Here is a 72,089-nt window from a genome sequence, read left to right as displayed (position 1 = left end):
AATTAAAGTTAGTCATTTGTTATTCGAAGAAAATGGAAAATCAAAAAAGATTTCTTCTTTATATTGTTCTGTTTTTGCTGTATAAAAATCCGCAATCACATACAGCTAGAGTGACGTAACTTATGAACTCTCAGTCGTAGCTGACATATTTTAATCTCTATCTCTGATTGTAGAAACATATCTGCTGACCTAAAAGCGTTGATAATGAAAATATAAAGCCTCTTTTGAAAGAAAAATTAATAAACTGCTTCAAAAGACACGCCTGACCTAGAAAGAAAAACTCTCTGTCAAAAATTACTAGTTGGTGTGGCTTCGTCATCCAAATATCCTTTGAATTGTGTCAAGAGAAGTATGTTTCGAATATTTTTAGAATGGCTATAATTCAGAATATGAGAAAGAGAGTGAAAAGAGAAGGAGATATATGGCATTAATTATAATCATCAATTATTATTACTTCAGAGCGAGCATCAAATGAAATATGTATATTTATAATTACATGGTGAGCCTGGGCAGAGCAAAATAGATTAAACAGAGCACAAAATAAGTACTTCTATTAAGAAATGAATAATACAAATTACACAGAAATATTAAAATTATGCCGTTACAACTATGCAGCGTTGCACAGCATACGCAGTTAATTTATATTCCTAAGACACCGAGAGAAAAGTCCTGCGGCAGTAGTCATTCCAAGCAGAAGAACAGACGAGGAGGGAATTCAGAAAAGCCACATAATGTCTTCGCAGTAATATTCGACGCAGATAAATCAGCGCTTAAAAAAAAATAATAAAAATTTTGAAAAATTCACTTAACAACTTCGCCTGGAAGCGCCAGTGCCCACCTAACTCCAAACACCCTCAATAGAGAGCAACTTGCGGTTTGAACTTCTTTATGGCGCAAGAAAAATGTGTCACTGGAGGATTGCGGCGGAAATGCGATGCTGCCGCGGGTCGTTGTGGTACATTGACGCCTGTATTTTGTTGCGAAATTATGGAAATTTATTAATGCCATAAATTCCGAGTACGCAATGTGAGTTTGTGTGTATGTGTGTGTCTGGCGACCACAAGGTAATGGACCACAGGGTCTGGGGCTATAAATGTCAACAAAAAATCTAAATACCACAATATTCACTTCTTCCTTCCTTCCTTCTGGCACAAGCAGATTCCTTCAGTGACTTCACTGCTATCTTCTAAGTGCGTCTGTGTATGTTGGTTGTTGTTTTCAGTTACTGACTGTCATTACCTGCATTGCTATTTGACATTATCATCGCCGAGTGTTTCTAACTTATTATTGTCTTCATTGTTGTTGTTGTTATTCTTGTCTACGCCGTTTTGTGGTCGCTGCTGCGTTAATGTGCCCGTTAATGTTTTGCAACAAAATGAATGGCGAAGGGGCGTTGTTGCGGTGTCAGTGTTTGTTGTATGGACACAGCAGTGATTGCTTGAATCTGTAAAATGTCAGCAACTAAAAGTTGCCTACTCTCCTTACTTTCGCTTCTTTGTTTTTCTTCTCAGCTCGCACTTGTCTACATTTACAGAACTTTACGCAGCGTGAGCAAATATTATTTAAAATACAAGCATTCTACGCAATTTGGTAGTGGTTTTGAATAATTTAGGTGTTCTTTAAGTTGTTGTAGTGAATTTAATTATGTGTGTTGCTGTGTATAACTTGACGGTGTTTGATTGTTTAATAGGGCGAGAATAAACGAACAAGTATAAGCGAACAATGGAAATTTTAATATTATGTTTGGGTTGTAAAATAGTTCCAGCGAGTTCTAAATGAATTACAGTGGAACTTCCATAACTCAAACTTCTGAAGTGGCAATTCTATTGCCAAATGGTCAAATTTCATACAAATTTCTTTCCATAAATCAAACTTTTCGTCCATGACAAGATACAATTTTTATAATTTTACTATCGAAGGCATGGGATACAGACGGCAAGTGCCAAATAATAGCAAATTGCAAAAAACAAAATTACAAAATAAACCTTTTAAAGTATGTTCATAAAGACAGCAGTTGGCATAGGCGCCGGGATAACGGGCCACGCCTCTTTGTCTTTATCCGTGGGTCAATTCCCCAGCATTTTCCAAGCTGAAGTCTATGCCATTTCCAAGTGTGCAGAGGTAATATTATACAGGGGCTACCATAATGAGCGCATAGCCATTATCAGCGATAGCCAAGCAGCTCACCAGGCAATATCATCCTTCGAAGTGGACTCGGGACTGGTCATGGACTGCATAGATATTTTGAATAGGATTTGCAACAACAACAGCATAACCCTGATTTGGGTTTCATGGCACAAAGGCATACAGGGAAATGAACTCGCGGACCAACTGGCAAGGAAGGCCGCGGATTCTGTGTTTCGGAGACGGAGACACCAGAGCACTTACTCCTTAACTGCCCGGCGATGGCGAAGGAAAGGGGCAGACAATTGGGGCTCTATATCCCCAAAGAGGAAGTATAGCATGCATCAGCCCTGCAACACTGTTAAGATTTCTTAACGTGACGGGGTTGAAGGGGGTGCTGTGATAACTGGAGAGGGCACAAAGAGCTTAGGTCGCGGTGCAATCTTCACTATATAATCTAATCTAAACTAATGTTCATAAAACTACATGTGAAGCAAATATATCAGCCTTTTAAAAAATAATGTTTTAATAAAAACTTCTCTAACTCGAAATTTTTTTGTGGATTATGGTGATTCGAGTTAGAGAAGTTCCACTGTACATCTGTATCATCGAATGTAATAAGATTGTGTACCAAAAAGTCGATTGTGGATTATAGTCCATTTTTAGAGATTTGAAATGGTTCCTAATAAATATACTAATAAGACTATATCTGATAGTACATGGGTGATCAAAAGGAAGGGCTCGCTATTATAATTATTTATTTTTTCTTCAATACTCACTCGTAAATAGTCCGACAGTTGTTGGGTCTTTGCTCTTTGGTTTTCAATTAATCCCTCAACAAAGTTATCTCTTTTGGCTGCTCAGAGAATTCTTATTGCTGAATAACAGGATGGTCCTTGTGTCGCCGAAACATAATTTTCATTTGTAAAACTTGATTTCATTACACTATACGGCAATATCGACTTTTTTAGAGTAGAATTTTTACTAACTATATCCTCTAACTATATATGCTTTTCAAGGCATAATGCTTGTTTTCGAACTTCGAGGGCAAATATTTCGATTTTGGGGGCTATCTTCAAAAATCGGAGAGTACATGTTTTTTACCTATGACTTAATCTTCCGGAAAAAATAAGTTGGCTCAAATACACAGCCGAGAGTTGTGAAGTGTTATTAAATTTGTATGCCATAAAAAGAAAAGATTTTAGTAATATTAGTAAATTGTTTCAAAATATACCTCAGTTTCGGCAACTGCTTTACAGCGACCATTGACTTGTGGTCTGATAAAACTCATTCCCATTGACCCCATAACTGTATACTATAAGTATATCACAAAGGCTTTAAGATAGCCTTGTTTTTTTTTTCAAAAATTGTTATTGAAAATAGAACAAAGTAAAGAACCAAAAAATACTAACCTAAGAAATACTACAAACAAAAAGTATGAAAGTATTTAAACTACTTTTTGATCGTAAACACAGAGTTGAAACGCGGCAAATAGAAAATTGATCTACTCAAATCTGCTAATAATAAATGTACTGAACTCCCTTAAATACTTGAAACACGTAAATATGTTTATTGAATACAACCATTTGTAAACACATTTAATTACTTACTTAACAGTCATGTGATTAACAGAAGATGTTAACAACTATCAATCAGCGAAGTAACAAATTTTTCAACGATTAGTGATGCTCAGCCAGCACCCTTTTACCAAGTACTCGTAGCACTCGAAGCACTGAATAACATTATTATTCATATGTCCCCTTCTACTGTGAGTGTTCCCCCTCACCTACATAACAACAACCATATGCTGATGTTCCCTTGAGGATTTATGGTAGACATGCGAGTTGCCAAATCCACTGACACTGATGGCTATTGGTTGATTGCTGCCAACCGATGACGAGCGCGACCGCAATAAATTGCGCACATCGGTAAAGCTATAAAACTCACACTCACATTTATGTATAACGGTTTTTTTTCCTACAAAATGTAAGTTTTATTACGAAGATAGTAGAGTACTCATAGCAGTTGCAAGGGGTTTGTGCCACACGCAGTTGAAGCCACACTTTTCTATTCTCGTGCAATTTTATGCTACACTGAGCAACAACAACTAAGCAACAAACAACAAATGAGTAATAATGACACTCAAATGTAATTGCATACAAATAAGCGCGTGTCGAAAGGACTCTATGCCGCTCTGTGGGTGTGTGTGCGTGTGACGCTGTGCCTGCATCGTGCAACGCGTGTGTGCCTCAATGCTTTTACTATTTATTGAAGAGTTTCTGTGTACTAACAGATAATTACAATTTTCCACGAATTGTACAACATACAAAACTGTTCAAAAATAATTTTTCAACAAATATATACAAATATATATGTTTGTATATATGTGTATTTGTGTGCTTGTATTAGTGTAATATAAATATAATAATAATTTTGATCCTCCGAAATATAATTTTACAAATGTAACTTTGAAATGAGGGTGCGCCACCCCAACACAACGAAAGTCAGCGATTGCTACAACAACAATAAGTTACTATTACAACAACAACAATTACTTTTACAATAACAATAGCAACTGCTCATGCGTGCCCTATAATGCCAATGTGCGCCAGCAATTGTTGCATTTTCAACATAATTAATTTCTCCACACTCAAGACAAAAGCACGAACCCTACACGAGGCAACGAACCAGCAAAAAAAAAAAAACAAAAAAATAGTGGAAATGAAAAATGTGTTGAAAATGCGGAAAAACAAATTGGACTGCACTCACACACATACACATACACTCATAGAGTGGCACATCCTTTCTAAGCGTTCATCGGCGCTTCACGCGTGAGTACTATCTACTCCCCTCTCTGTTTTTCCACTCTGCTCGCCACATTGAAGATTGAAGTTATTAATAAAATAAAATGAAAACGTCATGTTTTTGAATGAAATTTTTGAATTATGCTGTCGTTATGCCACAAGTCGGCACATGCAATCACACACTTAGTGTAACGGTACACACACACATACAAATTTACAGGCGAAGTGGCACGGTGAGCGCTTTCTGTGTCATTGTCATTAGCATAGCGTTAACCAAATATCCAAATAGAATTAATTCAAAACGTGGCTGCGGCACGCGCACCAACGTCCACGTCCGAAAACACCCAAGCCACACGTTTTGAGGATGGTACCTTAGCGGCTAAGTTACTACGGCATTGAGTTACAATAAAGGGTGTCTGGAGATGAGCTCATTATATTTGAAGTGCCGGGAGTAATATTTGAAATATCAAAATCAGCTAACGAAAGACCCAGAGAAGCCCCAAATGTTATAAGCTAGCCTCTCGTCAGTTTTTGTTGAAAGAAATCCATCTCTTTTGGAATTATATTCCGACTCTTGTGAAGCTTATACTAGATCTTCACCCTTGAAACAGTTTTCTGAAACAAGAAACTCACTGGAACTCCCACAGAAGAGAAAATATGAATATCTTCTGAATCAAAATTGACAGATTGGAAAAATGCTGACTTAATTATCAAATCCAATGTCCTCTTATTCCGAATATATTTACAATTTTATGAATCTTAAGATAACCACATTCCAAGGTTCAAACATCGTTACGGGGTTTCAACAGTTTATGAATCACTTCTTAAAATTAAGAAATTTTCAAAAGAATGTCTTTAGCAAATTCAAAGATCCCACCATTTCGACACACCCTTCATGAAAATTTGCAACAAAAAAACACCGTTGAACATTGCTGGTGCGTGTGGCGTGTTTGACATCAGTTGTTGTCTGTCGATGGCATGTTACCACTGTCGTATTGGGAATTGACAGCCGTTATGTGTAAATACTTTTCACACAGCGAACGACTTCTTTCCTTGACAGCTCGAGTATCTACTTGAGGCAAGCTCTTCAGTTAGCATAAATTTTTGCAATTTTCCTTGGCTCTTTACAGTTTTCTGCTCATTTTTGGAGGTTTCCCTATACAAGAACACAAAAGTCCGTAAGTAATGATGGGAAAGCTTTGTAGTAGGCGAGGGTGGTATGCTAAACTCTAAGAAAAAATATTTGGCCGCCAATAAATTGAATTTCTTTTTTCGGCATGAATTTTTGGAGTGAGCAGTCTTCAGTTGCTTAACACTTAACTTACGTAGGTTGGTCTGAGTTAAGCTCTTTTTGGTGTTTTTTTTTTTGTTTTGTTTTCAATTGAGATTATATGAAAGGAAGTCTTGGAAGAGTAAGATTAGAGTCGAAACATTTCAGCTGATTGAATTTAACAAGTTTCTCTGCAAGATAGCGACATTTTTTTGTGACTTTGACAGTTGCCACATTTCACTTAAAAAGTAGTGACCACATTATTTGTGATTTGAGGAGATTACATTACTTTCAGAACATGGTCGAGTATATTGGATATTTGGTAGAGTCATAAAAAGAGTTTGGTAGAGTCATAAGAACTTAAATAGTAACCCACGTAATACCTCCAAATATTTATTAGCCCATCGCATTAAAGCTTGCTTCATTATTTTTTGCTTCTTCACTCTATATTTCCGTTATACAATACCTGACAATTATTTACCCCGTGACTGTACACAAATTTTTGCAATTTTTACAAATCATACTTATCACCGAAGAGATCTACAACTCAAATACTGTCAAGAGTTCGTCGAGCTTGTCAAATACTACGTATATTATTTAATGATTATTGGTGTTGTTGTGCACCTTTTCCATGGCAATATAAGTCTATGAAGCATATTTGCGACGAGGCAAATAAGCTTTCATGCCACAATTCTTCGCTACCTTTTGATATTGAAATATCTGATGGAAATCTACTTTTGCTACAACAACAACGTAAGTACTTCAACAGTAGTTATTGTTGTTGCCAGCAGAAACTAATAATTTTACGTCGTCAAATGCGCGCTCTGCTATGATTTCCTATGCTCCCCTCTCCGCCCTTCGTTGCTTTAGTTACTTTTGTGTGGCATTCGCTTACGAAATTAAATGGGCAGCAACCGCCTTTCGTGCGCATAAATAATTCAACGACATACACTCACTCCTTATATTGCCCAGAACTACCCTCACTTTCAACGGCGGTCTTTGCTGTCTTCAGTTTCGCCCTTAATAGCAACCTTATTTTCTCGCTAAATAGCCGGCATAAGCACCTTAGCAGCAGGACATCGCTCCAAATCCTGTACGCCTCTCTTCCTGCCCATTCACCTTTGATGTTTGCTCATAAAGCGCCACTCTTTGCCGCCTTGTATCATATTTTATCAAAGTATGTTATTATTATGATTATGTATTGTAAGTATTTATTGATCATAGAAAGTGTAATTACTTTGTTGCATATTCCAATTTTGTGTCATAATTCAAATTCATTGTATATTATTTGCTTGCAACCTGTGTAATTAGCAGTAGTTATCTATCCCTAACTGTCAACAATAAATCTTTGGTGTATACAAGGTATCTATATATGTACATATAACTGGAGTGCTATGTATTACCCGAGGGAAATATATTTACAGTAGAAAATATATGTCTAGTTCTTTATCAGAAGGTAAAGGTTTTTATTGGTCTGTAATATTAATATTGAAGGATATGTATAATTATTCTCAAGTTAAGGTTATTCGAAGTATAAAATCAGCAGTTTTTGAGTGAAATGACGAAAAAGTGACTACTCGAAGACCATGAAACATTGTGTGGTCCACAAGTCATACTTAATAGGGGGCATTGTTTAAGCTTTCAACTTAAAGAAATAAACTGGAACAAGTAAGGAAGGCCTAAGCTCGGGTGTAACCGAACATTTTATACTCTCATACAATTTGGACCACATATTCGACATATATATACATATGTATATTGCTCATAAAGTCCATTGAAAGTTTGAAACCCCACATATTAGTTATATGGGAGCTAGGGGAAGTTATGATCCGATTTCACTGATTTGAACACGGCGACATATTATTAGATGAAAAAATTCGCTCTGAATTTTTTCAAAATATCGGTAAAAATTTTATTGTAAGCACTGAGGCCCCCATGTTCGATACATGGGTCCTTAAAGATTTATGGTCCGATTTCGCTGATATTTAGAAGGTTGATGCCGCTCTATAAATGCAGTATTTGTGCCAAGTTCTGTTCCGATATCTTCACTAGTGCTTACTTTATATATTGTAAAGTGAACGATTCAGCGTGGTTGTGAACCGATTTGTCCTATTTTCATAACATATTATTGGGACGCCAGGAAAATATTACGAATCGAATTTCATTTAATTCTGTGGGCGAAGCCACACCCATTTAAATTTTTGTATACTAATTTGAGTGCAGCACTTCTGTAAAATCCAAGTATATATTGAAATTTAAGATTTCTGGTGTTTTCCTTTACTGAATTAAAGCATTTTTACTAGTTTTCAACATAACCTTTGTATAGGAGGTAGGCGTGGTTATTATCCGATTTCCGCCATTTTTGGACTGTATAAGGTAGTAAAAGAGAGAGTTTGGTTGATATAGCTCTAGTAATTTACGAGATATGTACAAAAAACCTAATTTCATCAAGATCAATTTTCACTCAAGTTACAGCTTGCACAGACGGACGGACGGACAGATATCCGGATTTCAAATCTTCTCATCACTCTGATCACATTGGTATATGTAAATTACTCTATATCTAACTCTTTTTGTTTTAGGTGTTACAAACAACCATTGTGTGAGCAAAATTATTATACTCTCTTAGCAACACTCTCTCTCTCCATGAAAATCCTTAGTTTCTATACTAAGTTTTCCCTAAATATAGAAGTTCTTGCCTGAAATTCTTGGTGGAATCATCTCTAAACTTTCTTGTTCACTTTTCAGAACTAAGCCCACTTGATATAACGGAAATGTAAATAAAAGGAACAATTTTGTGACGGGTTCAAAGCGCTTTGTTGAAACGTGAGATCCAGCTACTGCAGTTTTCTGAAATGTATTTATGAATTTTGAGTGAATTATCTTCATGGGAATCAGCTACAGGATCTAACTCCAATTATACTAACAACAATTAAAATATCTCGCTTGGACTAGGGAACTCGTTTTTCTTTAATAAGTTTACTCTTCCATGCCATTTGATAATGTTTTGAAATAAATTTTAATGCTAATGCCCTCACTTCTATACCAACACTTAAAATTATTTTGTGGGCGTCGAAGTGCATATTATACATCCAGCGAAGCGAATGAAATATTTTGATAATCCGATTAAATTCCGATCGATAAGCTTAAGAAATTCAGGTCAATTAATAGATTAAGTAAATTTAAACTGCAAGGTAAGCAATGTACTTAATTTAGTACCATTACTCATCTTAAATATTTAACAAGTCACATGACCTCACACACCAATGCATGTATGTTTGAGTATTTTTTAAATAGAAAATACATTAATATTAAATCATAATCAAAATCTACACATCATAAATTACAAGATAGCAAATAATTTATAGATATATTCATACATATGTGTAGACTTATAGTGGAGTACAAACGCATATACTTCATACACTTTCACACGGTGAAATATTGTCAAAACATATAAATTATCATTAGCGCTGCCATTATCGAGAAAACGCAAAGTAAACAGAAAAATTCAGAAGACACATGAAGATGCGTATGAGCTAAGGATAGGCAAGCGGGCAGAGTGCGGAAGAGCAAATGAAATGAAAAATTGTCATTAGCCTGAGGGACAAACAAATAAATGAAAACTTCGCGATATGCCTTACGCGTCAATGTGTTTGTATATATATGTGTTTAACTTCAAGAAAAAACATGCGCCAGCCGGAAACCATCGAAGGCGCACACGCACTCACACGTCGACTTCCGCTAAATGCGGATATGCGCATAAATGAAGCATGCTTTTGGGCGCCGAGTGCTTGTGTAGCTTTAAATGTTGCGGTTGCCTAACAAAAAAATTACTTTCTTCCTGCGAGGTGCACGGAAAAAATATATTTCTGCGTGGCGACACTTTTGTGACAAACAAGCAAAGTCAACTCACCCATCCGGCCAGTCGCACGCATGCACATAAATCATATTTGTTGGTGGCATGCCGCCTTTTTTCATGCTCGTATGTGAGTCAGTCGCTGGAGATTGTGATGATGATGACACAGCGCCATTAAAAGGACATTTGCACTTGTATACGTGCGCGCTGAGGCTTTCACTGTCACTCCCACTTCGTTTTCCTCTTTTTTATTTATGTGAATGTGTTTTGTTAATTTCTGCGTGCGCTACTGTGGTACTTTCTTGCGTTTGTCTCTACAACAAATATTAAAGAGATTCATAAATCAAAGAAAAATTGACACAGTTTTTGTTGAATGTCACGTTTTTTTTGGAAAAGACATTTTTTGCCACTTTCAGGATTTGCAATCAATATGGCAAATTTGTTTTTGAAGTGCTTGCAAAATATGCCAGAGTAGCTAGCTAGTTTACTGCGAGGGCTTTTTGAAAATGTTCCTTCGACGAGTGTGGATTTGATTTGACTTTACTTTATCACTGTAAGTCGCGAAGGGAAGCAATAGCAGCTTCTTCGACAGCTCTTCATATATCATTATTGATTGCTTAAGTGGGTGATATTTTTTTGTGTTTAGGAGTGTCTTGATGTGAGGTTTGGTTTAATGCTCCCTTCCACTTTCGATTAGCAATACACTTTATATAAATTGATTGCTTTTCTCCAACCAGAAGTTGAATAGACCAGACTTTTTTGTTTTCTTTTATACAAAAGTTTTGATTATTCATTATTTACATGGGTTTAACTTATGATAATGTGGAATATTTTCACGGAATAAATTAAAGAAATCTTTACTGAATGTTTAAGTTTTATAGAAATACAATAACTTCCCCCAGCAGAGCAGAAGTTTACTTAAAGGTAAGTGCTACATCAAAAAGACATTTCTGAAGTTTTCGGTCTGAGAATGATCTCAGGTGATGCGCTCTGGTACTCAAACATCAGAAATGCACATATGGAGCAAAAGCCACTCCAATAATTGCCCTTTTAGACATTGATTTCATACATTTCATGCCAAATAATACAGCGCCTCGATTACATTTACATTTCTTTGCTTTTTAATTTTTTGACACTGGTATAAAACGTTAAGCTGATTAACGGTATTTTTTTACCGTATATCATTTTCTGTAACCTCACCAATTCGTAAATTTTTAGAAATTCGGCAAATATTGTAAAGTGGTGAATCGAACAAACAGCTGGTATATATTATAAAGACTGGTATAATAAAGTGCAGATGTGATAGCAAGCGATTTCACAATTTTATATGGAATCTCAAAAGTCTCTTTTACCGAATTCATCTGAACGAATTTGTTGCTGTAATGAGCCGAGTATTGGCAAATAGAAAATTATTTATACTTCGTAAAAGAACCCCAGAGTTTTTGTTAATTTTCACTAAAGTATGTCAAATTAATTTGATTCCCCTCAAACTAAAGCGATTTCTAATGAATCTCTCAAGTGGAAAGTCACATGAAAAGTAACTGTTAATAACATAAAAAATGTTGACGACAACAAAAGACACAAAGAAGGAAAACATCTGTATATCACATGGACGCTGGAGTAAATATCTCTACCATAATTCATCGATACTTCAAAGTACTCAAAGAATAATCGGCGACCCAGAGACATACTCAAATCACAAACTAATATAAGAAGCATTAGAACAAGAAAAGGGAATGAAATGCACTTGAAGACATGCGAAGATTGTCTACGCTCATAAATGCAACAAATGGTGAAACAATGACAAGCGCGCAGTGGGGTGAGACAACAACAATATGGCAAATATATAGGATTTTTCATCCTTGGAAGCAAACAATTGCAGCCCGCAGCGCATTATGCAACTCGAGTGTACGCACTAGACATACTGGCAGGAGGTTCAAGGAGGAAAATTCACATGCGTACAAAGAAATGTAGAGACATGCAGGCATATGAGTACCTAAGTTAAAGGCAATAAAAGTACCTACGAAATGAATTTCTAGCAATAAAATTGATTTGGCGAACAAAACCGAGCTCATCTGGTTCGATGGAAGAATTGATTTTTCCCGCTGCCAGTCTCTATTGTTCAACTTGACCATCAAGACACGTTGCTTTAATAACCGCAATACAATAAAGTACAAATACAAAGTAAAATGGAAAATAACTAACAAATAATTGAAATGAAAAGTCACTTGTAAGCCAAAACAATGCCGTCGAGAGTTTCCTCCCTTTGTTCTTCCTTCTTCTTCTTCAATTTGTTGTATAAGTGCCAAAAAAGTCAGTTGATTGAATTGTACAGCTGCCAATATCGATTTCAAATATTTTTTTATGATTATGCCGAAAAATTCTCCTCTACACACACACTCACCTTCATCGAAACTATGCGTCCTTCATCATCAATGTGCCGTACTCGAAGCTGTGGCCATACCTGCCATGTTTCGGCATTGTTTGCCTGCCTTGGCATCCTTTTGGCATTGTTTGCAGAAATTCGTCTCAGTAATTCCTTTGAAATGTGACATTTTCTCCACACAATAGCTGTAACGAGTTTTCATTTGTAAATAATTAAAAATACATATGTATGTTCATTGTGTGCCTTGTACCTTGATTATAATTCATTATTAATGCGATTTCGATGACATTTAGACGACAGTTTTTGTTTTTGGTTGCACAAAAATATAGATGAAGGATATATTGCGCTTATTTTCTCACATCACGTCAGAAAATTCAACGTCTTGGTTTGGTCACCAAAAATTCAGAGTAAGTATCTTGGAATATGGTTTAACCTGAACCTAAACCTGATTTCAGAAAACCGATTCGAGGTAAATGAAATGACATTGGAAACAGTTGAAGAATTGTCATCAATATCGGTTGCAGTAAAAATTTCCTAAAAGTGTGAAGTCAAAAAGAAGTGACACAACTCAGACTTCAAAATTAAACACTCTTTGACCTTGACCTCTTTTTATAAAATAGATTTTATTTGAGGAGCGCACTGTGAACTACGGTCTATTGTGCCTTCTTTTTATAAGGTGCCAGTAATTCTCGGAATATTCCTGTCGAAGTCATTGCTTTACTGCTTGATATGTAAATAGTAATAGAGACAGCACTAAATTATATAAAAAATCTCAAATATTTCTTTTTTTCTAATCCCGTGTTTACTCTTTGTAAGAGTTAAAAGCTCAAGACATACAAACATAGGAGAATATTGCTTTAACTCTTCCGTCCCCATAACTCACTTCTCACAACAATTGCATGAAGTTCTAGGTTAGTTTTTATCTTCTCAGTCTCTTTATCTATCTTCTGAGATCAAACACCCAGGTGTTCGGTTAGTTCTAATACTCCTATACCAAGTACCTCCATTCTCGAGGGATTAAGAAAACTTAACGTAGTACTTTTGATGAGAAAAATATATATTTAGATTTTTATTACAACTCGTTCTAATATACAGGAAATTTTTAGAACAGACTTTCATTGATCTGTGGACCTATATTAGAGGACTTCTTAAAGTGCAGATGACCTTAGATGAATTTAAAAGAACTTCTAGTGACAGAGTGAGTGAGTAAGTTTACACTAGAATTCCAGATATACATAGATACATATATATTATTATATTATACATATATGCTTAATATATATTATCGAACCAGTCTCAAAATTCCAAAATATAATATTTAGCACTTTAAATATGTGGAATTTGTATAATATGGCAACTCTTTTCGAAAGTATTCGACTTTGGTATTAAATTTAAATACCCTAAGTCAAATTAATGGCTTTAGAGTAATTTTTAATTATAAGAAACTTCTTATATTTCTATAGGTGGCAACCCTACTAAAAATATATTTCATTCCAACTGTGATGGAGTTGATATTCATAGTATATTGAAGTCATAGCCTTATTAAATAAGAATTTTCAATATTATTTCTAGCAAAATTTACTTTAATCATTGCATTTTTCGTCACTTGGCAACCCTAAGTTAAAAACTTCATATAATTAAACCATTAAGCAATAATTAATTACTTTTAATTACAAAAATAATTTATTGCAGATCGAATTATAATACGTATTTATAATATACTATGTATAAAGAAAATAGTTTAGTAATTAAGTCGAATTTCTTTAAATTGTGTGATCACTCAGAAACTGCTCAAACACTTCATAAAAGCTTTCTCGCAATCAACCACTTATTTTCTAACTGTTGCCTTAATGCGCTTCTCACATGTCAATGTCAGTTGCATAATATAAATATAACATGATGATGCTTTTACTGTCAGTACTTCCACTTGAATGTTGAATTTCTCACATCTCATTTTTCTCGACCCTCAACAAACAGCTTCTTAGATTTCATACACCGTTCAACTACACACACACACATATTTCCTCAACAAAATTCAGAAAAAAATGGGAAATGCATGCTTATTAGGGTTGCTGCAGTTGATAAGGGTTGCCATTACCCGAATGTTTGGCGTTGAGTGACGTGCGTCTATTTGCATAAATTTCACAAAAACACACAAACATCCATGTATAGATATACCGTTGTACGTGTGAAATATCGCTACTGTGTGCTAAGAAGCATACTCTTAGTGAATAGTGAATGCTAGATAAATAAGTCGATGTGGCGCCAATATAAATTGCTTTATTTGCAGATTGATGCAACAACAACAGTAATAATAAATAATGCAATTGTGGCGAAGATGAAGCAGGAATGCAACCACCAGGCCATCAAATGCAGGCGAGCCAGCGCAAATGTAAACACGACTGTGCCCTGTTGCCTTGTGAATTAAGATGAGGAGAAAATGCATTTATTTGTATGTATTGTGAGCGAAATACTGCTCGAAGGCAATAATGATTGTGGTTCAAGTGAATTGAAGTGAAATAAATTGATTTACAATTGAAATGCAGTTTATGAAAAAATACATTAACCGTTGGTGGGAAGTGGGGAGGGGATGTAAGCAACGCATATAAATATTTGCGTGCATTAATAAATGTAAATAGCAGACATTTGCAATGAATAGTGATTAATTGTATGAAGTGCGCAGTGTTGTGCAAGAATGCTGAGAATTTATAATTGCGAAAATTGTTTGTGCATATTTCTATGAATTGATTGTGATTTTTATTGGTATTGTTGTTTGGTTTTATTTTTATATTGAGGTATGCATACAGCTACTTATGTTTGTATAACCCCACTTACTAGTTTTTATAAATTCCTATTGGAGACTTCTTTTTTATAACTAACCCCTCAAGACAAATGTCTATATTTCTTAGAGTTTAGGAGTTCCCTTGATATTTCCCTAGCGATCTATCACCTGGAAGACTTTAAACAAATAAATACTTCCTATTTTCCAAACATTCACAAAACTTGATCAACCTCCATCTGATCCGATCCCTAAGACACTCCGATCCAAACACTTGTGAATTCGAATCGTTACTTTAAACGAAATAAATCACCTAACCGGATTTGTAACGGGTTCATATAGCTTTGTCGATACATGAAATCCAACTACAGGAGGAGTTATCTATACCAATTTAATGCAAGCATTGTTTCGGGTATCACCTATAGAATCTAACCTAACATAACTTTTCCAGTTTAAGCAATTTAAAACCAATCCCATGAAACCCCCAGATGACTTTAAAGCCGACAAAAATTTTTGACATATGACTCTCTGCACAGTCCATCTTAAAATATATTATAACAATATCTGTATAATTTACCGATCCCAACAGGGTTAGATCATCGAAAAGAAAACCGGGGTTAGCTCAACCGATAAAACATGTTTGGAGTTCCTGTTTGACTCATCCTACACCATCATCTAACACACCTTTCGCTTTGGTCCAACATCATTGAAACATTTTTTTTCCGGGACCTCCTATCAGATAACTTCGATGACAAGTTATTCATACTTACCAGTTCAAACTGGGTCGAGAATATCCACTACAACAACAACAATATCCGAAAATAATGCTCTTCTGATATTGAGAAATTATGTAGAGTGTGATAAGGTGAGTTTTAACTTCATACATATGTTGCTCCGGTTGGAATCAAGTTACGAAATGAAGCAAGAAGTGGTAGATTGAAGGATTGTGATGTTTGTCCGAACATATGTTCTTCTCAGTGGTCGCGTTCGATTAACAGCTGAATAATTCTGAGACAAGGTATAAATAGCCTAATTGCATTATATGAGGCACTTCTTGAGCTAGGAATTACTTATCTACACTACTATTATAAAGAAGAAATATTTTTATGTATGTTTGTAATGAATAAACTCAAAAACTACTGTGCCGATCTCCAAAATCATTTCACTATTGGAAAGCTACATTCACCCCGAGTAGCATAGGCTATATTTTTTTGCAAGAACCTCAAGTTTCTGGAAATAGTTCCCAGGTGAGGGTATCAAACTCCGTGATGGAGAATCTTAATCTGAAACTGAAAATCGTCTTGCAAGTCTTGCTGCTAGCTGAACAAAATTTCAAAACCTCGCAAGTACGCGCTTGAGAGTCGAGTACGGACCGTGTGCAACGGCTTGAAGAACAAAATATTAAAAATATACAAGCTCGCACTAGGGCGTCGAACTCTGAGCGTTCCCAACACCTTCATAATCAGAGAGAAAGACAACTGACACCAAAGACCAGAGGTCGTAATCAAGTTTTAGTTCATTGCAAATAAAATATAATTTCATGTTCGAATTTTCCTCATTTTACTTTTTTAAAATGAATCCACGCAACAAACGGGAAAGTACATACATATGTATGGGAGAGTGTGTAAAAACTTATAATCGGAGCGGTCTGCTAGTTTTCTATAACAAAATAAATTAATTTATGGAGAAAATGCTAAAATTATTTTATGTTGTCTTCATTATAGCTAAATTTATATGAGTTTTTTTCAATTGTAATTGAGTAAAGTTAATTAAAATCCTGAGAAAATATAGAAATCACACACATAGGCAATATGGCTATCTTCTACTCATACATACATAAATCTCTCCACACATATCGCATGATCGTCGTACAACTTAATTATCTCTGCATTCTTGCACTTCCGTTAACCAGCTGTAATTACCCTCATCATGGCTGCGATAATGCAGAGAACCAGTTTAGAGTTTCTTCACAACAACGAAAAGAAAAACAAACATTTCCTTCAATTTCATTAGTGCACTTCAAACTGCCAAAAGTTGAAGGCAAAAAAACTATTAAATTCCAGTAGCGACATGGACTTCGGCGCATTAGCATTTTCACTCTGAAGACCGATGATGATGTGTGGAAAAAGTATCGAATTTCAAGTATCGCAGATTATTTACTGTCTAAAAGTGAGAAATTTAATAAACTCCTTGCTGCTAAGCGTGAAACCGGGCAGATGTTTTCCACACAACATACATATTCACTCATGTGTGTATGTGAGTACTTGCCACACTGTCGCTATAACCAGATGCAGCAGCAGCATGGAAAATAGTATCCAATAAAATGTTAGAAAAATGTCGGCTATGTGAAAATTTCATGTTAAAATGCTTGTCTACACATGTTGCGAGTAATATTACTAACAATAAACTAAAGCATATGAGCACCTAACTGCAGGTCCACACCCATAGCAGTAGCAGTGTGTGTGCGTGTGTTTATAAATATGATCATAGAAGTTATTCAGTATGTCAACGACACCATGCGCTATAACAGCAAAGTATCCTTAAAGTATCACATATACGCGCTTAGTTTGCTCCGAAGATGAGACACAACCACACAATTTGTATCCTTTCGAAGAAACTGCTTAAGCATTTTTGTTGCTTGGTGTCAATGTCGTTATAGTTGCTGTCATCCTTCTACGTGGCATTCATTTATGATAGCACGTTGTTGTTGTTGTTGCTGTTATTATTGTCAAACAACTGCAACCGTTTCCAACCTTCAATAGCGGTTACTTAGCGATTCCTAGCAGCTTTTCCGAGTCTGAGCGTCTGACACCTTTTCATCGTCATCAACACAGACAGACAGTAGCGCTGCGTTTAGTTAGTTTGTGGTGTGTTGTTGCAGCGCGTTGTTGTTATTACCAGTAACATGACTGTCGCCGTGTAAGCAATGTTGTTATTTTGAAAAATTACAAGACATTTGTGAGATATTTCTCATGCCTGACGTTGCGTTAGACGTCTGCTCTCGGGTGGGTGTGTCTGTCATACGCGCATTTCTATAACTTTGTTGCTATTGTACTGTATGTAGTATATGCGTTCAAAGATTGCTGTGGTTCAGTCAAGTAGTGTGTTGGTGGGATTCTAGTGGCATGTCTACAGCGCTTTAACGGTTTTGCGTCTTGCAGATAATCAATTTCTCGGTTGTCACTAGAATTTTATGGTTTAACTGTAATTCAGTTTGTACAATTATTACTTGGAGCTTAGAAATGTGTGCTGAATTGGTAGATGGTCTATATGAATTTCAGATTTTAAACTTTTGAGTAGTTTATTGATTGAAGCAAAATAAAATAGTCATTTGAGTAAAGGATCCCAAACTGTTAAAGCTTAAGAGAAATGAGGATTTTATTTCCAATTCCAATAAAATTGAGAAAAGAAAGACCTGGCGTTTTAAAATTCCAATATACGCATCTTATGTTTATAGTCCTCCAATATACGCTTGGAGATCCATACAGTAAATGTGCTTTTTGGATGCAATTTGGGAGAAAGATCTGTTAGAAGGTGTTCCATATAAGTTCTCATAACCTCTATAAGTCTTTCAAAAGCGGTTTACAATATACATAAGTGATATTATTTTTCCTGAGGACTGTCAATTGTAGAAAAAGTAGCACTGGTATACATAGTGTTTGATTTGTTCCGCTCTCCCATTTTATATATCTTCTTTTTGTTTGGCGTAGACACCGCTTATGCGGCTATAAAGCCGAATCCACAACAGCGCGCCATGCATCTCACCTTTTGGCAGTTTGGCGCCAATTGGTAACACCAAGTGAAGCCAGGTCGTTCCACCGGAGTGGAGGTCGTCCTCTTCCTCGGCTTCCTCCGCCGGGTACTGCATCGAAAACTTTCAAAGCCCGAGTATTTTCGTCCATTCTGATAACATGACCTAGCTAGCGTAGCCGCTGTCTTTTTATTCGCTGATGTATGTCAATGTCGTCATATAAATCGTACAGCTCATCGTTCCATCGTCTGCGGTATTCGCCGTTGCCAATGTTTAATGGACCATAAATCTTCCGCAAAACCTTTCTCTCGAAAACTCCGAGTGTCGCCTCATCGGATGTTGACATCGTCCACGCTTCTGAACCGTAAAGTAGGACGGGAATGATGAGAGACTTGTAGAGTTCAGCTTTTGTTCGTCGAGAGAGGACTTAACTTTTCAATTGCCTACTCAGTCCATAGTGGCACCTGTTGGCAAGAGTGATTCTGCGTTGGATTTCCAGGCTGACATTGTTATTGCTGTTAATGCTGGTTCCCAGGTAGACGAAATTATCTACAACTTCACAGTTATGACTGTCAACAGTGACGTGGAAGCCAAGACGCGAATGCGCTGACTGTTTTTTTTGATGACAGGAGATTCGTCTTGTAATCGGTCACCACCAGACCCTTACGCTTCGCTTCCTTATCCAGACTGGAAAAACTAACGGCGCAGGTGTTGTTTCCAATGATATAAATATCATCGGCGTACGCCAGTAGCTTATTCTCAAGCATACAATTCTAATTGGTGTCTCTGTAAATTTTTTCTAGAAAACTCAGATCTGAGCTTTACTTGAAGCCAAATAATTGAAGGAATAGAACAAATTTTGGTCTACAGGATACACTTCTATAGGACCTCAATAATAAATTAAATTAAAGGATAAGATAGTTGCTTAGGTAACACAAAAGGCTACGAGATCGAAGTGATTCGAGGTACTTTCAGCTCCTGCTGTAATATCCACACAACAAAATATAGTATATAAAACATTTTAGTTTCATTGCCATAAAACTATGCTTTATCTCTACTCCTCATATAAAATCAATATCAACAACAAAAGCAGCAATAACAGGCTTAAGTTGCCAGTAAAAAAATGCATTTGTTTGTTGGAAATAGTAATTTATATCTATTGTTTACAACGAAAAATCACCACAATCTCGAACATCCTGCAAACAAGCAACGCAAGGAAAAAACAACAAAAATTAAATAGTGAAAATAAGTATATCAAAAGGAAATGCTGAAAGAGCAAAAGAGGAAAAGGTGCGACCGGTCGCTGAGCCGCTGCAATTTGTGGCTGATTTGGCCGCACCGATAAGACAACGAAACACCGAGGCTGTGCCGGACTGCTGCTGCTGCAGTGGCAGGGCAAGCCCTCGTTCGCCCTGCGCTGATTGTTATCTGCTGCTTTGTTAGAGCAAAAATTGATGTGAAGTTGATAACTTCCTTTTTAGAAGTCGTTGAAAAATTAAAAAAAAAAAGAAAAAAGAACACAGTGATATTTAGCTGCGGTCGGCCGTTTTCACTCTGCCACAGTAGCTAGCAGTTGAGCCGTTGTTGAAATAGAGTTGTAAGCATCCAGTTTTCAGCTGTTGAAAGGCACACGTGCAGTGAAGTTGGTGCTTACTTTAAAGTAGTGTTTTTTGTGGCTTATCGATTTCACACTATGCACTGCGCACAGGAAACTCGTCGCTGATAAGCGGGATTGGTAAACACATTGTAAGTCGCATGCATAGCGCTAGAAGAAATGTTTGTTGTTGCTCCCAAAAGTAAAGAGTGAAAAAGTTCTCCATTTTTAATTTAAATGAAATTATTACATCAAATTTTATTATTTCTTCAGTTATATATTCTAAGTCCTCTAAGAGAACACTTCAATTTTTAGAGAGTTTGATATCTCATTTCATCCATTAGAAACCGACTAAAACTTACTCTTCTGACCGTATTTTACTCTTTCTGGTTTACTGATCTAGTACTTATTTTTATAATTTGACTGGTATGGTCTGTAAGGTTAAGCTATCTCATCAGAAGTAAGATACTTTCACTCGCTTACATATCGTTTCGTTCAAGACCTGTGCTAAGTCGACGCATGCGCCCAAGTATAGCCTTAAGTACTATTGATGAGATAGTTCCAAAGGTAAGTTCAATACAGTAATACGAGGGCCTTTCCGGCAATGTGAACCCTCGCTTTTATGGAAGTAATAAAGTTGGACCTGATAGCGTTCTCGTATTCAAGAACATTTTGTCACATTCTTACCACTTTTATATGCTTTGGGATAGATTTATAACCCATGCACTCGTTAAATGTCTCATGCTACTTCTATTACAGTTCATCTATCGAATTCTCAGTATTTTTAGCAGGCGATCGTAATGTTCCTTATTCGTTTTAGGAATCCCGTAACAACTTGGTATTCGTACATCTAGGTTTCGTTTTCCCATTTTAATGGATTTGGTATTAAGGGGTTGGTGGTAGTCAGGATTTTCAAAAAAAAAAAAAAAACAACTTTTTTTTGCAATTTCATTAAGTGTAATATCTTAAAAATATTCTCCGAAAATTTGAAGTTGATCCGATAATAACTTTTCGAGTTATTCGATAAATAACAAAGATCGATCCGGCGCTCCAAAACGTTAGTGTGAACTATGTTTTTTGAACTGGTCACATCTGTAACTCGATAACCGCTCAGTAGATTTTAATGAAATTTATACAGCTTCTAGGATACATAATAAATTCTGGCCTGATCGAAGGATTTTTTTTTTCAAAAATTTCAATTTTTTAAGACCAATTAATTGTTGATTTTTTTCCGAAAATTTAGAAAAAAATTCCTGAGGCCGCCATTTTGTTAATATTTGAAAAAAAAGCTTCGATCAGGTCCAGTATTATGTATTTATAAAACTAAGTTTTTTATCCGATTGATTTTAGATGAATCTCCAAGGACTTATGATTGTCACCGCAAGGACCTTTTTTTGACTGGGGTCAACTGGGTCAACACAGACACCTATAACTTTGGAAATTATATTTTTTTTTTCAAATTTTACTTTAAGTCAAAACATTGTGTAATAATGCCATATTATTACTTTTGTAAAATAACATGATTTAATAAAAAAAAATACTTCAAATTCTCATTTTTTCGTGTCTCTGACTACCACTAACCCCTTAAGGGACTAAGTACTCCATATTCAAAGGGGGTTGAATGCTTGTTATAGAATCGAATGTAGAAATACTTATTTCTAAGAGAACCATTGGCAGTTTCTACCTGTTTATTGTATTTATACCAGTTGGTTGTTCGGTTCACCACCCTGAAAGATTTGACAAGTCAAAAACATTTTAGAAATTAATTAGTTATAAATCACTCTAGAAATATAGCTTTGTATTTCTAAAATCTTTGTGTTACTTGCTACTTGATCTCCAGGCATAAGTTGCTATCACGACTATAGATGAAGTTAGTATAGTATATATAGTATATCGCACCCAAGTCATTGACAATCGCCTTCATAACAATATACAAATTTATGCGTACATTTATAATAATTAATTTTTTATGTTTATTCTTAAATTATTATATGTAATAAAGTATTTAATGTTGTCATTTGTACTGCCACAATTGGTATACTTCATCTAATTTCATGCATTTAATATATTTTTACGCACCATTCTGTTTTTTATGTGTATTCCAACAAAGTATTACTCCGCTTAAAGTGAATACTTTATATATTCCCCAACCAAAGTCCGATCATGTGCGCCTTATATTATAGTTTAATTTACGATCGTTAGTTGAATCGCCTCTAGCATCCGTTATGCGTTGCAACCGAACGAGGCGAACGAAGCAAATAAAAGCAAATAGTCTCAGTGCGAGGGTCAAAAAGCCGCATTTTGTCACGTTTTGCATTTTTTTGTGTTTCTATCGACTGGCGTCAGTGGTTTTTGTGCGACTGCATTTAGTCTATTGTTAGCCAACAGATCATTTGCCACCGATTAAATAATGCCCGCATATGTGGAACCACAGCGTGTTAGCCGCTTTTCACGCTTCACATATACTAGTGTTTGTATGTATGTGTGTGTGTGTTCGTGGTTTTCCCTGTTTTTCCGCTGCACATGAGTAATCTCGTTGCACTTATGTATGTGCGACACGCATTTTACCGCAATTGTTTTTTGTCGTTGTTCATTAAATGTTGCACCACGCAATTCAGGTTGCTTTTTTAATGTGGAGTAGCATTCCTTTTGTTGTTATTGTTTTTTGGTTTATTGTATTTATGATTCGGAAAATTAAGTATGCTATGTTAGTACACGCATTGCCTGCTGCTCTCCCGCACATATGCTCTTCTCGGAAAACGCGCACCCAGCTGCATTGAATTAGCCATGGCATTAGTTAGTAAGCAATTGGCGTACACAATTTACGATCGCTTAGTAAGTAGTATTTGTTAAGTGTATGTGAATTCAGAAATATAAACTTTGCTCAAAGGGACCTACTCTAGGGCGATTCGGTCTTATTAGAACCCGGCTGGTAGTAAAAATATCCTTCCCTGTATCGAAAGATAGAAAACGATGCTTAATGAAGTTTAAGAAGTACTTAGTATTATAACTCACAAAGGTCAGCCTCAAGGTCACAGCTCTATTAAAACGGGAAAGGCGACAAAAAAGTTCCTTACTGCAGTCATTTGGGGAGGCATGGAAACTAAAAAATCATCTCAGATTTTAGATAGATAGAAAAGGACAACAAAACGACTGAGTTAAAGAAAAATGATTGGAAAATTTTATTCTTCATTTAATCTACTCTTAGAATTGCCAAACAAATTTCACTAACTCATAGCTTTGGAACCTTATGTTCGTTATGGAATTGTGAGTTTAATGTTTGAAGTTGTACAAGACGAGACCATCTTATTAAATAAAGACTACTAAAAGTCTCACCAAACAGCCAAGATACCTCATTTGAAGTAGTTTGGAGTTAACTAATAGGAATATATATGGTTGGCAAATATCTGTCTTATCGTTTTTACTCTTCATTCAATGCTTTATAAAAAGTGTTACAGTATTCGGCTTTAGTTAAAAAAACGCGACGTTTCGTAGGATAATCTGTTTCCATATAGACTCCCCACCCTCCTTATTTGCGAAGAACTCGGACATTTCACAAGCCTCTTTTGAGTTCAACTTTACAACATCAAGGACGTTAGCCATGTGCCGGTACAGGTGATAATCACTTGGCGCTTAGCCCGGACATACATATATGGTGGGTGCGATAAAACCTCCCATCCGAGCTCACGTAGCTTCTGATGAGTCATCAACGAAATGTGTGGTCTGGCGCTGTCCTGGTGGAACACTACACCCATCCTGTTGACCAATTAAGCGTCTGGCCATATGGAAGCAGCTCAATCCTTCCTGGTCCTCAATCCTGGCTTGGCCACTGTTTGGGACGATTCACCGGCCTTCGACCACGACCGTTTTCGCTTGATATTGACGTATGTGATCCATTTTTCGTCGCCAGTCACCGTCCGCTTCAAAAATGGGTAGAGTTCTGCAGCATATCGCAGGCGTTGATTCGGTCCAGAAGGTATTTTTGCGTCAAATCATGCGGCACCCAAGCATCAAGCTTTTTTGTGTATCCAGCCTTCTGCAGATGGTTTAAAATGGTTTGGTAACTAACTCCCATCTCCTGGGCTATGTCACGAGATGCCACATGTCGGTCTAACTCGTTGTTTTCCATGATTTGATCGGTATTCGTCGTCACAAGTCTTCCGCCGGCTGGCTCATCCATGGTGTTTTCACCCGCTCAAAGTCGTCGAAAACATTTATCCGCAGTTCGAAATGATAGAGTACAAGGCGGAAGGAAGATATTTGCCAACCTAATATAAAATTCCCTATTCAGAAGATTTGATAAATACGAAAGCTTCCATGAAAGGTTGGATGATCATAAAGGAATTTTAGACAGGATTAAAAAAATTAGGTGGCTGATAAAAAGTTTAATTTATTATATTGTAACCACATTTTCTACACACCCTAATGTACTGCTGAAGAAAATGATGAATATTCCAAACAGCACATTTGCCTAAAATATTTATGTATTTTCCACAAAAAATTCAACGCGCTTGTCGAAACATTTATGCAACTCATATAAATAAACCGAAATCAATTACATCATAAATTTCGACGATTATCCATAACTCATTGCATCATTAAGCCTTCTACAAATAGTCAATACGCCCGAAATCTCTCTAACACATTTCATATGAACATGCCGACAGCGCACCAGCAATTCATATTTCACACCAGCGGTGCGGTGCGGTGCCCCCAGCGGTCGTGGCGCAGAGTCCCAGAAGAATTCTCAGCCATTAGAATTGGAGGCGGCTCAGCTAAGCGTTAATCGCGCGCAGTTCGTTTTAATAAATAAAATGAAAATTGTATAAAATCCATTAGAAAAAGAAACGCTTGAAGAATTAATGTAATTCTTTACAGTTTCACACTCGTTTGTTTAAAGTTTTTATTGCCAGAAAATGCAGACAAATCGTAGCAAAGTGCACAAGCGCTCATTACTATAACATATAGCTGTGTTTGTTGTACAATGGATTCGGCCAACAACAATACACCACATGAAATGGACCAGACTAGACTGGCCGCGGCCGGACCACCCCTAACAATAACATTTTTCTCGCTTTTAATTAGGCATTCCGGCATACCAGACTGAGAAGAAAAGTACCAAAAAAAAAAATGGAAAACTAAAAAAACAAAAGCAACAATGCACACAGAGAATTTCGGAAAAAAAGCAAAATACCTACAAATAATTCACATTCATATTTCTCACATTAAATAGTTGAGCGCCGAAAGCGTCGCTGCCGCCGCCGCCGCTGTGGCAAAAGTTATTTTGTGCGCCCAGGGGTGTGAACTTATGCGGCGGCATGCAACACAAAGGCCCCGCACACTCGCCCCAAATAGCCGCACGCTGCTGCTTCTTGTTTTGTCTGCTTTGTTCGGGTTCGGCGGTGGCCAGTTTGTTGGCTGGTGCAAGGCCGGCCCAGACACTTTCGGACAGACCGCGTGGTGACTGCCGTAGACATGGACAGCGTGTACTACTATAATTATTGCTATTGTTGTTGCAATGTGCATTTTTGTCATTTCTAGTCGCTGCGCTCTCATTTCTCTGTTCTATTTTCGCTTTTGTTTTTTGGCTGCGCGTTGTGAAATTTTTTCATTGTCGCAGAAATTTTGATATTTCTGTGAATTAAAAAGCATTTCCGTGCTCTAGTCTTTGTTAAACTCTTTCTTTTTTTATTTGTTGTCACAACTTCGTAGACTTGTAAGTGTAGTTCAGTGAATGTTTGCAAATTACGTAGCATTCGTCAGCAGTTGTTGATTTGCTAATGTCGCACGATAATTATGAGTAGCAAAAAGGGTTTGTTCGTGTTTGTAGACGTGTGGCAAATACCTTACACATTGTTTGTGTAAATTAAAAATATTTGTAGTTCCTTGAATTTAGTAGAATATGATGGTCTGACAGACTTTTTCATTTAGTGACGAATACTGTTGAAGAAATTTGTCAGGTTTGATGGAAGCCACCAGCCTTAGATAAACTAATACAGGATAATATCATTAGTTCTAAGCAACTCCTCTGTTTCCTTACAACTTTGTGCTTTATGCCTTATATTGCTCGTTCAAATTTCTTTCATCCTTGTTGACACTGAATTCGTTGGACATTTGTGACCGAACTTGGAGTTATGAAAAATATGATTTATTCATAGTTTTCCACGCGATAAAATATCAATCAAAGGCCTATATTATTAATCTAGTCTATCGACGAATCAACTCCATCTGAACCTTTCGAATCGTTACAAAAAAGAGTTTTTTCGAAATATACCATGGTATATTATCTACATATACAAACATATATATGTTGAGGCATTTTCAACTAAATGCTGAACTGAAAACCAATATTTGACAATGTAATCAGAGATGATGTGAGATGAAAACAATCGATTAAGTTTAAAACAAAAAACCTTAATTAGAATACGTTTACTATACATTATATATAAATTTTTTTTTACATCTTTAACCTTTTTTTTCTTATTTCTAATAACCTATTCATATCATTATATCTCTAATATGTGTCCTTCTTTAAATACGCATCATTTAAAAAAGCTTTCAATTTGTCAAAGCTACCACAATTTCGTTCTGATTTAACTACTATAAAAGGAGATGTTTCTTGGCGAGATTTTTTTTTTCACGTTCTTCCACCTTTTCTAAAAAGACATGTGCGAACATTGCGACAACCGAGATGTCATTATTATTTTCCTCAACGGTTTCAGCAAATAAATTATTTGCTGAGCTTTTTTGGTTGACGCGTACTGACATTTTTGAAACTGAAAACTGATTTACGATGTTTACTGAAAGATCTTGAACTCTGTTCTATGGTATTCAGTTGTAGTTCTCGTGGTATATTTAAGGTATAACACACAGCTATTTAGTTCAAGTACTGGTTCTTTGAAAAGAAACACCGCTACTCAGGAGACGGAAAAAGGTTTATTGCGAGAATATGTGATTAACGAGACTTTCGTTCCAGTAACTTCATTTTTTCATGAGAAAATTTGATCATGTGTCTTAATATTATCAAATATTCGTATGAAATTGAGTACTTGTAACCTTCAGAAGGGTATGAACGTTACTAATATTATATTTCATGGCCTTCGCTTTTCACTCATATATAGAATACACTAATTTCCTTTCATCCAAATTGCGCCTTTTAAATATATTAATGCAACATAAAAGGTGTGTAATTATTAATAATGGTAGAAGAGTTCTAAAATTCTGTGAGTTCAACTTTCGATCTTGCCAAATGTTCAAACTATGGGTGAGCGCTGTGACTTCAGACCCTTAAAACTAATAATATTATTTTCGTTCAATGTCTATACCAAGGTAGAAACCGTGGTCAAGACGTATATACTTCGGCTCTAATGTTCAATACTTCAATTTCAGGAATTACCTTTAAGTCTAAAGAGCACGTTATGTTTTACTCAGATGATAAGACGTAATTCTTAGAGAATCTTTTCTTTACCGCCCACATTTATGTATGTAGCCATTATAGTTGTTCCCTTAATATATTTCAATAAATAGTTTCTATAGAATTTGAATTTTCTATGATTAACTTACTGAAGCTTCTCCCAAAAAAAAGCAAAGAATTTTTTATAAAATTGTATTCACTTCATAATTTTCTATATTAAATATAATATATTAAAGTGAAAATCTATGTATATATAATATGAATATATCAGCTATAAGGTTACAAAAAAATTTACGCTGCACAAATCACATAATGTTTTCATAACCTCAAATTGATGTACTCACTTGCTGCCAAAAAATGCATAGAAAATCAATTTTTTCCGCAACATAAAGCATTTAATTTGATTTCTGCTTTCATGCAATCTTAAACTGCCATCAACAAAGCAATAATCGAGCACATTTTAATCTGTGTAATGGCAATGAAATCGGAAATGATTTTTCGCTTGCCCACCACAACACTCTACACCCCACCCCAGCACAGCATAGCACAGCCGAGTACAACACAATGCATTAAAATCTCAATTACGTTCAATAAAAGTGCGTTTACTTAAGTGCAAATTGCCATTAAAAGCAGCAACAGCGGGTAAAATGTCGTCAATCGCTCACCCTCAACTGCAGATTCATCTTATTAAATGCTGATAGATATCTACGGAGCATATTTGTGGTTGTGGAAGAATGTAAAACATTTACGAAAACTAAATATCTACATTTCATTTGCAGATTTATTGCAAATTCACTGCAAATAATCGCACAACATTAAAAACAAAATCAAACTAAGTGCCCATGCTTTGAGTGAAAAATGGTTGAAACCCCTAAAAGCATGCTACAATATATTTCAACTGCACGCAGACGGGGTTACTTGCTAGACTGGAACCCTCGGCATTTAGTTGACTGTAGCAAAGCAATGCTGACGACACCAACAACAACAACTCACAATAACAACACAAGCTCTGTAGCGAATTTCAAATTAATTGAATTCCATTTATGACGCACCGACCGAAAAAAGCGTAAAAGTTGAGTGGTAATTTCTTAAAAGCCAAAGCTTCCAAACGTCAATCTTGCCTGCTACGCCCACGAAAAATGCGCTAGCCGGAGAAATTGAATTTTGAGGGGTGCTTTGGCTGCCGTGGCTGTTTTGTTGTGTTTTTCCACTTGTCACTTTGACAAGTCAAACGCATCAACAATCAACAAACATCAAATCTTTTTGGGTAATGTCACTACTGTTGTTGTTGTTTTTGTTATTTTACTTTACTGCTGCTGAAATGCATGTGACATTTGTAGTGTTGCGGTTTTTCACGGGCTTTTGCAAGTCAAATGCTGTGAAATCCTTTGAACCCTTTTTGCCTAATGAATTTCTTTGGTTTTTGTGCTCAAACTAACTCTCGTTTATTTGGTGAATATATACATGAAAGCGACTAAAATGCGTGCGAAAATACACATGTGTCGAATAACAATGTAAACAAGTAGTATATTCGAATGACTAGTCCGAAATGAACTAGTTACGGACTACATCTTTGAGAAGGAGTATGCCTGTGGTTGTTTAAATTAATGCAGAGTGTTATTTTTTACATAAATTTTTAAAATAGTAACACATTAGTTGATTCTGATTCTATAAACCGAAGAATAACATATATTGTCACCTGTCATTTGCCATGTGCCATTAGTGAAAATCTTTACAAGCATCTTTTGAAACCATTTTAAAGGAGAGAATAATTATTTTTATGAAATTGGTTTGTTTTATTAGCAGCCAGCACTAATTAATGTATTAGTTAATCATAAAAACTTTAATATGTCCACTCACCACTCAACCCAAAGAGTGAAAAAAATGATGCTGAACCCACCAGTTAAAACCATCTGCTGGGTCTTGATTTTATTATTATGCCAGTCAATTTACAACATAGAGTCTAAAAACAAGGTGGTTAAAGTCACTCTCCCTCCCGCACATTTCCTTTCTGTCTGGCATACTGTTGAGTGACGTATAGGAAGTTGTCCAGGAAATTGGTTTGGTTAAACGTCAAGTGCGTTGGACATTGGAGTGAACATTGTTATAAATATATTTCACTTCTTTTGCGTCGTCAGTAGTGTCTATCAACCCCTGGTCTATGCTGCTATGCCATCATTTGCCGTCCACACTCACTTGCCATTCATATGCCTGATTTATTTGTATACAAAACAAAAGTTCAGCCAGGACTTGAACGAATTAATCCCATATAATTTTTATCCTGCTTGAGCCTTTCACGTCTGGTTGTTTACCATGTACGGCATGTGTTTGTCATCATATGGCGGTGGTGGGTGTGACACGCCCGTGAATTAGTGCAAATGAGAGGTCATTAAAGGAATTAAGATTGCAGGGTGTGTGTTTTTTGAATAGAAAGTCATTGCGTGATTGAGCTCGAGTGAGCTTCATTGATTTACAACTTACTTAAGTAAATGTGATATATTTGTAGATACAAATGTATATGTAAATATATGCCACAGAGTGGGTTTTGCATATAGACTTTACCTTAAGAGTCTATAGTCAATTACGAAAACAAGCAATGAGCTATGAGAGTGTAACTGGAACGGAAGCTGTTGAAATAAAGAATATTAAATCCCAGGTATCCTCAGAAAATTAATTAACTTTTAAGAGGTATTTGAATACTGATTATTAGTTTTGACCAGAGTTGACTACAAGTTATTACCGTTCCCGACCGACTCCCCAAAACTACGAATACTACTGTTTTACAAAAGGCTACTTTTTGTGTTAAGGATTTCTGGAGAATTGTCTCGGTTAAGGTAACTGAAGCACAGTACCTCGTAACTTAGATTCCCAATGCTCAGAAAAAGTTCCAGGATTCGACAGTTCTCGGTTCTCAGCAGACCTGACAAGTACTTAAGTGATCTCAGATCTTTTGAGAACTCGTAGGTATCTAATTTTAAACTAATCACAAGTCACATAGGCGATTAATTACCTTGCTTCCAGAAAATAAGGTATACAAGACCCAATTAAAGGTTTTCTTCCAGATATTGTAATATAAGGAGGTTTCAAGATCTTCGTTAGCCCCACTATTGCACTTTGTCGTTGCTGGATAGCTAGACCTCGCGAGAGATCAAAGAATAGAAGGCTAAAACAACTTCGTGGACGGGCCCGTTTTTTGGGAGATTAAAATTCGAGCACTCTCTCCCTCTCTTAGAAATTTTGGTATCGAAATTAATTGCTTCAGGATATTTGTATTGAACTCAATGGTCAATATGTGAATGTTGATTGGACGTGAATATGTTTTAAGGATTACGAAGGAACTTATCTCGAGTTGTGTTGTCGTTTCAATTGTGCTAAAAAGTCTAAACCTAAAAGTAATCGAATTGTGACCTATTTAATAATATAATGACTCTGATGAGTAAATACTTATATCCTTCTATGAACACCTACATATATTCCATGCAAATGTAATCTACTAATAAGACCGTATAGAGCACACATGTCGATTAAAGTGTCTTTCACACAAACCTATACTAATACACACAACTATTTGGACTGACATATACACCAACAAATGACCCCAAAAAGGCCAAGCACACAACACTAATGAGCCACAAAATCAAAAATCAGGACACTTCACTAGTATTTGCTGCTATACAGCGAACGAGAGAGCGAGTGCTGAAATATTTAATTAAAATAAATATAGCGGTAAATTGCATTAACTTGCTTATATGTGAAGGTACTAGTAAGTAGCACAAGTCAAGTGACTTTCATAATTAAACATAAAATAATATAAGCAATGCAACCAGATGACGCAATGAGCATACAACGAAGGGATTAAAAGAGACATGCAAGTCTGAGTGGTGTGAGTAAGAGTAGATAGATAGTGCTGAGTAGAAAGAAAGTCCAATAGTTGAAGAGGCAAAAGGTAACAGTCCGCGCGGCGCTCACTTTAAGACCATTATAATTACGGTGGAGGATAATGAACAACGATGATGATGATAAAGAAAGAGGATAATGAAGTTGCACAAAGAAAATGAGTCAAAAAAAAAGAAAAACTCAACTCATTCATTCATTCATTCAGGCATTTGTATTGCTTTGCGGACCAACGAGCATTCAAAACGTTGCCACACAAACACACACATACAAACTGTTTTTACTATATTCAAAACTACGCCACTCCACTCCACTCCGCACTCTGTGGCCACGCGATAATTCATATAACTCTTGTGGCAAATGAGTGAGAGCGCACGGCTGAGGGGCCAACGGCAGAGTGTAGTATTGAGCGGCAAAATAAAAGACAAAACAAATAGCAAAAGAAATGAAGAATGGAAAACCGAAAAATTAAAAATGTCGAGAGGCCAACACTATCAACAGCACCCTGTATTTGGACGCTACGCCGTGGAGTGGAATGAAGCGCATTGGAGTGAAGTAGCACAGTACGAACCGACCACGCCGCTTCCACTTTGATGAGTGAAATACAGTAACAAAGTGTGTGCCGAGTGGCAAGAATGAGGGTGCAAATGAAGGAAATTGCTGCATGTGGACGGACGGACGGACATGCCAGCCAAAATATGACGAACAGCCGGCAGACAATAGGCATGTGAAGAGTGAGTAGAGAGAGGGATTTGCAGGGGTGACGGCCGTGCAGTGACCGGCCTGAACACTATTTTTACTGTCTTCTATGGTCAGCTGGTGCAACTACGGTGTATCTCTCTGTGGCATAGTAGAGTCGACGGATTTTTGCGAGCTCTTTTGCTATTTGTATGGCTGTTATAGCCACTGACCGCTGCCACACCGTTTGCTGGAGTGCCAATTCGGTCGAGTTGTGAGTAACTGTTAAGGTTTTATTTGCTTCGACCAACTCTTTTCCCTTTTTTCGCCGTGCTGCTCGCTGAAATTGAGTATTTTCCCGGTGCAGCGCAGAGGCCTATGCCATATAGGACACATGTGGCATGCAACGCCATATGGTTGCAAGTAAACGTAAAAAATACACATAGTTTTCCTTCATTTAGCCATGTTTCGAGTGCATTTCATTGGGTCTCGCATACTTTCCGCCACTACTATCTACTACTATACACCCAATATTTTTGCACTTTTTGCTTCAATTCCACGGCAACTTCTTTATTTTGCGCTGTTGCGTTGTTTATTGACTCAGTGAGGGACTGGCAGTAGTCGGAAATGGCAGTAGTGCACACACACCCATACAAGTATTGCAAACTGTTGCCTTTCGCTGTGTGCGCGCCCCTGCAGTGCGCTACTTGCTTATGTTGTCTGTGTATGTGTGTCTTCATATTGACTCTGAATGTATGAAATTCTCTCAATTTGAATGCGGTTCGACTGAACCACACACACACACAGCAGCGCTTGCTTGCTGACCCCGAGTAGTTCGAGTGTTTTTGTTGCTGTTGTTGTTTTTTACTCATTTCTGCTTTTATTTGATTTCTTTCTTTTTTCGACTATTCTGCTTTGAGTTTCCAACAGGAGTCGAACTTAATTATCAGCAAGAGCAACAGCAGCAACAACAACAACAGCAGCGCATATCATCAGCACTCAAAACAACGTCATTTACTCACTATGGCAGCCGCACCACCACCACTATGCCACCATCTCCGCTGACTCCATTGACTTGACAGCGGCATCAACATCAACAACTTACAACAAAGTGCGCCCGTCTCATTGAATCATTGCTGGTGTGCACGTTGCGGCGATCGCTCGTTGGAAATTTCAGTGGCGCGCGTCTCGTGACGATTGGAAATTTTACGAAAAACCCGAAAATAAGTAGTCGAAATTCGTGCGGTGAAACGTAAACATTAAATTGTATGAAAATATTTCGACACCGAAAGTGTGGTGATTTACTTGTGGAATCATGCAAAAGTGCAGTTATACTTGTTACTGATTTATTAGTGTGAATATATATGTATGCGAAATTATTTGAAAAATTATAAAATAAGTGAAAAAATAAGAATTGTATGCAAACAAGTCAAGGAGTGTAAGAGCAAAGCATTCAGAAAAATACTAAAATAAATCAAAAATTCCAAAATTGAGGTGAATTAAAAATAAATAGTTGTTTCAAAAATATAAAAATATCATAAATCTGAAATCATGCGGAATATGGGACGCCTATTTCAGTATAATCGCTTTGTCGGTAGTGACGAAGCTGCAGAGGATAATACAAAGGATACACAAACAACCGGTGGCTGGAAAAATAATAAGGTAATGAAAAGGACGAAAAAGTTCTGTTGATACAAGTTATAAGAATAATATATAGGAAAATTTAAAGTAAACAAGCTTAAGAGCTGCTTCAAAAATCAGCTAAGGCGCCTTCATATTAGTAACTTCTAAATTACAAAGAGTCGTCTTACAAGCTGTAATGGAAATCATCTTCATCCTTTGGCTCTACAGCTCTCTGTGAGCTTTGGCGTGCTGTCTTTTGCGTTCTCTTTCCAGTTTTCTAATCTGAGCTTCTTCAGATCTTCGTTTAATTCGTCCTTACACCTTGTTCTTGGCCTTCGTCTAGCTCTGCCGATGTATGCTTTCGCATTGAATACCTTGAATCATCCATTCTTGTAATATGTCCTAGCCATCTTATTCGTTGTGTTTTGATAAATCACACCACGTTTTCGCCTTCAATTAGCTAGTCAAGTTCGCTATTCCATCTTAACTCCATTCGTCAGGTCCAATACTGACTGCGGAATCGGTGAACTTTTCTTCCAAAGGTCATCAATTTTGTTTTGTCCTTTTCGCTTATTTTCCATGTTTCAGCTCCATAGCACAATACTGGTCTTACTATGGTTTTATACAAGGCTAGTTTGCATGGTCTGTTGATTAGTTTGGACTTAAAGAGTTTTATAAGAGATGCAAACGATCTATTTGCTGCTTCTATTCATGGATGGAAATTGATATTCTGTATTATTCTTCCAATATTTTCGACAATCCATAAGTTTAGAAAAAGTATTACCAGCCAGTAATGAAAGGTCTTATCTTATCGTTTGATTTCAGTAAAGAAATCTCTTAGAAAATATGTACTTATGTTGGAATAGTAAGAAATTGTCCAATTCGGGCCACCACGGTTTTACAATATTGTCTTCATCAGGCAAAAACATGTCTCGACCATTAAATACCTTAAAAATTTGGATAGTTTTGCTCATAAATGATTTCTTTCTTTTTTTCCGGAATCTTCCTGCTTCTAAAGGGAGCTAAAGTGACGTCACAAAATTTAATCTTAGCTTTGAAAATATCATTCGAAATAATAATGAACTAATATTTCAGTATATGATTTTTGGAAAGACAGATTAGCAATAGACGCAGTTGTGGCATTAAGACAAAGCAATCAATAATCTTTCTTGCCTTCATTTACCACAGAAATCAATTATTTCCACAGATTTATATCATTTTCCACGCCAGAACTCAACTTCAAATTCAGTGCCACTTTTCTTAAAGTCAACACTTATTTATATCAAACACTACTCTCTTTCTTCCCTTCCCCATAATGCTATAACTTGAGCGGAGATTTAATTTTCTCAGCTGCTTATCGCCAGTCAAACTGTAAATATTTGCCATTCGATTATGTTACGCCGTTGAAAATTTTTTGTGAACAAAACACACACACACAGACTCACTTTGAAACAACAAAACAAAGGCAACCGCAAGTAAAGTCAAACATTTGTTCTAATTTAGACTGTGCGCGTTTGGCGATAATGATTGATTACCCACTTGGTGCCAGAAGTGCATAAACCGCATTATATTTACAAATATAAATATAAAATAAACTGTATTGTATTACCCTGATATGGAAGTGTATGTGTGTGTGTGTGATAATGCTACTGTTTCAGTTTCTGTTTCAGCTTTAGCTCATTTCGCTTATCAGCTCAGCCACAACCAACTGTTGTTGACTTTGTCTCAGTCGCCTTAAGTAGCAAGCGATCGTAAAAGTGTCTTTCGATTTAATGCGGAAATAAATAAAAATATAAATATTAAACTGTGATTTATCGCTTTTTACTGTGAATCCAACAACAATGGTATGCATTACCAAGAACCAATTATGCATACTCGAGCTATAATAATCTTCTTCGAAGTGCTCTCAAGAGCTAATCAATAAAAAATTTTAATTTTACTACACTTATGATTACAATAAATAAACAGAGTTGTTTTTGTATTCATTTGTGTTTAAGGGCACTCATAAGTCAATATTTGTGTCGAGTATTTATTTATGGCTTTAGTATAATTGATGGACTCAAACGATGGACTCTTGCTTTCGAGAGTAGAGCTTTTATCTATCATATACATATATGATGAGAGTAAGGATTTCGAGGTGAAAATATCCTACAAATTTTCTAAGGTTTTAAGATACTAAGGAGCCTTTCTGCCGGATCTCGAAATTTTCTCTTACTTCGAATAGCGCAAAAGTTGAGGATGCCTCAATCCCTGGACTTTCAACCGTATATTTCATAAACTCTAGTCTTATGGGATACAAATCCCTCAACGATCTATCCTTGAAACATGTTCATCGCTCTACAAAGGCTGTTCTAACTGTACCGAAATGTGCCAGCCAATCTCTAATCAAATCTGTCTTTCCATATGTCCACCAGTATAGCCGTTGATTAACTAACGGTTGTTTTATAGCAACTCTTAATTACCTAGAACTAAGCAGGTAATCTTTGGGACTTTTCTTATAAAACATGTGGTGGACAACCCTTGAACTCAGACGCTATTCATAAGCAGAGTAACTGATTAAAATTAACATCTCTTTGGATTATAATTTGTGTGTCTTTCGATTTTTATTTCGTTACCCCCAAAGTTGTGTCAGACAACAGTTGGCCTTTGACATGTTTATTACTGGCACTTAGAAGATTTCAAGAGCGCACTTGTTTGGATATGAAATAGAAAAAAAACGTTGTATTTCAATTAGAGCAAGCAGATAAAGAACACAACTCAAGAGTAAATAGTGTGCAAAGGAAATAAAAAGAAAACAAGATAACCGAAAATTGACTTTGATAGCGCAGCGACCAAATGGCATATTGGAGCCACAGCAAGTGTTGAAAACAATGCTGGAACAAATTTCGAATAAACAAAAGAATTAGATGCTTGAAAGGCCAACAGAAGAAGGGAGCGCGGCTTAAAGCAGTGTGAGGGTGAACGCGACTTTTTGATAAGAGCAGCAGGCTAAGCAATTGAAGGAGTAAACAAAGATTAGGATGGTTGACAGGCCAACGGAGTGCCTTTAGAAGACTGGCATGTTGGCGTGTGTGGCATTTATGAGTTGAGTTGAGCTATGCATTGTTTTAGCAATCTGTCGAATAAACTCCTACAAATTTATAGCTGTGACTGTGTGTGTGAGAGATTACAATCAAACACCAATTAAGAGATGGTAAACACTCGAAGCCCAGAGCAGACGGTGCCTTAGACAAACAGTTGTGACTAGACGCCACAAACAAACTACCGAGTGGAACAAAAAAACGAATAAAACTAAAGGACAGACAGACGATTTGAATACAATGACACACACGACGCCGCGTTGCATGCCACAAGAACCGATAAAGCATACTTTGCAAGCAAAGTTTATAGTTGCAGTCGGCTAAGCGCTTCAAGTGCCACAGAATGAATGAGAAGTCTGGAATGCTGATGATGATGAAGAACTTTTTCCAACTGAGTCTAATGATAATTGCAGACAGTTATGACTAGCTAAAAGAAATTATAAGTGAATGCTGTTTCAAAAAAACTACAAGCAACAGCGACGCCTCTCGTCTCTTCACGGCAGCAGCTACAAACTCATTGTGTGGCGCGCTTGCAGTTGCTGTTGTTGCGGTGATGCGGCGGCAAGCCTAAGTGAAACTAATAAATATGCGCGGGATGAGACGCTTATTGTTGTTGTTGTTACTTTATGCTTTTTATTATAGAATCTTCATCATTTTCTACAATTATCATTCTATGCCGCTTTGTTGTTGTTGTTGCGCTTACTTTTAATACTGATTGCACTTAAGCAACCGCTAATAAATAGTACAAGTAGCACAACTGCCTGCAATTAAAGCGTAGAGGTCTCTCAAAAATAGCTCCAAGGCTAGCAGCAGCAGCCTTTCTTCGTAGACAAATATTGAATATGAGCAAGATGAATGAGCGAAATGGGGCTGAAAAGGGCGGCAATGTTTGGAAGTGGTGATGGAGTGCTTTTATTGTTGGATAATTAAAGGCAAAGTAGGGAGCGTGACTGAAAGTAAAAATAAAAAACTATTTCTATATATATTTTTCATAGAAAGAGAAGTTGAAGAATAAAAAAAAAATAGATATAATTAACTTAATTTTGAATTGTTGCTGGTTAATTCAAAACAAAAATAGAAAAAATATGTATATATAATATATAAAAAATATTATTAAAAAAATGTATATATAAGTGAAAAGAAATTAAATATATTATTTTTTCGAAATTGATTTATTTTTTATTTTAAAATATTTTTTTTATTTATTTAAAAAAAATGTATTAAAAAATTTTAAATTAGAAAAAAATAAAACAATTTAAATTACCAAAAAAAAAATTTTAAATAAAAAAAATAAATAATTTTTAATTTAAAATAAATAAATTTAAATTTGTTTTAAAAAATATGTTAATTTGAAAAAAAAATATATATAATTTTCTGTTAAGTTAAAAAACATTTTTTATATTCTTTTTAGTTTAGTCTTTAAATTACAAATTATTTATTTTTTTTTTTTTGTTTAAAAAACATTTTTATATTTTTTTCAGTTTAGTCTTTAAAATAAAAATTTTTAAATAGGAAAAAATAAAAAAATTTTAAATTAAAAAAAAATATTTTTTAAATAAAAAAATAAATAATTTTTAATTTAAAATAAATAAATTTAACTTTGTTTTAAAAATATGTTATTTTGTATTCAAAAAAAATTTAAACTTTAATTTGACAAAAAAAAAAATTTTCTCTTTAGTTAAAAAACTTTTTTTTTATTTTTTTTTTTTAGTTTAGTCTTTAAATTAAAAATTATTTATTTTTTTTTTGTTTAAAAAATATTTTTTATATATTTTTTAGTTTAGTCTTTAAATTAAAAATTTTTAAATAGGAAAAAATAAAAAAATTTTAAATTAAAAAAAAATATTTTTTAAATAAAAAAATAAATAATTTTTAATTTAAAATAAATAAATTTAACTTTGTTTTAAAAATATGTTATTTTGTATTCAAAAAAAATTTAAACTTTAATTTGACAAAAAAAATAATTTTCTCTTAAGTTAAAAAACTTTTTTTTTATTTTTTTTTAGTTTAGTCTTTAAATTAAAAATTATTTATTTTTTTTTATTTAAAAAATATTTTTTATATTTTTTTTAGTTTAGTCTTTAAATTAAAAATAATTTTTTTTTGTTAATTATTAAAAATTTTTTAATTAGAAAAAATAAAAAAAATTTTAATTAAAAAAATATTTTTTAAATAAAAAAAATAAATAATTTTTAATTTAAAATAAATAAATTTAAATTTGTTTTAAAAATATGTTATTTTGTATTCAAAAAAAATTTAAACTTTAATTTGAAAAAAAAATAATTTTCTCTTAAGTTAAAAAACTTTTTTTTTTATTTTTTTTTTAGTTTAGTCTTCAAACTAAAAATTATTTATTTTTTTTTTTTGTTTAAAAAACATTTTTTATATTTTTTTTAGTTTAGTCTTTAAATTAAAAATTATTTTTTTTTTGTTTAAAAAATGTTTTTTTCTACTAAAAGAAATGTCTACCATCATACATACATATACACTTACATGTATGTGTAGATTCAAAAATAAAGAAGGCATAAAAAAGCTACAACCATGCCACCTTCAACCATAATTCCCCACGCACACATATCACTCTACGCAGCAATAAAAATTCCAGACAAACAGCTTTAATGCACTCTGCGCAGCACGGTCTGGCATAAAGCAGATTTTTGAAGAAGCAAAAACAAAAAAACTATGCGTTGCACGAAGAAAAATTATTTACATACTGCCGCCTGCTATTTTCGACATAAAAAATTTTCAAGGGCAGTGATTAATTGTGCCGACTGGAGTTTTGGGGCATGCAACAGGATGCACATCAAACAGCTTGTACGACATATGTAAAGATGACAGCAAAGCAAAATTCTCAACTAAGCATTTAATGTGGCCGACACTGGCGTATGAATGTGTTAGAGCACATATATAGACACACACAAGCAAACTTAGAATTCTAAAAGCGCGTGGAGTCGAGAGGGCAATGATGGTCGTGAGCGCACACACGTATTTAAAGTTATTATAAATTTGTATTTTATGAGTGTGTATATGTGTGTAGGGCTTCCTTTAATGCTGCTTTCGACCTTTCTACATTTACTTCACTCTATTTTGGTTGCTTTCTACACCTACTCTTTTGCCTTGTGCGTGCGCGCGCTAGAAGAATGCACTTCTTTGACTTTGACTGCTTACTTAACACAATGGTGCAAAAGAAATCGTAAATTGATTAAAATTAATTGCGTTAAGACGCTCTGCCAATGAGACGCATTAATCTTCAAAGCAACTGCATTGTTCCAAACGCAGAGCGGTGAATGCATTTATGGTGTTGCATTAGCATCAACACCACGGCAATGTTGGATGTAGCAAATACACTCGGTGAGTTACTGAGAAGTTAAGCTGGGCACGTGCCCTTTTTAATTTTAGAACGGGGTACTACTGAAACGCACCACTGAAGCGTATACTCGTTGGGAGCTAAATTTATTGTCAACAAATGGGCGTGTGGCTGGTTTGGGCATAGAAGAGCTGAGGGAAATTATAACTCAAATATTTATCACAATTAAAAATAGGCCTAAGAGAAGTCTAATCTACACCGATTTTTAATTGAAATAATAAATAATTTGATAAAAACTTATAAGAAAGGTCAAAGTTCAAATCTGAATATATAAATTAACAATATTTTTGCCTACTTAAACACTTCAAGCGTGTTTACTACGTCAAGAAATATTATATGAAACACTCTTCACGCACTCAACTCAAAACCAGCGCCTGAAAGTGAGCCTCGCCTAATGCCAGACTTAAAACAGACAGCAGTGACAACCATAGATCCATAGCAGACATAAGCATAAACTTAAGACACTCCGACTTTACAGCAAATAAAATTTCTAACACCCATTTAAAGCCTTAAGCTTAAGCTGGAGACAGTTGTAAATGTTAACTTGTTGTTTGTTGTTGTTGTTGTGAACAAGCAAAAGGCGCGCTTGTAGACTGTCAAGCGAAAAGACAAACCGAAGAAAGAACATCGAAAAACATGGCGAAGTAACAAGTAGACACTGTTGCAACAGAATCTCTCGCGCGGAAAGGCTTTAAAGGCACACAAGCTAGCAAACACACATACAGAGAAGCATATGCCAATATAAAGTAATTCTATTGATTTTCAGTGAACTATAGCGCATACTAAATTGTATTTCGTTGCATTTGCGCTCGCCATGTCAAGACCCAGCATGGGTACTCAAGTTTTGTGCTCACGCTAGATTTCATTGACATGGCACTTAACATGTTGCGATACGTGGAAAACTTCAAGGAAATTGTGGAAAACATGAAAAACGTGACACAAAATATATAAAACGGAAAGATTGAAATTATCTTTGATATATATGTGGGAGTTTGTGGGACACTATAAATAGCAAGGATGACCTTTTAGAGTTCTATAAAATTCATTGAGGTGAAAATTTTCCCCAAAAATACATACATATTCGCTCAATCATTCTAATACATTTGAAGTAGAAGATGAGATGATATGTTCAAACCAAAATCTGAAAGACTCAATAGCAAAACATTTTTCTCAAAAAAGCTCCTTTTAGTCTTAAAGCCTTTTCCAGCATCATGTTCAACAATTTCCTACCCATTACACCTGAATACGCCATGTCAACCTTTTGTAATGAATTATTGAACATACCGTTACAATGCAACCATTCTCCATGCAGTTTAACTTATTTCCAAAGAGAGACAAGCTGTCCCACTTGCATAGAAAGTTTCTAAGCTTCGCGATATCTAAGCAAATGCATTAACTTTTGCATGTTTCAACGCCACAATGCAATAGATAATAACAGTCCCCTTTCGCCCACCTCCCTCAAACACTATAACCGCACCATATCGGCTTATGTCTATGTTGCAAGCGCTGTTTTGCATTTCGCATTGTTTAGTGTTTGCTTTTTTCTGTCTATTCACAATTTCCTGCCACAATTCAGACAATCGTATCGATATATTGCTGTCGTCTATTTGAATATTGTCTCATATGGCTTCCGTGTGGATTTTGCAAAATTGAATAGCATTGTGCTTACACAGAGCCATTGACAGGCGACGGAGCCAAACAATAAAGCAAGTGATATGAGTTAAAAATGCATGCCTAACTACAAATGTATGTGTGTGTATGAGCTTATGCGGTAGACGATATTAGTATTATCTAGCTTTGAAGGGAAAGCATTTGAAATTTAACTATTATTTGCAATTTAAAACAACTAGTTACTTTTGGTGCAGTTAGAAAGTAGTTTTGGAACTAGTCCGTAAATAGGTTCTTAGCAAATTTTAAAACTTATTTTTAAATTTAACAATTATTTGCAACTTAAAAGCGACTAGTTACTTTTGAACCAGTCAAAAAGTAGTTTTGGAACCAATTATTAACAATTATTAAAGCAAGTATTACAACTTATGTTTGTTGATTAAACTAAATCTGCATAAATATATATAGTTTCATTCCAATTTCGCAATTTAAAAGTAACTAGTACCATTTGGACCAGTCACAAAGTAGTTTGGGAACTCGCTCGAACTAAAGGTTGGTTATGAAATCGCATGCTACTTTTAATATTAAAATAGTAAATAGTGTTATTTTCTATGCATAACACATTAAATTTGTACCGTAAAAAAAACAATAAAAATCCATAAGCGCTTGTAATGAAGCTATCAAAAGTCAAGCAATCAAAATCGAACACATTTCTTTTACAGCCATAATGACCCATATTTATGCAAATCAACTTTTCAAAATGCACTAAAACACACGAAATTTCTTTAAAGCCATGAGCAAACTTACAAGACAGCAACAACAAATTTGATTGTATTTGGCCCGCTTTATGCGCTCGAAGGATTTTTTATGAGCCACTTTGTAAAGTGCATTGGAGTGGCGATCGCACTGGCAGCTGTTGCTGTTAGGGATTTCATATGTGAAACTTTAACTAATTGTGATGCAGCAAAGCATTTTATGACTAATAAAATTTGATTTGAGAATTTAGAATTTATTTAGTGAAGGAGCAGCAAACCAAAACGCTGTGGGTAAACTATGCTACAACAAAAGTACTGAGGCAACAACATTTGTTTGTGTGTGTGTGTGCGACTTTGATTAAATTCCCAAAATCAGCGTATAACCACAAGCAGCCAACAAAAAGCACAAGTAAAAGCTAAGAGCATACGATATTAAAAAGAACTTGAAAGGAAATGGGTGATGAAAGGCGTGAAAAGGCATATCATAAAACTTTTATGACACCATGAACTAAGTGCTTGTGAGTGTTTGAGTGTGTGTGTGCTGTAGAGTTGCTGCTGAATTATTTAATATGCGCGCAATAGTTTTTTCAATCAAATAAAAAATGAAGGCATTACAAAAGCAACTAAATTTTGGGGGCGCACACACACATACATTTATTATTGCTTGTGCTAGTATAAACCCTTCTACTGCATACACTATATCTCCAGCATTGTTCGCATAAGCATAATATATCTATGTGTGTGTGTGTGTGTGTGCGCCGCACATAACTCATTCGCCATGCTTTTTGACATGTAAATCTACGCTGCCGCCCCCTGGCACCAACAAAATACGCTTGATATTCGCTATAATTCATGAGCTCAACGAAATTAGTTGCAGTGTCTGTGTGTGCGTGCGACTCGCGCAGAGCTTTTGTGCTGTCGCTGACATTACTTATCGTCTATTTTGTGGCATTTTAATATTGTTTTATAAGTCAGTCACAGTTGTGCGCAGGCAAATGTGTCATAAACTTTGATTTTAAATGCTGCTTAACATATGTAGATTCTAAAATAATATAACAACAACAAAGGGCGCAAAGCAAAAGCATATCAGAAGTGATTTCTTTTTTCAATGACTGTGTGTGAGATATCAGAATGTGTGTATGAAGCAGTGTGATTGTGTTGAGGGGCAGCCTCAAGTTTTTAATGGACTGTGAAAAAATGGCCACAAGTCGCAGAGTGTGAACATATGTATAGTGGAGTATATAGTAAGTTTCGTATTTTATATTTATTTATATGCGTAAACAAAGCGCTTGTGGGTGTTGGCTGTGTCTATAAAAGTGTCAACTGGAAATGAAATCTGTTGATTATCGTGACTTTAATGATGCCGACAGACACTAGCAAATATGTAGTGGCACATACTACTGCTAACAGATATACCTATATATGAAGTATCTATTCTCAGATGTGTCTAAGTGCAGAAGTAGCAGAGAGATATGTTTCTAATAAAATATATCATAGCTGCATTTAGTAAAGTAAATTAGGCATTCTTAAAATACCCAAATATCAGAGATTTGTAAATCTTTATTTAAACAAATTTCGAATGTATTTCACTCAAAATCAACCCTCATATTGAAAATTTTTAATTTTTTCTTAAGAAGTCAACTGAGGTCATCCATAAGATATAATCTTTGAAAAATTAAAATTATTTGAATTGACCGTAACTAAACTAAAAGTGCTCTAAACACTCGTTATCCTTTATTTAAAGTTAGATAATTATACTATAAACAACAATTAGGATCTGCGCTCCGAAATGTATGCTTCGTTTTCTAAGTACTCTCGATTTTTATTATTTTTTCGAATATTTATTTACACCAGTCTCATTTGAAATAAAAAGTGGAGCGTTTTTGAAACGCATTTGGAAATAAAATATACCTACGTCTGAAGAATATATTTTTAGAATTGTAAAAAACAAATTTTTATGTTTTTTTTTAATTCAGAGAGGATTCCTTGAGAAGATAAGTGTTCTGTGAATGAAAAATTATGAGATTGGCTTAAAATAGTTTCATAAGAAGAGGCAGCATTAATTTTATATTGCCTTTTAGTATATACATCTCTCAAAAATAATTTAATAACACCCTAAAGGTAGGCAACATATTTTTTTCCTTGATAAAATATCACAATATGTGTTTTCATACAAATTTTTTTTATAAAAAAGAAAATAGTTTCTCTGATTTTCAAAAGACAGAAATCTCTTGCTCCTTACCTCTGATAGTTTTATTAAAAAAGTAATCAACATCTGCCTAAAGCTCGACTACGTTTTCCGCTTACAACCGAAGTAAGAACATTTTCGCATTTATATTTATATTTAATAATTTAACAATACCCTAAAGGTAGGCAACATATTTTTTTCCTTGATAAAAAAATCACAACATATGTTTTCATATAAATTTTTTAATAAAAAAGAAAATAGTTTCTCTGACTTTTAAAAGAGGAAAACCTCCTGTTTTTAACTCCAACAATTTTATAAAAAAGCAATCAACATCTGCCTAAATCTCGACTACGTTTTCCGGTTACAACCAAAGTAAGAATTTTTCGCATTTATATTTTCTAAACACATGCAATAAAACAACAACACCAACAATCACAGCGCTATTTACAACAGTTGTTTCGGTTTGTTTAATTTCTTTTTCATAACTAAAGATTCTTTCTTTCCAAACAATCGAATTAATTTCAAAAGACACCAGCTGTTTGAGTGGCAAGCCTCTTCAACTGTTCTCAACGCATTATTGCGTACTTCACTGCAGAACAACCCTCACAATTTTCATTTTAAATGTTTCGTACACACCTACTTTTTTTGCATTGTGGTTGGCAGTCGTTGCACGAGTATTGAGTGCTAATAATGAAGCCAATTGCATTGCATTGCCGAGTTGTTTAAACAAGGGGTTGGTGGGTACTTAAAAATCAGGCAAACCACAGGCTGATACCTTATGGAATAGAAGTTGAAATGTTTTCAAAAAAAAAATTTTATGTCACAACAGCAAGGAATGGCAACAATTAAAAAAAATAAATAAAATTAAAACCAGGAGGGTTGACAAGTTGCAAGGAAAACATCTGTGCAGAAGTCAAAAAGGTATTAGCTCAAAGGATTCATATGAAATACGGTTGTGCGCTATCGTATGGGCGCGTCGGTAGCAAAGTGGTTAGTAGGTTAGATCTACATTTTCTCTACTCTTGCCAACAGACGGTAGCTGCTTTATTGTTTCTAGCAGTTACTGGTGCTTAGAACACGGCGCCAAGGCTTTATATGACGTGCATTTGCTGCGCTGACTCTTCCCGCTGCCATTTCGCTTTTGTTGATATAGCCGCTGGTATTAGCAGAGATCAATTGCGTACAAATGGTGCTGATTTCGTGCCCTTGCAAGAGAACACATACATGTGTGTATATGTCCCGTTAAACTTTTTACCTTCTGCCATGACATAGCACTCTGTTTTGCCCCCCTTCGGTGACAATCACTGCTGTCGCATAGCGGGCTTAAAGCATTGCCGAGTACGCCGCAGTTAAATGCTTCTCCCTACCATTTGCTGGCGTGGCATTAAAGCGGCTTTTAGCGACATGGAAAACACATGTGTCATAGTAAGGAGTGCATGGAAAAGAGATCTATAAAAAATTCGAACATACTTTTTTGCTGTTTCAACTTTTTTTTGTGAACTAATAGGACGCATTCATAGTTGTATCATGTGTTTCTATGTTATTCTGCTATGTTTGTCGCTTTGCCACCCTCGTTGCATTGCTATTTTATATTATGAAATTAATTGCTGGCAATTATTTAATAGCTGCGGCTGTTTTATTAAAAGCTTTTTAAACAATTGGAGCGGAAATTTATTTTTAGCTTGAAGTTTTTTTATTTAAAAGGTGTTGTTAATTTTAAATGTGACTAAATGGTGAGCAATATGTGACAGTGTGGCGCCAGATTTGTATATGTTTGGGTGTATACTTGTGTTGGTTTATTAAAAAAGCTTAAGTCGATTTAACGTAGTGGAGACAATTTGAGTTTATCAACTAAATTTTCGTGACTCGATCTTCTTTTTGGTTTTAGATGATAATCTAAAGCTGGTTGCTTCGAATTATGATGAAATGGTGATGAAGTTTAAACTCAAACTTTCTGTTATTAAAAAAAACATCATTTTGTTTTTTGTCGAATTAAGCTATTTTAACATATTGTAATAATTCTAGTAAAATTAACAAAAAGTAGATTTCAAATTAAAAATAACATAAAATTGCGGATGTGTTTAACCCTAGACGGTCATCCTTCGTCAAAATGACTACGAACTATTTTATTTTCACTGTAAATATGTTTTTAGAAGACTGTGAATTATTAATTTTAAGTTAAAAGAATAAAATTTTCCTTTTTATTTTTGACTTGTATTTATTAATAATGAAATAAATAAATAAAAAAAATAAAACGCGTTCATTATTTCGACTCACACCCTGCTGATAATGTATTTGAAATAAGTCGTCGTCATATTGACGAAGGATGACGTTAATGTACAAAAAAAAGGATGACCGTCCAGGGTTAAAAAGGTATTTAAAAACATTTTAATTTCATTAAATATTTTTCTTTTATAAATAATTTACTTTAATTTAAAAAATATATACTGAAAAAAAATAATATAATTTAGTTATAAAAATTAATTATTTTAATTTCAAAATATTTTTTTATTTAATTCTATTTCATAAATATGTTAAATTTATTTTTAGTAAAAATTATTTTTAAATTGCGAAGGTGTTTAAAAAAGTAATTAAATAACTTTGTAATTAAAAAATATATATTTTAATTAAAAAAAATTTACTTTAAACTGTGTAAATTACAAAAATTATAATTTAAAGAAATAATTAATTTAATTAGAAGAATTAATTATTTTAATTAACCAAATATTTTTTTAATGTTAAATTTATTTGAAATGCAATATTTTTTATTTTCTATTGCGTCTTTGTTAAAAATTGTATGTAAATTTTAAATTTAAAAAATTATTTTATTTTAAAAATTAATAATTTCAGTTTAAAAAATATTTTTTTTAGTTTTTTTTTTATATTATAACAAAAAATTATTGTTCGTATTTAAATTTAATTTAATAATTTTTGTAACATTTTTTTTCGAGCTTCTGGAACCCGCTCATTTTTTCCAATTAAAACCCTTCAAAAATAAGACTAATCACACTATTCTTCTTCAAACCATATGTCTAGCATGACCACAAAATAAACAAAAAAAAAATTCAATAAATAAATTACAAATCATATGTCCATGCATTTCAGTAAATAAATCAATTTCACACCTTAAATAAAAATTCTGCGTAACAAAAAGAACATATGCTTTGGCATTTATAACACATCTTGACATGTGTACGCTTTGTTTTGGTTGCATTTCTCTACTCTGCTTCTGCTTCTTCTACCACTTCTCATCCTTTTAGGTTTTCAAGGGCGCAAACAAAGCATAAACAGATTTATGTTGTAACAGTTGTTTGACTGTAGGCTTAAAATTTATACACATTTTTCCTTCATACATAACTACTTGATAGTGAACAACAACAAAGAAAGTCATTTTTCTTACGATTTTATGCCATTGAAATTGTGCTATTGTTACCATTCATGCTAAGGCTCATATGTTATAGTTTATACACACACATACACATGTACAGAGAGGCATATGTGAAAATACAAATTTCATTAAAACATCAAAACACACACACACTTGTGAAAATAATACACCAACACATCGCTGACCTTCTGAACAGTCATTTTGAAGCCCTCTAGCCACTTCTCTAGCAGGCCAACTAATCATTTCAAACCACTTAAATCCATTTATACAATAAGGTTTTGTTGTTGTTGCATTAATTGAAAATAAATACGCATGCATATCATGCGCATATGCTTTGGCTGTTCGGTGGCATGAAAATGCATCTTTTGTTACACTTTCTGTTGTCAGCGGACAACAACAATGTAACAAAGGGAACAGTTGAAATATTTAACACCTCGCGCATAAATTCGTGGCTGAAATAATAGTTATCCAATTATTGTTGTTGTTGTTTTTTCTTGAATGTGGATGCTGATTGCCTGCAGACAAATTTATATGTGTTTGTTGGTATTTTTTGTGCTGCGCATGCGCACCTTCGCTACCTTTATAAGAGATGCATGGTTGTAGTGAGGATCATGCAGCACTATTGTTGTTGTTGTAGTATCATTATAATTGCATTAGAGATTCTTCAGAATACTATTTACACAAGAAGGAAACGCATTTATTGCCGATTCATTGCTCTCATTCAACTGCTACTTCTATTGTATATTCCTTACCAACTTATTTGTTAGATGCACTTCAGCTGCTTTCAACGCTGGCTCTACTGCTTTCAACAGCACAAATAAATGGTAGAGCTCTATAGTACCACCTCTAACACATAAATAAAAAAAATATATATTCTTCAAAAAAGTCCAACCAACACGGCATAATAACGCCAAAAATAGTTGTAGATTCTTTAAATGCGTTTAATGCATTTGGAAAAAGGTGTTTCTAAACTAATTTTGTATTTTTTATGGCCACGGCTAACACCTTTTGCCGTCTACTTATGAATTTCGACTGCGCATGCGCAACGTAATGCGTGCCTATGCGCGGCTTAACACGCACACAAACGCCGTAAAATAGAAGAAAATGTGCTGCCATTGTATTATAATACGTTTATTGGGCACCAAAGTACTTTTTCTTTTCATTATTTGTGTCATAAAAAAATTCAAAGGATAAAAGCATTACCCTTTTCTACCAGCGAGTGCGTGTGTGTTAGGAGGGACGGCTTTTGCTGCTTTTATCTACAAAAGGTGCGCAGCTATCTTATTTATTGCTCTGCAGCGTGCTCGAACTTACATACAGACCTAAATACAAATCCCACATATGGGCCTACACACTTTTCCCACTCACTGTATTAAGAGCGCGCATTGCTTTCTTCGTCGACAGGAAGCCGTTACTGCATAGAATATAAAATTTCGTCATTTTATTGCAACAAATGGGCGTGTAATGAGCGCTTTACACATTTTATTCTACTTGGGGTGCATTAATTAAAGTGCAGTTTAAGGCGTAAGCATGTGTATAATTGTATGTGTTGTAACAGTGCTTGGGAAATCTGTTGAAAGGTATAGCGAATACTTATTTGCATGCTTCATTTAACAATAAATGCATATGTGTATTCGGTTAGCAAAGTACTTAAGCGTTAATGTGATATACGTAGGAAGATGCCTATATACTGAATTTGTATTATGTACGACAACTAAGCAGAATAGTTCGAGGAATATCCGCTTGACTGCACAAACTGCTGAAAAAAGTTTACAGTTTGTGACAAAAACGCATTTTAATCTGTTAAGCAAAAATTTGGGCAGCTTAATGATAATCCCGAAATTTCGGGATTCATAAATGACAGTCCCGAAATGAAAAATTTACACTTCTAACATCAAATAAAGAAATTAAGTTGAAAATAAATGCAAGAATTACAAATCCCGAAATTTCGGGATCCCGAAAATTTTATAATTGGAATTTATATGCACTCTGTAAGATATTTGAGCAAAGAAATTTGTTCGATTTGTAGCAAAAACATATATTTGTAATTTAAGCAATAATTTGGTTAACGTAATGCCGATCCCGAAATTTCGGGATTCATAAATTACAGTCCCGAAATTCAAAATCTAAACTTATAGCTTCACGTAAAGAAGTAAAGTTGAAAATATATGAAAGTATTACCAATCCCGAAATTTCGGGATCCCGAAAATTTTATTATTGGAATTTCTAGGCATTCTGTAAGACATTTGAGCAAAAAAATTTGTTCGATTTGTAACAAAACCATATTTTTGTATTTTAAGCAATAATTTGGTTAGCGTTATGCCGATCCCGAAATTTTGGGAAATGACAGTTCCGAAATTAAAAAAAAATGCATCTTAAGCTTCAAATAAAGAAGTGAAGTTGTAATAAATGCATGTTTATAATTCGAAATTTCGGGATCCCGAAAAGTTTTTATAGAAATTTCCAGTCAGAATTTTTTCGATCATGTATTTCAACAAAGAAATTTGAACAAAAACATCAAATATCGAAATTGATGTACTCTTAGAGATTATGAGAAAAAAGAAACGATTCGAAACTAACAGTTTTCGGTAGGGTCGTAACAGGCTCTATCTAAAAATCGTATAAAAATCTAACGTCTTCTACTATAAATTAATTTTAATACGTAATTCTATATCTACGTTAAGTACATACATATAGGCAAACCATATTTCATTCCCCACTTCTCACATAAATCCCTACTCCTGCAACAGACAATCTCTGCAGGAGGTTCATCAAAACGTTTGTGCATACGAGTTCATCAAAAACAGTTGCCACACAATCGATCCAGACACTGACAAGCCACAGCGCGCACACAGATGCTGACGAGCGCACACTTCCATATAATATTTATGAATATGCCATATTTCAATAAGGTTATGTAAGGAAGCATACAGCATAACGGACATTTAAAAAAGCAGAACAATTGTGTTAAGCATTTTTTTCTTCTAGCTTTTGCGAGACAGCCACAGCGAACGCATTAGCTGTCAGTGCTGTTGACTGATGGGCGGACGGACATGTGACGTACACATGCTTATAAGTAATACACAGTTATGATGAATGCCTGCCAAGCCATTTGGCATGACGCGTCAGTTTGCCAATAAACCACCAAACCATTCAACGGCAGACAATTGAAATCGAATCGTATTGATGAGCGACGCTCAATGCAGGAAGTTCAAGTACCTGAACACAAGCACATATACAATATATAGAACATAAGCGGCGAGACGGCATTGATGATTGTATGGAAATTGTAAAAATGGCAAATACATGAGTCTGCATGTATGTGGGTATATCAGCTGCTGTGTGTACTGTAAATTTGTAGTATCCTTTGCCATTGTGCGCTCATTATTTTGCCATTTTTCCGTCTATGCGCTCGACTGCTTTACCAGTTTGATATGCATTCATATATAGTATAAGTGTATATAGTTAAATAAATATGTTTATAATATATGTGTGTTACTATTGGCACATCGTCAGTCTGCTTCCCTTTCACACCACCCTTTCAGACATTGCATTGTCTACACTATTCTTTGATGAGCCACTAGTCGAGTACCCTTTCCCGTTTCTCATTTAACTATTTTCAGGACTTGCAGAGCTTCAGTTGTCTGTTTGCATCTTTTGTCTATCAAGTGGAAATGTCTGTTGTGAAAGCGTATGATGTGCCTTTTGATGTGCTTAATGAAAACTCGGGTTTTATGGTTTGGAGATTCAAATGGACTTAAGATTTACTTTCAGTTTTACTCACTCATAAATGAATGCGCCACAAATAATTAGTGGCTTTTCGCCATTCAAAAGGAATCTTTACTATTTTTTGATGATTATTATTATCGTTTTCTGTTATCAATTCGCCCAAGTTAGGATAGTGGTGAATCGAATAAGAAACTGGAATAAATTAAATAGAAACAAATATGGACAGAACTGTAAGCAATTATAAAATCAAGTTTAAGGTTAAATACTAAAGTTGACAATAAACTAGAATTTGTGCTTTAAAATGTAAAATGGTTAATGAGCGAGAGTTTAAACAAAAAATATTTAATTAACTCGAGTTTAAGGTTAAACACTACAGTTGACCATAAACTAGAATTTGTGATTAAAAACTAAAATGGTTAATGAATTAAAATTTAAACACAACATTTTTAATAAACTCGAGTTTAAGGTTAAACACTACAGTTGACCATAAACTCGAATGTGTGCTTAAAACAAAAAATATTTAATAAACTCGAGTTAAGGGTTAAACACTACAGTTGACAATTAACTAGAATTTGATTAAAAACAAAAATGGTCAATGAGCTAGAGTTTAAACAAAAAATATTTAATTACCTCGAGTTTAAGGTTAAACACTACAGTTGACAATAAATGGTTAAAAACAAAAATGGTCAATAAGCTAGAGTTTAAACAAAAAATATTTAATTACCTCGAGTTTAAGGTTAAACACTACAGTTGACAATAAACTCGAGTTTAATATTAAAACGCTCACAATTAACTAGAATTTGTGGTTAAATGCTATAAAAAGGCAATTAAAATTTTTGAGTTTACGGAGTAAGAGAAACTCATATAGGACTTTCAAATATTTAATCTCAATTTCATTAATCCAGATATGTGTTTCCTAAAAGGATTTCAGGCGTTTTGTATTCCCAAAGAGGATCCACACTTTATTCCGAAATTTTTAATTTATTTTGTTATTCATCACATCATATTTTCATATACTTTCCATATAAGTAAAGCAACCCAACCCATTTTGGTAACAAAGCAATAAACAAAAGTCCCAAAAAAAGATACCGTACAAAGCCAACTAATCTTAACGCTATAGTCAGCTGTAATCCTTACGCTCAGTAGCACACTTTTCCCAAATATTTTCTTGGTATTTAGATTTCTGTTGCCATTCTCTTTTTAGGCAACTCACTTTTGATTTTCTTTTTTTTTCAATTTTCTCGCACTGACTTTTTGTAATTCCCAAAAGTCCTTTCACTATTTCGTGCACTAAATCCCAACACTTCATAGGAGTACACACACATACAAGTTATTATATCCTGCTGTTCCATTACAGTTGTACACAAAAACATTATTATTTTTTGTTGTTGTAAGTACACATATACACTCATAAGTATGCTATTGTATTTGTACTCACCGTCATTTACACTGAGTCAGAAAATCCCTTTCGCTTCGCTCGCCTTTATTTAAGTTGAAAATCAACGCCCAAAGTGACACTGCAAAAAAATGAGGAAAATATGTTTGGAGTAACTGCCGAATAAGTAGTGCAAATAATGGAGGAACAACAGAGTTGCAAATGTGTTGTTGTTTTTGTTCGAGGTACCCTAAGCGCTTGAGCCCACAAAAAACTGATGACAATGATAAGTTAAATGCCAAAAATGAGTTTTGTGTAAAAATATGAAATGTAATGAAATAAACAAGCGACGAAATGGTGGTAAAGCAAAGTCAGCAAAAAACGTAGATAAGTGTAAATATAAAAGCGCAAATATGCCGCAGCAACTGCAACGTATGGGCGAAGGTCCTTTTTTCCAACAAACATTATGTTACTGTGCACTAAAGAGATTTAACGGCATTTTTTTTTTTTGCTTGATAAAACTGCTGTTATTGTTTTATTTTTATTTCTTGTAGTAGGATAAAGTAAATAAATCAATGTGCAACATATGCGCGCATAAAGCAAAGTCATAATGCAAACATGTGGCACACAAACACATAGAGGAAAAAAATGTAAAAACATGTTTGTAGTAGTCCACATGACAATCCTTTTGAAGCCACTATAATGTGATTATCCTTTAGTGCCAACACTGTTGTTTTATACTCAGTATGGAGGAGGTGATGTTGTTGAAAATATTTATGAATTTAATAAAATGTGTTTATATATATGTTTGTGAATACTTGTAGACTAAGAGAATTTTAAATTTTGACGTGATTTATACTTCGAAAGGCTAAATATATATATTTTTTTATTTCAACTTTAGGTTTAGGTGTGACTTTGCTAAATTAAAGAGCACTCCTAAATGTAGGCAACGATCTACAATTTCGAACTTTTCTCTCGTTAATGTATACATTTAGGGAAAGATTAAATGGCAAAATACCAAGTCCGGATAGTTAGGTTCTATATTTTGGTTTTCCCAGAAGAAATATTATTAATTCTGGAAAATCCTTTATTTTAAATAAATTATTTAATTAAAGGTACTTTGTCGAAATTATTCAGTAAAAAAATCAAAACATATTTTTTTTTTTCAATTATAGGTAGACTCACTCTAATCATTCTTAGTAACAGACATGTAAGATCAGTCATCAAAGCCGCCACTATTAATTCAATAATTTCCTCAGAAACTACCACGGTGGCATATCGGTTAGTTTCCGTTCTCAGTTTAGCGCCAATAAATTTGCTACTCTCAATGCAAAAAAAAGATAGGCGTGACCGAAGAGAGTTGCTCTTAAATACGGCTACTTAGTAGACACAGCGGGGTTTGTTGACAAAACTCGCCTCTTGTGTGAAATCAAAGGTTGAGCACGTAGAAACACACGCATGGAGGTGAGTTGAATGGTCTTACACCAGATCACATAGGCGACATCTAGACACGTACTTCAAACTGGCATTTCCTGTGAACTACTGGTAATACTTCTACGAAAAAAGTAGGTGTTGCTTGCTTTGATAGACGTGCGGCAGTCTTTCTTTCTTGCTACGAGTACCCATTGCGAATACTGCGAATTTTTTTGTAAAAGTACTTGTACTATATAGACCATGTAGGTATTGAAATTGCGACAATTTATCATTGAAGAGCACACGTTCAATAAATGTGTGGATTTCTTTCAAGTCATGCATGACAAACAGTAGTGTCTTTGAGACATTATAACTTATAAAAGAACTTACAAATTCATGGCTATTTGTTGTGAGAAGGGAATGATCATGTACCAAATTATTTGCTATTTTATAATGGATATTATTACAATGATTTATGAAGGCAGTGGCAAGGTGGGCGACTAAGGGGAACAGAACATGAACGAAGCGTTAGATAAAGAAGGTTCCCTCGGTGGATTCTTTTGTATTCCCAAATAATAACCACAAGACCACAATAACCCAAGTGTATGAAGCATATAGTTACTGACCGAGGGGAATCTATTACAATAGTTCCAAAGCGTTTTGGCTCTAAGGTGTGGTTCTGAACTAAAAACATCACTGGTGAAAAATACCGCTTCTAGAGTATATCCATATACATAAGTACATATGTATCTCCCTTTAAGACATTTAGGAGATCATACTAAAGAATTAATTTAATTTGTGAATAGTGTTAGAATCCTTAGAAAACCAAAAACCAAAAACCTTTTTCTTAATCTCTACAAGTTCACTCAGCTTATTATGAAAAAATCCAACCCTTCTACCTTAAATTGAACAATTTTGCCTCGAATCTTACTTCATCAGCAATTTAAAGCCACTTTAAAGCATGTCTTAATTTGTTTCGCCGCCACATTTGGCAAGCACTCAAAGAATTCTCCCACTAATTGGTAATTTTCTGCGCGATTTCGGTGAATTGCCCACAACTACAAATGCGAACCCATTAAAAGAAATGTTTGTAACACTAAAATACTACAAAAGTTTGCAACAAACGGAAAATTTTAACGGTATTTTTTCTCTCACTTGCTTCCAGCCACAACAGCAATTTGGCGCAAATTGTCCAGCGTACGCTGAATTATATCCGGCTTACGCTTGCAACGCCAGCAGCATCGAAATCACAGCAACGCCTGCAGTTGCAACCGCAGCGACAACAACAACAACGGCTGCAACAACGATGACTAGTCGCAGCATAGACCTGGCATTGCGCAAATATCAACAATGGAGCAGCAAGTTTTTGCCAGCCACCAACAACAGCAACAACGGCAACAACACAATGCCGGTGTTGACAACAGAAGAAAAACACACAACAATAGCAACAATGCCGGTTGCAACAAATGCTGACTGTGTCACTCACTTGTCAACGTCTTCATCATCACAAAAATCCAATTCGTGCTCACACTCCTGCTCCTACAACACCACCACCAACACTTCGGGCTATTACAGTCGGCTGACGCTGGTGGGCAATGTGTCGATGCAGATGCCGCAGACGCGCGGTGAGTTGCAACAACAGCAGCACGCCTGGGGTGCTGCGGGCGGAGATCGAGAGTTGCTCGTTAGTGCGGGCAAAAGACCAAAAGTATACGATTGCATGAAGGACTTTTTGCGTCGGAAACTCTTTCAGCAACGACATGGGCAACAACAAGAGCAACAGCAGCGAGCAGCGCAAATGGCAGCAACACTTTGCAAAAGCGACACGGAGGAGGACGTCACCAGTGATTATGATGAGGTGAGTTGGCTTGCAGCGCACTAAGCAAAGCTGCAACATTTTCGGATTTCTAATCTTTTTATAGCTTACTCACGAACTCTCTTTCTTCCTCTCCCTCTCTTTCCACTAATGCAGGTTGACATGTTAGATTCCTCGTACAACGCCGATGAGGAGGATGCCAGTGATTGCAGCAGTCAGTGTACTTGTCCATTGGAGAGTGACATCGAGGAAGTTGTGCCACAACAACAACAATATGCATGCAACGTACAACAACAACAGAAACAAGGGAGTACACCACAAAAATCGATTAGTCCGCAAAAATCGATGCTCTCGTTGAATTGCTGGCAAAACATCACCCAGTACACAGATTCCACCACAGAACCGGAAGAGGATGAGGATGTGGACGGCGGCTGGGACGCGGCGGACGCTGATTACCAACATGTCGCTGAAGATTCGGATGCTGGCATCTCCGATTGCTGTCAGTTGATCAGCGAAAAATCGAGCCCGACGAAACAACGCAAACGACAGCAAAAACAAAAGCAACAAAAGCAAAAGTCACGTCACAACCGCAACTCCGACGATGGCGGCGAGGAGGCCGAATTGCTCGCCAGCAGTTGGTATCAACCGCGCATCACCACCAAAGCCGCGCTTGAGCGCCTCCAGCAGTCGCCACCCGGCAGCTTTCTGCTACGCCGCAAATCACGCAGCTACGAGCTGTGCCTGCGCGTCGAAACGAAGGTGAAACATTTCGTCGTCGTGTCGCTGGCGGACAACCATTACAAGCTGAAAGGCGCCAAGAAGCAATTTACATCGTTAAAGGCATTGGTCACGCATCATTCCGTTATGGCGGAACAATTGCCGCTGACTTTAGCATTGCCGCGAGAGTACGCGAGCAAGAGCAACAAGGCGTACGCCGTAAGCGGCAAGTGGGCCGCCAGCGAGGCATTCGATGTTGGCGCGCGGACACTGCGGTCCCTGCGTTACGCTGATGATTTCGATACGTATGAGTCGTTGCAAATTTTGGGTTTATTGCAAGATTGGCAGTGCGAAGCGAATGAATACTAAAAGTCGAGCGTACAGAGCATTCAAATGGCGCCGACAAGGCGGCGAAAGGGAAGTACGAGATTCTTAAAGGTGTAATGCCCTGTCTGGCCGCAAGTATTAAAGAGTATTGTGGGTGTAATGTAAATAGAAATTAAAGCTTTTTCGTGTAATACTCGTGCAGAGTGCTTGTGTTGGTAATAATACAGCGTTAAAGAGCAACGAATTTAATTAAGTAGATTTAAGCGTTCGTGTTATTAAATTTATAAGTAGAAACGAAAATGTTAATTGAATACAAAGATAACTAGCTTAAGAAGATATTTATATTAAATAGCAATTTACAATATATTGTACATAGAAGTAAGCGAAATTCGAAAAAAGTTAAAAGAAATAAAAGAATATAAACGTTATAATATCGATGATAATTTAATTTGTTTTGAAATTATGTACGAAAATCCGAAAATCAAAGATGCACAACAGCCATAGATAATAACATATCCTAATCTATACATTTAGAACTTTTGAAATCTACAAGCTCAGAATAGCACGGGCCCAAAAGGACCGTATCGTACCATCATAAGCAGGACAAGACATTTCCCATATTGCCTCAAAGGAACCCAAAATCAAATCTGAAGATCCCAATATAGCTCGGATGTCTGCAATATGATTTAGGGATGCCTATATAAGGTTCTTAATAGGTAGCTCAGCTACAGGAAAGTATCTGTTTGTTGTGAACATTACAGGAGATATTAAATGGACACAGGTTCGGTATGCTTCTTTACAAGAAGCTACCAGACCATTACCGTATGGGGACAGGGAAGTTCTTTCTCTTGCTTAAGGGAGTTTCGAGCTATAAAAAATGAACAGCACTGTGAAGAAACATAGCATCCCTCTTTAGACTTATTCAATTAGAAACCTAGAAAGAAGATGCTGAAGGTTACTAAGGTTAGTAGATATAGGCAGATGTTATATAAGTGTGTCTTGCTTGAGAATACAAGAAAAGAGAGATAACATATTTCGGATTATCAGCAAGACTGAGACTTTCCAAATATGCTCCTTGACTTTGATTTAAATTTTGATAGCACGAATAATATAAAATGTCTTTAGTTTGCACTCACTATCACTTCAGCTATTAAATGGCTCGCTTAAGTATTAATATACGGCAAGTAATAATTTACCTCTTATTAAATATCATATATTTATTTATTTTAAATGAATACCTCCCGCGTTTAATTGAGCACCACTTAAGGAGAATGGTTCTTTCAAGTGGTTTGAGAATGTTGTACTGCACTGTGAAACACCGCTCTTAAACTCTAAATGCCAACCACCCCTAACTTCCAGTCCTTCACTCAAGTACTTGTACTTATGTCCTTTAAAATTTCAAGAGGTACTACTGGCATTAAATTTATTGTGACATTAAAAAATTTAAGAGCCATTAAGTACATTAAGTCGTAAATTAGCTCAAAACCAGTATGAAATCACTGAAGTGGATATTAGAATGTAAAAACTCTGAATATCAAAATTGCATATTTTAAAATTGAATTGAAATTTATTAGAAGTAGGCATTTAAACTGTCATCTTCTGTATTAATAAATATGTAATGAGCTAAAAAATATGAGAGAACTAGCTTGCTTTGCCTTCAAACAATCGACAGTTTGAATATCACTGCGTTCTGGTATCCAAAGTGCATTATCCATTTGCTACTAAGAGCGAAAGTAGCTTTTCATATTGAACGAAAGGTACTCCAACAACTATTCTTATTCGACCTATTCGAAAGTGCACAAACTGCTGACTTAAATAAACCCGCAAAGTATGCAACAGATTTATTATTAAAATTGTTTGAGAGCCAGTGAAGCTAACGCAATCCAGTGAGAGTTTGAAAGTGACTGTGTCACAAGAAGGCCGAAAATATAAATGGAATTTCATTCGCGCTCTCTGCTTATTTATATGACAAAAGAAAGAGAGATAATCTGTATAAACTCATCCATTGATCACACAATAATTGCTTTATTTAAAATACAGATACTTCGTTGATAATGGCGAAAAGTATGCAACAGTATATTTCAAATAAGAACTGATTTCCGTTAAAACCGTTTTCTGACCGCCTAAAGGTATGCTATATTATTTGTAGTTGTAATGCCCAAAAGTATGCAACAATATATTTCAAATAAGATTTAAATTTCGTTAAGATCAGTTTCTGGCCGCCTAAAGGTATGCTATATTATCTGTATTTATCTCTAGGAAAATGCATTGAATTGCATTTCCTGAAGCGAAAAGATATATACCGGAAGTCGTACTTAACTATAAATTGCTTTACATTTTTATTTTCTACTTGAATTTATATTTTTAAAAGAAGATTTTCCAAATTACATATTTTAAATAGTTGTTAGTTTAAAATATAAATAGATAATAAATACAAAATAAAGACTTAACCGTTGTAGAATCATTTAATTTAATTACTAAAATTGAAATATTTGATTTAATTGCTTGTTGTTAGTGTAAACAAATATTCAAAAAGCAACATACATGACTCACATATTCTAACAAATACCAAACTAATTAAAATTTTAATTAATTTCTGGCAAATAAACATATGAGGAATTTTACAAAATCATTGAAACAAGTGTTCAAATACCAGTAAACATATTTTCAACTCACAGCAGGCAACCAAAATATTTATTGTGCTCAGCAGTACTGTTGAAAGAGTCAAAATATTTATTTACAATATCGAAAATTGCTAGCTGGCATTCAAAAAAATATGTTTACTTGCACTCACGTGTATAAATGTGTATGACAAGTCAAATAAACACTCTGTTATCCAAAATCAATAGAGCACAGCCAATAACCGTGCAATATAAACAACGACAAGGCCAATTATTGCAGCTGCTGCCACTGCTGCCGTTGCTGTGAACAGTTTTCGGCAGCGATAAAAGGATAACAGTATAAATTTCCGAGAGTAATGTATCATACCTCGCCCACATAAAAACACCGGCTTTAATGCAGCTCCAATTGGACCACAGACAACTGCACGTAACTCTATTATGTTGCAGTGATATAATTATGCGCCGGTCATACGGCCAACCGACGCCAAATAAGCATTAATTATGGCAATAAATTTAATAAATGTAATAAATTGTGAGGTTATGTAACGGCAGCGCACTTTTTGGCGCACACCGTGGGCAAAAATAACAGTATCGAGCAACAAAAATAGATAAAGCCACTGGAAGCACCGTGTTTTTGTGTGTGTGTCTCTTCGCGTGCAGATCCTTTCATCGTATTCGCGGTCAGTGAGCGGTCACGCTTGATAACCGCAACCGCAGTTGCAGTTGCAAAAGTTTGCTCGCGCACACTCTCCACTTTCACCTCATCTCCTCTCACTGCGCTAGGCACTTCCGTTTGTGCAATCAAAATTTATTGCTTTGCGAATTGGCCTATGATCGTAAACAATAAAATCGTTTTGGCAGCGTTGTTTACTGTTTTCATATATTCCGCCACTCTAAATGGCCGTGGCAATTGCCACTTTATTGGCAGTGAATTAACGGTCAAATGAAGCGTTGCATGCCACATTTAAATGTGCGGAAATGGACGACAAACTGTCGGGCGAGCACTGTGGTCGGGGGGCACGCACGTACGGTCAATAAAGCATGCGAATTTCACAATTTTGACAGTGCTTTAATTAATAGCAATATAGCGACATAAACAACAACAACAACAGCAACAATAGCAAAGTGAAAATGGCGTTGCATATTGGCTGATAGTGTTGATTATGGCCAATGTGGCATACAGCAAAGTGAGTTTGTCAATTTGCGGCATATTTGTTGTTGTTTTTGTTGCTATCTTATTAATTGTCATTGCTATTGTTGTTGTATTGTCATTTAACCGCAGCATGAAATGTTTCTCGTACGGCCGTTCATTTTAATTAAATTGTTTAATTGAAACGTTCCTGTTCGTTGGCCTCATGCTGTCTTCGTTCTACTGCTGCTCTCCCGCCTACACGTCACACTCATTTCGTTATTTATTTATTGGCCATCTTCTTCATTTATTGCAGTTATCAACAGTAAGTTAACGCACTCACACATACCCAGTGGGGAATTTTTGATATGGAGGGAGTTTAAGTATGGAGTATCCAATCCTGTTGTCCTCGCCGGAATTGTTGTTGTCTGACAGTAACTTAGACAACACTAAAGTAACGATATTCTTCAAAATTAATGCAAAAGCAGTAACACATAGTCTCACATCTTGATTTGAAACAAAATTGTAGAAGTTCAGTTGACGTTTTCTAAGCCGTTAACCATGTCGTGGCACAACCCAACGTTACATCATATATCACAACTCACGAACCCCTCGATCAATCTTAAAAAGATTTGGTACATATTTAGACCTAATGGTATAATTATTAAATACAACTGGAGCATATACAGAGTCGGACCAACTCCACTTCTACTTGCCATATTGTCCAAATTTTTGCATTAAACTTAAGGTCGAAATCTAAAAGTTATAGAAAATATTCTGTAGCCCATTTAACTATGTCAGATTAAATATACCAAGAAAATTATACAATTTTCATTAAAAGGAAATTATAAAAAAAAAATCCGCAAAAAATTTCCTACTGGGCACCTTCTGCCGACACTGGCTACCAATAAACAATTATTGACACAATAAATGGCGTTTATTTTTCTGCTGAATATTGAAGAATATTTGCAAGACATGCCCCGGCATTACAGCTCCACACAATAAAACACCCACCCAGACTCGCATAAACACAATTATAAGAGCAGCAATTAAAGTGGCAATGAATATAAAAACTCATTTCCAGTAAGTGACCGCACGGTTTCACCAGCATTCTTCGTGACAATTAAAGGAAAGTGCCTGCATGCGCTGAGTGTGTCAATATGCTACGGTCATTTATATACGGAAAGAGAGTGTTTCCTGCGCAAAATGGGTCAATAAAGTGATGCGAGTGCTGTGATAGCATTCATACGAATTTCTATGGAATGTGTTTTAATACGGCGAAATTACAAATAAACTGCTTGATTATACAATAAATTTTTATTTGCTGATAATTCGAAGGGAGAAAGTAAGCAATTTTTTCTTTATAATTTGCAAGATTTAATTTTGATAGAAAAAGTGTCTCCTATTTGCTTTATATTATTTATCGGATCAATATTGTATACTTAGAATACTGTTTTTTGTTAATTTTCATTACTTTGGGTGATTTCTATAAGTAATTCCATCCTTTATTTCTTTGTGAAGACATGTCTTTTAATGTAAACTATACACGGAATAACCTTTTCAACTGGAGCAAGAATAAATAGACGAACCAGTTTCTTTCTGGCGTATATTTTACGAAATAGATTGCCAAAATGTGTATGTTTCCTATATATCTTAAATTCAAATATAAAAATTTCGCATCCTAAATGTATGCAAAATAATCACGTTGCCTACAATTAGGCGAAATTAATTTCTTATCCAAGTCACACAACCATACCATTACCGTTTTTTGTTAATTTTCATTACTTTGGGTGATTTCTATAAGTAATTCCATCCTTTATTTCTTTGTGAAGACATGTCTTTTAATGTAAACTATACACGGAATAACCTTTTCAACTGGAGCAAGAATAAATAGACGAACCAGTTTCTTTCTGGCGTATATTTTACGAAATAGATTGCCAAAATGTGTATGTTTCCTATATATCTTAAATTCAAATATAAAAATTTCGCATCCTAAATGTATGCAAAATAATCACGTTGCCTACAATTAGGCGAAATTAATTTCTTATCCAAGTCACACAACCATTTTTATACTCTCGCAACAAAGTTGCTAAAGAGAGTATTATAGTTTTGTCCACATAACGGTTGTTTGTAAGCCCTACAACTAAACGAGTTTGATATAGGGTTATATATACCAAAGTGATCAGGGTGACGAGTAATGAAACTTGGAATACGTGTTCCCTGGCACCAGTTCGAAGATGGGCGGAATCGGACCACTGCCACGCCCACAAAATGGCGATAATCAAAATCACATAATGAGCTATAACTAAGCCATAAATAAAGTTATGAAATTAAAATTTGGAACATAGGATCGCATTAGGGAGGGGCACATTTGAATATAATTCTTTTTGGAAAAGTGGGCGTGACCCCGCCCCCAAATAGGTTTTTTGTATATATCTTGCAAACCAATAAAGCTATATAAACCAAATATAAACTTTCTGCAGTCGTTTCTTTTAACCGTTTCCTTATACAGTCCAAAAATGAAAGGAATCGGATAATAACCACGCCCACCTCCCATACAAAGGTTACATTGAAAATGACTAAAAGTGCGTTAACTCACTAACGAGAAACGTCAAAAACACTAAATTTTACATAAGAAATGACAGAAGGAAGCTGCACTGAGATTTTTTTACAAAATGGAAAATGGGCGTGGCTTCGCCCACTTATGGGTCAAAAACCATATCTCAAGAACTACTCGACTGATTTCAATGAAATTCGGCACCTTGATGACACTGGTGGAATATGGGCGAAATCGGTTCACAACTACTTCCCATATAACTCAATTTTGAATCCTTCTGATTCGTTCATTTTATAATGTATACATAAGGAACCGATAAAGATAGCGAAATGAAACTTTACACAAATACTGTATTTGAGCTGTGACATCACTTGTGGAAAAATTGTCAAAATCAAACCATGACTTTTCAAGGCCCCTGATATCAAACATAAAGAACTCGGTGCCTAAGGGTAATTTTTCACCGAAAATATAGGTAAATCTCTAAATAAATTGCGAGAGTATAAAATGTTCGGTTGAACGTGAACTTAGCTTTCCTTACTTGTTCATACTAATGAAGCACTAAATGTATTAAATCGAAAAAATTACAGCAAGAATACATAAATACAAATCGTTTTATACTAAATTATAGATCGAGGTTATTCTACGAAGAGTTCTAATTACCGTAAGTATAATTGAAAGCACATAAATCTTAAACACTAAACAATTTCATATTCAGCAACAATACTTAATGGCCTAAGGTTACCGATAATCTTCTGCATTATTAATGAAAAATCCTTCCCAGCAGCTTCCACTTTTTCCACTCACCCAATCGATCAAATTCAATTGACTGCAGTGCTTACTTTAACTACCAGTCTATTAAATTCTGGGTATCTTGCATGCAACACATTAACCTTGATGTGAACGATTGCGTTGGCAACCTCACAAATCAATAACTTAAGTTGCAATTTTCAACTCTCTTCAGTTTTAATGCGCCATTCAAAGGCACTCATATGTATCCTTCGACGGTACTCAATATGCAACTTAAATGGCTGAAGTAGTTACTGGCAAACGAAAAGCCAAAGTCGATAAGTCACTGCAATCTTGCAGCAAATTTGTAACGGCAATGCGGTGAAAGTCATAATTTCTCAACCAACAAACAAACACGCACACAGACACACACATCAAACTGGCAGACTTAATTACAAGCAAATGAACGCTTGTGCGTGTATATATGTATATGAGTCCGTCTGTGTGTGATTAGTTGCCTTGTGTAGTTGCTGTTGGCTTGTTGCTGTTGCCGAGCAGCTTACAACCTTTGCACTCTGCTCGTAATGTATGCCAACTTGTTGAACTTGAATGTGCACTCATCAAGCGCAAAAGAAACCAAGCAACAACAACAACAAGCGCATAAAGCAAATAGAGAAAAAGCTGCAAGTAAAATCTGCATCAGCAATTCTGAGGCAGTCAGTCTGTCAGAGACGGTTTGCTGCAGCACTAATTAGAGCATAAGCATTAAAAAAAAATGAGAAAAAATGGAAATGAAATTAAAAAACAAAGTGCCACACTCGTCCTTGTGGACCAACATACATACAGACACACACACAGCCAGCTGCAAGTAATCTGCATGCAAAATACAGTTATATACCTTATAAGCTTGTGTGCAAGTGAAAGTGCTCAGCTTCATCAAAAAAAGTGTATGTATGTATGTATGTATATTCCATTAAGCTTGTGTGCGAGCGTGTGACCCAAACAGCTGAGCGGCCAGCTCATATGCTCGAGTGCAAAGGGCAGTTTTTCTTTTGAAATGAAAGCAAATAAAATACGAGAAATACAGTTGCCATTTGCATATGCTCGCAAGTATGTGTGTGTGTGTAAGCTCATGTCGCAGTGTGTGTCAAGTATAAAAGGCACTTCATTAATACGTCTGAATAACTAAAGTAAATAAGAGCTTCATTACGCTTTTTTGTCGATGTTAGTTGTAGTTTGATGAATAGTGAAAGGACACTTTTGTAAATACGAGCGAGCACTAATGCCTTGCCACACAATTTAATAACGTTTGCTTAACAAGTACATACATGGGCGGTTTAAGTGTGTGGTATTAGGGCTTTAAGGTAGTATAGGGTGGTTCATAAGCGATTTGTTGATTTTTTTTAATAAAAATGTATACAAATTTATTGGAATTATTATTTTATCAATATCAGCTAGCATTTTTACGATGGGTGTCCCCTCCGATAGTTGAGCGTCAATTATGATCCAGAGCTCGTTGAATGTGTTCTCAAAGCTGTTAAGGAGGTCATTATCGATAGCGCCAATCTATGTATTTCACTATCAGACTCGTCTGGATGTCGAGTCGCAGCGGAATCACATGGAACTGCGGAATGAATGAGCTTGCAAGAAGAGACACCCCTCGTCCGATTTCAGCACGTTGAAAACGAGTCTGGGCTCCGCTGTACTCTGGTAGTCTAGCACTTTAGTTTGAATGAACTCGCTTGAATGAGCTTAGTATACGCTGGTTAACAACTAGAATTTGTTCGGTGCCAGTGGAACCGACCTCTTGTGTTCCGGAACTACGAGCACTCCAAAAGGTTCACCTTGTCGAAATAGTGAGAGTACTCACTGGATACTGCGGAATAGGCATACATGCAATGAGGCTAGGAATCCAGTCGGATGCAAACTGCAATTGCTGATGGAGGAAGGTGAGGTGGAAACAGCATGTCATTTCCTCCTCAACTGTCCAGCGTTCGCAAGACTAAGATTAGAACATCTCAGTAGTTATACTTTTATTGAACCAGACGAACTTGCCGGAATAGACATTAGCCGCCTCATAAAACTTGTGATAAGCACAAACCGCTTCGGCCATACGTAAGGGTCTTATTTGCGATCTATACTCAGGAGGTTTTGGGATCACAATGGTCCGGCTTCTTTAGCTGTTTAACTGGTATCCATCGCGCAACCTTTCGCCTTTGAACATAACCTAATACCAAAGCTATCTATAAAATGATAATTTTTCGATAAAATTGAGAGCATCGAAGTGAGGTACAAAGCACTTAATCGATAGAAGGGAGTCTATTGGTGCGAATTTAGAAGTTTTTTGCAAACACAAAGGACAAAGCGTTTCATAATACATAATTTCTTGTCAAATGAAAATTGTACTGTTTCGCTTTCAATCTCATTCTTTAGTAGGAACTATTTAATATCTTTTAAAAGAGCAGGAAATCCATCCTTAGACTTTTGTATCCCAAAATCTTTGAAGAAAACATTATTGAGACATTGGATTGAAGAGAAAATATATTATCACCTTGCTGAATATAATCTACAGATTCGAAGGATCTACAAATTACTAGAACAAAGCTCATCTATACTTTAAAAATATTAATCCCTGTAATAATTTTACAAAATATCACAAAACATCACTTAAACCACTTTATTTATCAAATGAAAGTAAATTTCATTAAAATAATAAATTTAAATTCACTTGAACCACCCTGTACACAAGTTTTATTTGCTGTAGTTAGAAAAGAAATATACAACATCTATTCAAAAAATTGCATATGTGTGACTTTCTGTATACTAATCCGCACACAAACAAACAAACTTTTCATAATCATTCGTTAACTTTCTCCTCTAATCTAATCACTGAATGGAGTCAACCACGGCGTATACGTAACATATTGCAAATCTCGACTATGACTACTTTGTTGTCACTTTTTCTATACACTTTTGCTAGTATTATTGTTGTTGTTGTTTATGTGTAAAGTTAGTGAGTTGTTAGCCTCATTTTCCTATTGAAATCAGCGTATTTAAGTTGGTAAATAGAAAGTTTGCTGCGAAAAAAGCGCAATAAACGTAGGCAAAAGAGAGAAGTTAAATGGCAAATAACAAAAAAGAAACTGAACGGAACTGGAAAAGTAAATCAAGCGTAGAAGATAGAAATGGCGCAATGTAGAAACTGAATGTTTACATAATTTTTGTCTCAACAACAACATGAATAGCAAAGTAGGAAAAGTAGTAGAGGACAATGGCCAAGTAGGACAGCGGTAAGTCTGTAGCATTTGTATTTAAGGACGTGTGTATGTTTGGCAAGCAAATAAAAACTTGAAACTTTTGCTTAGAAAAATAAGAATAACGATTGTTAGCTACAAACTTTTCAATTTATTCAATAAAGCATTGCGTATACGCTGTTTAACGCTGCTTGTTTGCGCGCTGGCCAGTATGCGTCTTAGTCCACTTATATCACAACAAACTAGCAGCTTAGCAGCGTCACTTTTCCGCCAACCACTAGGAGAGGGTATCCCACCCCTCGCTTGAGTGTCATTTTAAGCTATAGTCATATTATTAAAAGTTGAAAAAAAATATTGAAAAATAAAAAGTTTTGCGCTGACTATTTGCATTGGCGTGAGTTGTATGAATACAAACAAGTTTTAATAGCGGCGAAAAGTGGAAAATTCTCCACTGCTCAGCTGTTAGCAATGGCACTTTGACCAACTTAGTTAGGCTAGTGGCGATTTTCATCCCATTCACTTCACTTTTTCTATGTAAGTTATCAGATGGACCACTTGAGTCCTGCGCTGGGAGTCATATTACATATTGTTGTCGCATTGTTATACATTTTATATAAGTGAATATTTTATAAAAAGTTTTAACATTGCTTTTGTTGTTGCATGACCGTTTTAAATGTGCCTTAATTCAAGTGGACACATTTTCTTAATTTATTTTAATGTTACGATTTTGTTTATTTTATAGCTTTTTAGCATTTTCTTTATCAATTTGTCTTTTACTCGTCTTAAAGTTTTTTAATGCCTAACTATACACATATATTTTATATATGGTTGACAAATATCTCCCTTCCGCTTTTTTGCTTTTTATTCAATGCTTTATAAAAAGTATTACAATCAATCGGCTTTAGTTTAGTATGCCCCGTTTCGTTCGATAATCTGTTTCCATCTAGTCGGCAATTTCATAATACCCCCTAGTAGAAGCCCCCCTCACAAGCTTTCACAAGCCTCTTTTGAGTTCAACTTTACACCATCAAGGGCGTTCGGCATGGACAGGAATAGGTGGAAATCACTTAGCGCTATGTCCGTGTTATATGCTGGATGCGATAAAACCTCCCATCCGAGCTCCCGTAGCTTCTGACGAGTCATCAACGAAGTTTGTGGTCTGGCGTTGTCCTGGTGGAACACTAAACCCTTCCAGTTGGCCAATTCTGGACGCTTCTGGTCGATAGTCTGCTTCAAGCGGTCCTGTTCTTCGCAGTGGATGGTATAATTAAGCGCCTGGCCATATGGGAGCACCTCATAGTGGCTGATTCCCTTCCAATCCCACTAAGCACACAGCAAAACCTTCCTGGCCGTCAATCCCGGCTTGGCTTGGCTGTTTGGTACGATTCACCGGACTTCGACTACGACCGTTTTCGCTTGATATAGCCGTCACCATCCGCTTCAAAAATCTGTCGAGTTCGTTCCGTTTCGGAAGCATAGCGCTGGCGTTGTTTCACCCCAGAAGGTTTTTTTGCGCCAAATCATGCGGCAGCCAAACGTCCAACTTTTTTGTGTATCTAGTCTTCTGCAGATGGTTTAAAATGGTTTGGTGACTAACTTCCATCTCCTGGGCGATGTCACGAGATGCCACATGCCGGTCTAACTCGATGGTTTCCATGATTTGTTCGGTATTCGTCGTCACAGGCTTATCCATGGGTCGTTTTCACCCGCTCTGAATCGTCTAAACCATTCCTCCGCAACTCGAAGTTATTGAGTACCATACCCCAAAACACCATTAATCTCACGGAAAATTTCTCTAGCGGATTTGCCTTTAACGAAGGAAAACTTTAAAAAGCGCGAATTTCGGCGTTAGTGAACTCCATGTTTACACGTCTATAACAGGCGGAAGTAAGATATTTGGCAACCTAATATCTTAGGAGTAAAGTGCGATTTATATAATCTCTCTTCCTTGTGTCCTAGCTTAACTTTTATGTCTATTCATTAAATAGTTGGAAATAAGGAAATAAAAAAGAAATTTAATGAAGCATATAAAATAAAAATATAATAAACAACTTTAATATTGCCAAAGTTTTACCAATAAGAGCTATTTATAATCCAACGAATTTGACTTTAGTGAAAAATATATATATTTTTAAGTTTAATAAACCGGTTGAGAAGTAGCTTCTCACTTGAATGAAATATTAAGTTTAAGCCTAAAAGCATGCAAAGCAGTATACTAGTATTATATAACTAGTTTCTAAATTTGACACTTATCTACATAAATATATTAATTATAACCCTCAAGGTCAACACAAGCAAATATTTTACACCCTCATAAATCGCACTCATAAATATTTATACACTTGAGTAACTATAGAACTTATTTAGGTGGTCTCCGCTCACATTACATGAACTAGAAACCTGCAGGCTTTTCAGCTACAAAATTAATTAACTGTAAAACGCGCTGGTGAGTTAACTGTAAAGTATACAGCTATGAAAAGCAGCTGCATGCAAACTACGTAAGTTATGTAGCGCCCAAAGTGGGCAACGCCCTTTGAAAAGCACTCATTAGCTGCTATCGGTCGTTAAAACTAATTGCGGTCGCGATAAGCTCACTTGAATACACTTTTCATATTTGTATCAGGCGATATGTGGCATGCAACATATAATATATTTTCGCTCAACTCGAGTATGTAAACACACTTAAGCTCCTTTCTGGCAACGGTTAATGACACAGATAAGCACAGGGAGCGTATTGAAAGAAACTGCGCACAAAAGGTTGCCACTGAAATGGAAGCGCCAACTCTATTTACAGCTACAGTGCCAGAGATTGGCAAACACTTTGTTGATCTATGGCACAAAGCGCTCGTTCGCTCGCTCAATGGCTCAGTACAAAGATCACACATGCCCTTTGGTGTAAGAATTCATCCCTATTCATTAAATTTATGTATCCTCTGCTGTCTTCGTAGAGTGTGTGGTGTCTTCAAGACATTAAAAGCTGGCTAGCAAAACAACAAATAAGCGTGTAATATGAGCATAAACTTGTGTAAAATACAGAAAATTTACAACGCCCTCAAATGTATAGATGTGTGTGTGTGTCTTAAAGACACTTGCTAGAGCATTATGAAATTTAGGTTAAGATGTTATCGTTTATTTAACAAGCGCCGTACGCTTCATCTTCTCCTACATATTTCAGTTTGCTTGTTGTTGCAAAAGCTTAAGCACTGCACTGACTACTTTTGGGCATCCTTTCAGTGAATTGCATGCATACATACATATACTTCGGTGTGTATGTGTGTTTGTGTGCGCCTTAAGCCTTTACTGGCTGCCAGTCTTGCTACACTTGAGCCACTTTTACCGTTTTTGTGCTGTAAATCTTCTGCTTTTGCCTTTTGCTGCGCAAACGTTGGTGTCCACGGCGTTGAAAAGTCCTGCGGCGGCTGCTTTCTATGCTGCTGCTTCCCCCTGCACACTCTCCTACTGCCACACTTTGCTGTTGTAAATCATCTGCAGAGTCCTTGCACTCATTTTTCTGCCTTCGGGCGGCTCTGTGAGTACATAAATATAGTATATTCTGTTTACTTTGAGTTGTAGCGCTTTTTGTTGTTTGTTGTTGTTGTGTTGCTGATTTTTCACAAAGATCGAAGCAATAAAAGTAATTAAGATAACGAGTTTGTAAGGCTTCCGTTAACTTCTCACATATCATAGCCGGTCGTCTTGTGTGACTCCATTGTTCATCTTAATTTGTCTTAAGGCAACCTTACGAGGGTACACAAACATACATAGATAGGATTTGTATACATACATACATATATAGGAGCCTACATAATTCAAATACAGACATTAGGAGTAATATTTTTGGTTCACCCAAGTATTTGCCCAAG

At 35.5% G+C, this 72,089-nt stretch overlaps 1 protein-coding gene across 2 annotated transcripts; it reads left to right on the top strand.

The window, feature by feature from the left end:
* Positions 1-33,662: 33,662 nt before the first annotated feature.
* LOC105213956 (uncharacterized) lies at positions 33,663-58,376 on the top strand. 2 transcript variants are annotated; one of them, XM_011187085.3, is made up of 3 exons: positions 33,663-34,215; positions 56,245-56,937; positions 57,052-58,376. In XM_011187085.3, exons 1-3 carry the CDS (start codon positions 34,105-34,107, stop codon positions 57,979-57,981), a joined length of 1,734 nt encoding a protein of 577 aa, XP_011185387.1. In that variant the 5' UTR covers positions 33,663-34,104; the 3' UTR covers positions 57,982-58,376. The 2 variants fall into 2 exon arrangements, with proteins under 2 accessions (XP_011185387.1, XP_054085224.1); XM_054229249.1 differs by lacking the exon at positions 33,663-34,215 and adding an exon at positions 54,905-55,130.
* Positions 58,377-72,089: the final 13,713 nt, after the last annotated feature.

Source organism: Zeugodacus cucurbitae, chromosome 4 (assembly GCF_028554725.1).
Source record: "Zeugodacus cucurbitae isolate PBARC_wt_2022May chromosome 4, idZeuCucr1.2, whole genome shotgun sequence".
In the NCBI taxonomy this organism is placed as follows: Eukaryota; Metazoa; Arthropoda; class Insecta; order Diptera; family Tephritidae; genus Zeugodacus; species Zeugodacus cucurbitae.
Note: the sequence above shows the minus strand (reverse complement) of the source record. Positions and strands in the feature narration are given on the sequence as shown.

Coding starts and splice junctions, on each gene's coding strand:
- LOC105213956 (XM_011187085.3), top strand. CDS start 34,105: ATGCGGAATATGGGACGCCTATTTCAGTATAATCGCTTTGTCGGTAGT. Junction 34,216..56,244: donor GTGGCTGGAAAAATAATAAG/GTAATGAAAAGG, acceptor ACTTGCTTCCAG/CCACAACAGCAATTTGGCGC. Junction 56,938..57,051: donor TCACCAGTGATTATGATGAG/GTGAGTTGGCTT, acceptor CCACTAATGCAG/GTTGACATGTTAGATTCCTC.